We start from the raw sequence: 71448 nt of genomic DNA, 5'->3' as shown, positions 1-71448 counted from the left end.
TTGAGGATCAGCGGGGTGGAGATGTTGTTGCCTACCCTCACCACCTGGGGGCGGCCCGTCAGGAAGTCCAGTACCCAGTTGCACAGGGCGGGGTCGAGACCCAGGGTCTCGAGCTTGATGACGAGCTTGGAGGGTACTATGGTGTTAAATGCCGAGCTGTAGTCGATGAACAGCATTCTCACATAGGTATTCCTCTTGTCCAGATGGGTTAGGGCAGTGTGTAGTGTGGTTGAGATTGCATCGTCTGTGGACCTATTTGGGCGGTAAGCAAATTGGAGTGAGTCTAGGGTGTCAGGTAGGGTGGAGGTGATATGGTCCTTGACTAGTCTCTCAAAGCACTTCATGATGACGGAAGTGAGTGCTACGGGGCGGTAGTCGTTTAGCTCAGTTACCTTAGCTTTCTTGGGAACAGGAACAATGGTGGCCCTCTTGAAGCATGTGGGAACAGCAGACTGGTATAGGGATTGATTGAATATATCCGTAAACACACCAGCCAGCTGGTCTGCGCATGCTCTGAGGGCGCGGCTGGGGATGCCGTCTGGGCCTGCAGCCTTGCGAGGGTTAACACGTTTAAATGTTTTACTCACCTCGGCTGCAGTGAAGGAGAGTCCGCATGTTTTCGTTGCAGGCCGTGTCAGTGGCACTGTATTGTCCTCAAAGCGGGCAAAAAAGTTATTTAGTCTGCCTGGGAGCAAGACATCCTGGTCCGTGACTGGGCTGGTTTCCTTTTTGTAGTCCGTGATTGACTGTAGACCCTGCCACATACCTCTTGTGTCTGAGCCGTTGAATTGAGATTCTACTTTTTCTCTATACTGACGCTTAGCTTGTTTGATAGCCTTACGGAGGGAGTCTAAAGAAGGCCAGTTTTATTGCTTCTTTAATCAGAACAACAGTTTTCAGCTGTGCTAACATAATTGCAAAAGGGTTTTCTAATGATCAATTAGCCTTTTTAAAATGATAAACTTGTATTAGCTAACACAACATGCCATTGGAACACAGGAGTGATGGTTGCTGATAATGGACCTCTGTACGCCTATGTAGATATTCCACAAAAAATTATCCGTTTCCAGCTACAATAGTAATTTACAACATTAACATTGTCTACACTGTATTTCTGGTCAATTTGATGTTATTTTCATGGATAAAAAATGTGTTTTTCTTTCAAAAACAAGTAAATTCCTAAGTGACCCCAAACTTTGGAACGGTAGTGTGTACAGTACCTCCTTTAATCTTCCTTCCTTAGAACTGTCCTGTTTTTCTTCCTCATCCTGAAACTCCAAAACTCTTTCTGTGGAAGAGCAGCCTGCTCAAACAGAAAGCATTAGTCAGTGATGTGTCTAACCAAAGTGTATCTATTGGACTGTTAAATAATTCAAGATATTCATTTCTGGACACACACTTTTAGTTGATCCTTCTCTTCAAGTCCAGCCTTCACAAACAAAACATGCATGTGTGGAGTTTGCTCTGATACCAATCCTCTCTCACCATTTATTCACACACACACACACACACACACACACACACTTGCACATTGTATTTGTAGCATCTGTGCACAAGAAGCTTGTGAAGATTTTAATCACTCTGCCTTAAAATTGTTTAAATGATTTTGTAATGCATAATTTTCAGTTGTACTTGTTCTGGTGTACTCTGGATAGATTTAATTGGTTTTGGGGGAGATCTGAGAGCTTGTATTTTCATTCAGTGATACAGTAGTTACCACCGTAAGTGAAATTGCTGCAATGTTCATATGTCTTCCAACTGTTCAGTTGGCTTTAAATAGTTTGTATAGAATATGGTGCTCTAGTGTTTCTTATACCCTACACATACAGTACTTACTGTTTAGTATATATGAAGCACTAGACTACCATACTGTATGGCTTTGTTGTAACTGAGTACAGAAGGTGGTACATGATTACTGATTAGTCATTTTACGCTGTGAATTTGTACTTCACAATACCAATCTGTTTTCTATTGAATTAAATATTGCGTAGCAATCGAAGTCCAATATGTGTTTCATTATCTTTCTGGCACAAGTTGAAACGACACCCAATAACCCACCACCGTCAGCCTTCAATGGAATGGACTCTGTTTCTCTGTGTTATTTTCTTTGGAAGGAGAGTCCTCTTCAGCTGGAATGCAAATGGGCGTAGTAGTAAACTCAGCAAAAAAAGAAACGGCCCTTTTTCAGAACCCTGTCTTTCAGAGATAATTCGTAAAAATCTAAATAACTTCACAGATCTTCATTGTAAAGGGTTTAAACACTGTTTCCCATGCTTGTTCAATGAACCATTAACAATTAATGAACATGCACCTGTGGAACGGTCGTTAAGACAGCTTTCAGACGGTAGGCAATTAAGGTCACAGTTATGAAAACTTAGGACACTAAAGAGGCCTTCCTACTGACTCTGAAAAACAACAAAAGAAAGATGCCCAGAGTCCCTGCTCATCTGCGTGAACATGCCTTAGGCATGCTGCAAGGAGGCATGAGGACTGCAGATGTGACCAGGGCAATAAATTGCGATGTCTACTGTGAGACATTTAAGACAGCGCTACGGTGAGACAGGACAGACAGCTGATTGTCCTCACAGTGGCAGACCACGTGTAACAACACCTGTACAGGATCAGTACATCCAAACATCACACTTGCGGGACAGGTACAGGATGGCAACAGCAGCTCCCCGAGTTATACAAAGGAATGCACAATCACTCCATCAGTGCTCAGACTGTCCTCAATAGGCTGAGAGAGGCTGGACTGAGGGCTTGTAGGCCTGTTGTAAGGCAGGTCCTCACCAGACATCACCGGCAACAACATTGCATATGGGTTCAAACCCACCGTCGCTGGACCAGACAGGACTGGCAAAAAGTGCTCTTCACTGACGAATCGCAGTTTTGTCTCATCAGGGGTGATGGTTGGATTCACGTTTATCGTCGAAGGAATGAGCATAGCACTGAGGCCTGTACTCCTGAGCGGGATCGATTTGGAGGTGGAGGGTCCGTCATGGTCTGGGGCGGTGTGTCAGAGCATCATCGGACTGAGCTTGTGATCATTGCAGGCAATCTCAATGCTGTGTGTTACAGGGAAGACATCCTCATGTAGTACCCTTCCTGCAGGCTTATCCTGACATGACCCTCCAGCATGACAATGCCACCAGCCACACTGCTCGTTCTGTGAGTGATTTCCTGCAAGACAGGACTGTCAGTGTTCTGCCATGGCCAGCGAAGAGCTCGGATCTCAATCCCATTGAGCACGTCTGGGTCCTGTTGGATCGGAAGGTGAGGGCTCGGGCCATTCCCCCCAGAAATGTCCGGGAACTTGCAGGTGCCTTGAAGGAAGAGTGGGTAACACCTCACAGCAAGAACTGGCAAACCTGGTACTTAATGCAGCTGGTGGCCACACCAGATACTGACTGATACTTTTGATTTTTAACCACCCCCCCCCCCCCACCCCCTGTTCAGGGAGACATTATTCCATTTATGTTAGTCACATGTCTGTGGAACGTGTTCAGTTTATGTATCAGTTGTTGAATCTGGTTATGTTTGTTCAAATATTTACACATTTTAAGTTTGCTGAAAATAAACGCAATTGACAGTGGGAGGACATTTCTTTTTTTGCTGAATTTACTTCATAAACCATATATGTACAGTACCTCCTTTAATCTTCCTTCCTTAGAACTGTTCTGTTTTTCTTCCTCATCCTGAAACTCCAAAACTCTTTCTGTGGAAGAGCAGCCCGCTCAAACAGAAAGCATTAGTCAGTGATGTGTCTAACCAAAGTGTATCTATTGGGTGGTTGATTAATTACAGTAACTCCTTTCTGGCCACACACCTTTTGTTGATCCTTCTCTGGAAGTCTAGCCTTCGCAAACAAAACGTCACTGTCTATGTTTAGCTAGGTACCCCACCTTACTATTCTCGTAAAGCACTTCGTTGTTGTTATGGCTCTTCTGTTGCAATGGGTCATTACTCTGTCTCTGTTAGTGGGCTGTCTATAATCTCCTTGTCTTCAACATCCTGTAAAAAAAACAACATTTGACAGTGATTCCTCCTCTCTCTATGGTTATCTTTGTCATTCACCTGTGTTTGCTATGTCAATTCTGTCATATTTAATAGAATGATGGCAAGGTTGGATACTGAATGACCCCCCCCCCACCTCTCTATTTTGATACCTCTACCCCCCCCCACCTATATCAAGCCCCCTCACTGCCTCCCTATTTTGATACCTCTACCCTCCCCACCTAACTATATCAAGGCCCCTCACTGCCTCTCTATTTTGATACCTCTACCCCCCACCTACCTATATCAAGCCCCCTCACTGCCTCTCTATTTTGATACCTCTACCCCCCCACCTACCTATATCAAGCCCCCTCACTGCCTCTCTATTTTGATACCTCTACCCCCCACCTATATCAAGCCCCCTCACTGCCTCTCTATTTTGACACCTCTACCCCCCCCCCACCTACCTATATCAAGCCCCCTCACTGCCTCTCTATTTTGATACCTCTACCCCCCCCCCACCTATATCAAGCCCCCTCACTGCCTCTCTATTTTGATACCTCTACCCCCCCCACCTACCTATATCAAGCCCCCTCACTGCCTCTCTATTTTGATACCTCTACCCCCCCCCACCTACCTATATCAAGCCCCCTCACTGCCTCTCTATTTTGATACCTCTACCCCCCCACCTACCTATATCAAGCCCCCTCACTGCCTCTCTATTTTGATACCTCTACCCCCCACCTACCTATATCAAGCCCCCTCACTGCCTCTCTATTTTGATACCTCTACCCCCCACCTACCTATATCAAGCCCCCTCACTGCCTCTCTATTTTGATACCTCTACCCCCCACCTATATCAAGCCCCCTCACTGCCTCCCTATTTTGATACCTCTACCCTCCCCACCTACCTATATCAAGGCCCCTCACTGCCTCTCTATTTTGATACCTCTACCCCCCCCCCACATACCTATATCAAGTCCCCTCAATGCCTCCCTATTTTGATACCTCTACCCCTCCCCCCACCTATATCAAGCCCCCTCACTGCCTCCCTATTTTGATACCTCTACCCTCCCCACCTACCTATATCAAGGCCCCTCACTGCCTCTCTATTTTGATACCTCTACCCCCCACCTACCTATATCAAGCCCCCTCACTGCCTCTCTATTTTGATACCTCTACCCCCCCACCTATATCAAGTCCCCTCACTGCCTCTCTATTTTGATACCTCTACCCTCCCCACCTACCTATATCAAGCCCCCTCACTGCCTCTCTATTTTGATACCTCTACCCCCCCACCTACCTATATCAAGCCCCCTCACTGCCTCTCTATTTTGATACCTCTACCCCCCCACCTATATCAAGTCCCCTCACTGCCTCTCTATTTTGATACCTCTACCCCCCCCACCTACCTATATCAAGCATCCTCACTGCCTCTCTATTTTGATACCTCTACCCCTCCCCCCACCTACCTATATCAAGCCCCCTCACTGCCTCTCTATTTTGATACCTCTACCCCCCACCTATATCAAGCCACCTCACTGCCTCTCTATTTTGATACCTCTACCCCCCCCCCCACCTACCTATATCAAGCCCCCTCACTGCCTCTCTATTTTGATACCTCTACCCCCCACCTACCTATATCAAGTCCCCTCACTGCCTCTCTATTTTGATACCTCTACCCCCCACCTATATCAAGCCACCTCACTGCCTCTCTATTTTGATACCTCTACCCCCCACCTATATCAAGTCCCCTCACTGCCTCTCTATTTTGATACCTCTACCCCCCACCTATATCAAGCCCCCTCACTGCCTCTCTATTTTGATACCTCTACCCCCCACCTATATCAAGTCCCCTCACTGCCTCTCTATTTTGATACCTCTACCCCCCCACCTACCTATATCAAGCATCCTCACTGCCTCTCTATTTTGATACCTCTACCCCTCCCCCACCTACCTATATCAAGCCCCCTCACTGCCTCTCTATTTTGATACCTCTACCGCCCCCCACCTACCTATCTCAAGCCCCCTCACTGCCTCTCTATTTTGATACCTCTACCCCCCCACCTATATCAAGCCACCTCACTGCCTCTCTATTTTGATACCTCTACCCCCCCCCCACCTACCTATATCAAGCCCCCTCACTGCCTCTCTATTTTGATACCTCTACCCCCCCACCTACCTATATCAAGTCCCCTCACTGCCTCTCTATTTTGATACCTCTACCCCCCCACCTATATCAAGCCACCTCACTGCCTCTCTATTTTGATACCTCTACCCCCCCCACCTATATCAAGTCCCCTCACTGCCTCTCTATTTTGATACCTCTACCCCCCCCACCTATATCAAGTCCCCTCACTGCCTCTCTATTTTGATACCTCTACCCCCCACCTATATCAAGCCCCCTCACTGCCTCTCTATTTTGATACCTCTACCCCCCCACCTATATCAAGCCCCCTCACTGCCTCTCTATTTTGATACCTCTACCCCTCCCCCCACCTATATCAAGCCCCCTCACTGCCTCTCTATTTTGATACCTCTACCCCTCCCCCCACCTACCTATATCAAGCCCCCTCACTGCCTCTCTATTTTGATACCTCTACCCCTCCCCCCACCTACCTATATCAAGCCCCCTCACTGCCTCTCTATTTTGATACCTCTACCCCCCACCTATATCAAGTCCCCTCACTGCCTCTCTATTTTGATACCTCTACCCCCCACCTATATCAAGTCCCCTCACTGCCTCTCTATTTTGATACCTCTACCCCCCCACCTATATCAAGCCCCCTCACTGCCTCTCTATTTTGATACCTCTACCCCCCACCTATATCAAGTCCCCTCACTGCCTCTCTATTTTGATACCTCTACCCCTCCCCCCACCTATATCAAGCCCCCTCACTGCCTCTCTATTTTGATACCTCTACCCCCCCCCCCCCACCTATATCAAGCCCCCTCACTGCCTCTCTATTTTGATACCTCTACCCCCCCCCCCCACCTACCTATATCAAGCCCCCTCACTGCCTCTCTATTTTGATACCTCTACCCCTCCCCCCACCTACCTATATCAAGTCCCCTCACTGCCTCTCTATTTTGATACCTCTACCCCCCACCTATATCAAGTCCCCTCACTGCCTCTCTATTTTGATACCTCTACCCCCCCACCTACCTATATCACGTCCCCTCACTGCCTCTCTATTTTGATACCTATACCCCCCCCACCTATATCAAGCCCCCTCACTGCCTCTCTATTTTGATACCTCTACCCCCCACCTATATCAAGTCCCCTCACTGCCTCTCTATTTTGATACCTCTACCCCCCCACCTACCTATATCAAGGCCCCTCACTGCCTCTCTATTTTGATACCTCTACCCCCCCCCCACCTACCTATATCAAGCCCCCTCACTGCCTCTCTATTTTGATACCTCTACCCCCCACCTATATCAAGCCCCTCACTGCCTCCCTATTTTGATACCTCTACCCTCCCCACCTACCTATATCAAGGCCCCTCACTGCCTCTCTATTTTGATACCTCTACCCCCCCCCCCCACATACCTATATCAAGTCCCCTCACTGCCTCCCTATTTTGATACCTCTACCCCTCCCCCCACCTATATCAAGCCCCCTCACTGCCTCTCTATTTTGATACCTCTACCCCCCCCCCTATATCAAGCCCCCTCACTGCCTCCCTATTTTGATACCTCTACCCTCCCCACCTACCTATATCAAGGCCCCTCACTGCCTCTCTATTTTGATACCTCTACCCCCCCACCTACCTATATCAAGCCCCCTCACTGCCTCTCTATTTTGATACCTCTACCCCCCACCTATATCAAGCCCCCTCACTGCCTCCCTATTTTGATACCTCTACCCCCCCACCTATATCAAGTCCCCTCACTGCCTCTCTATTTTGATACCTCTACCCCCCCCCCCACCTACCTATATCAAGCCCCCTCACTGCCTCTCTATTTTGATACCTCTACCCCCCACCTATATCAAGTCCCCTCACTGCCTCTCTATTTTGATACCTCTACCCCCCACCTATATCAAGTCCCCTCACTGCCTCTCTATTTTGATACCTCTACCCCCCACCTATATCAAGTCCCCTCACTGCCTCTCTATTTTGATACCTCTACCCCCCCACCTATATCAAGCCCCCTCACTGCCTCTCTATTTTGATACCTCTACCCCTCCCCCCACCTACCTATATCAAGCCCCCTCACTGCCTCTCTATTTTGATACCTCTACCCCCCACCTATATCAAGTCCCCTCACTGCCTCTCTATTTTGATACCTCTACCCCTCCCCCACCTATATCAAGCCCCCTCACTGCCTCTCTATTTTGATACCTCTACCCCCCCCCCCCCCACCTACCTATATCAAGTCCCCTCACTGCCTCTCTATTTTGATACCTCTACCCCCCCCACCTACCTATATCAAGCCCCCTCACTGCCTCTCTATTTTGATACCTCTACCCCCCCCCCCACCTACCTATATCAAGCCCCCTCACTGCCTCTCTATTTTGATACAGCCCCCACCGTTATTGTTGTGTGTTACAAACAGCCCCCACCCTTATTGTTGTGTGTTACAAACAGCCCCCACCCTTATTGTTGTGTGTTACAAACAGCCCCACCCTTATTGTTGTGTGTTACAAACAGCCCCCACCCTTATTGTTGTGTGTTACAAACAGCCCCCACCCTTATTGTTGTGTGTTACAAACAGCCCCCACCCTTATTGTTGTGTGTTACAAACAGCCCCCACCCTTATTGTTGTGTGTTACAAACAGCCCCCACCCTTATTGTTGTGTGTTACAAACAGCCTTTCATGTGGGGAAGTAGAGCGTGTAGATCCAGTCCTGTTGATGTATTTATAGAACCCACGGTACAGTCCTGTGTGTTTCTCTATCAATGTCTGAACTTGTATCCCTTGTGGCAGAGAGGTGCTTTGATCCTGTTAAGACAGTCTGGGGAGGGAGACCCACAGTCCCAGTCCCTGTCTCCCTAAAACCTGTACTCTCAGCTGTGTGTTATTTAGGCCTTCCATCAGGTGTGTGGTCCAAAGGGCTCTTTTACAGCTTCTACCCCCAAGACATATGGTCACCCGGACTATTTATTTTAGCTTATTTTGTCAATATTTTCTTAACCAACAGTGCAGTTAAGAAAAATAAAGTTAAGGGCTTGTAAATAAGCATTTCACGGTAAGGTCTACACCTGTTGAATTCAGCGCATGTGACAAATAAAATTTGATTTCTGCGTGTGTGTGGCATCCACGTGTTTTATAGAGGTGAAACGGGTCAATTAACCTTTAACAATGAACCGCTCACTCACCTCTGTTAAAGCACTGATGCTCACGGGCCCATACACATACACACGTTACATACATAAACCCTGAGGATGTTCATCAGCGGAGGCTGCTGAGGGGAGGACGACTCATAATAATGGCCGGCATGGAATGGTATAAAACACAGGGGTTTCATGTGTTTGATACCATTCCATTTACTCCATGAACATCACAGTTCTCTGATTGGCAGATAAGGCCATACAGGCGTGAATAGCAAATAGAGCACAGATAGAGGCAGCATTACTGCAGACGCCCAACTCTCTTTACCTTTCATAGTATTCAGTTGGAATTAGTATTGTAATAATCTTGCCACACTTAGTTTTTGTGGTTTTCTGGGCAGATACCCGACTCCCACTGTTTTCTCTTCAGCGAGCTTTGCAATGAAAACAGGGATTTACTGTAAGTTAGTTGGTTTGATGGATGTCTTCTGTTCTGTGTATCACTCCCAACAACTACAGAGGCAACAGCTACTGAGAAAGGACTGATTGGATTGTGTGAGAATGATCAGGACTGAACAGGACTATGCTACTACTGTGATACAAACGTATCTGTGGTGTGCTGGCCGAACTTTGTTTTAAAGAGCCTGTTACACTGGAGTTGTGGGAAAGACTGCCGTGCAGTTGGTTTTAATGATCAGTGTTACATTGGAGTTGTGGGAAAGACTGCCGTGCAGTTGGTTTTAGTGATCAGTGTTACATTGGAGTTGTGGGAAAGACTGCCGTGCAGTTGGTTTTAATGATCAGTGTTACATTGGAGTTGTGGGAAAGACTGCCGTGCAGTTGGTTTTAATGATCAGTGTTACATTAGAGTTGTGGGAAAGACTGCCGTGCAGTTGGTTTTAATGATCAGTGTTACATTAGAGTTGTGGGAAAGACTGCCGTGCAGTTGGTTTTAATGATCAGTGTTACATTGGCGTTGTGGAAAAGACTGCCGTACAGTTGGTTTTAATGATCAGTGTTACATTGGAGTTGTGGGAAAGACTGCCGTGCAGTTGGTTTTAGTGATCAGTGTTACATTGGAGTTGTGGGAAAGACTGCCGTGCAGTTGGTTTTAATGATCAGTGTTACATTGGAGTTGTGGGAAAGACTGCCGTGCAGTTGGTTTTAGTGATCAGGGTTACATTGGAGTTGTGGGAAAGACTGCCGTGCGGTTGGTTTTAGTGATCAGTGTTACATTGGAGTTGTGGGAAAGACTGCCGTGCGGTTGGTTTTAGTGATCAGTGTTACATTGGAGTTGTGGGAAAGACTGCCGTGCGGTTGGTTTTAGTGATCAGTGTTACATTGGAGTTGTGGGAAAGACTGCCGTGCGGTTGGTTTTAGTGATCAGGGTTACATTGGAGTTGTGGGAAAGACTGCCGTGCGGTTGGTTTTAGTGATCAGGGTTACATTGGAGTTGTGGGAAAGACTGCCGTGCGGTTGGTTTTAGTGATCAGGGTTACATTGGAGTTGTGGGAAAGACTGATCAGTGTTAGCTAAATAGGGTCAGTATGGAGGGGTATTGTTTTCTTGTTTAATCATAGATAGCCTATCATCCCACGACACAACAACATATTGATTTGTAGGGTGGCAGATAACCTAGAGGTTAGAGCGTTGGGCCAGTAACCGAAAGGTTGTTGGCTAGAATACTCAAGCCGACAAGGTGAAACAGTTGCCAATGTGCCCTTGAGCAAGGCACTTAATCCTTATTTGCTCCAAGGGTGCTGTACTACTATGGCGGACCCTGTAAAACAACACATTTCACTGCACCTATCTGATGTATGTGGCAATAAAACATTTAAATAGTTATAATTACTTTGCTATTGAATATCCAGAGATAAGACAAGAACTCCCTGTATATCTGTACACAGTATTCCTCAAGGACAAGAATGAGCTACAATTACTATCTGTTATTGTGAGACGGCTCAAGGGCATTCTCTGTGTGAAGAATGTTTTTGTTGTTTTCTTGGATGTTCTACACCTTTTGTGTGACTGAATATCAAGCGTTATGAAAGGAAGTGTAGTTTTTGCATGTACCTGGGAATACATTTCCTTTTCCAAACTCTTTACCTTGAGCTACTACATCCCAGTTCTATCTGTGATACATTTTTATGTTTCCACACTTTTTCTGAAATAATAATTCATTATTAATTTATATGTTTTTGTTCTCTAGTATTTTGTACACTTTGCAATAGTGTTTCCATACCAGTAGTCTGTATGTACAGTACGCTATGTCCTGCCAGTGTTCCAGTTTTTCCTGATGGCAAACCAGTCAATATTGACAGTACAGTGGAACACTGGGCTGTCCCCACCTGTGGTTATGGAATGCAATGTTTCCCAAACAATATTTGTATAGAAATCATCCCCAGGGTGTGTTAGTGTTGTGTAAGTGGGCAATGTTGTGCCGTAACATTTTCTATAGGGGAGTGATATGTACAGTACCTGCTAGATCACTACAGATATTCACATTTCTATATTCTCATGTGACATAATGAAACTATTTCCACCACTACATTGGAATGGATTTTGAAAGATATAACCAGATAATCTGGGAGAAGTGTAAACTAGCTGTCATATGTGAGTGGTTAGGATCAGATAATGCTACTGTAGGTGTGAAAGAGAGGAGCAGAGGAGTGGATATCATCTGTTTCCTATCTCAGTCAACCCACTGTGTTCAGCACAGCATGTATTCTACCCTGCCAGAAGAAAGATTTGCCTATTCATCCTGTTATATTTCTCTGTCATGTCCCCCTATCTGGGGCCATAAACTTGCCCATCAATCCTACTGTTCTAGGTTAATTTGGGTTTGTCAATTATTGTTCTAAATTGACTGAAGTTTAACTGAGTTTCTCCCTGTTAAATGGCATGGATAGTGTGTTCTGCTAAATCATGTAATATGTATACCTGAGAGCAGCAGGTCTCCTGTTGGACTGAATGACAGTCTGGATGAGAGATCTCTGACTCAGTACTGTGTAGGACTACTGGGTAGGAACAGGGGGATGTATGGAGAACAGTGACTCAGGCTACCACTGAATATGTCACCTTGTCTCACTGTTAAAACTCCTGTTCATATCTGTGCTGCCTCGTCTCTGTGGTACTCACTCTGAGACCCTAGCTGTCTGGGTTTGTCCCCACTATGATCCCCTGGCTGTCTGGGTCTGTACTCACTCTGCGCACCCATTAATGACCATTGATAAATCTTGATCCAATTTGGGTTCTGTGTGCAGCCTGAGCTCTGGATCAGAACACTGAGACCTACATGCTACTGCTGCTGTGGATACACTGATGGAGCACTGTCTCTCTCTCGCTCTGTCTGTCTGTCTTTGTCTGGTTCAGTTTCCGTGTTTTTGTGGTTATGTGCCTTTGTCTGTGGAACAACTATATTTGTGTCCCTCAAACCTGAATGCAATACTTAACTGAAATAAAATCTTAATTGTCCTAACAATTTTCCTAATATGTGATCGGCATGGTATGAAATTGAGTTTTATTCTTTTGCTATCTGACAGGTATTTACCTGCGTAGTCCGCGCTCCTCTGACTTTTTCAGTTGTAGCGCGCAGCGCGGGGGCGTGAGCTGGCTACAGAGAAAGAAGAGGCAGCGAGACATCCCACTCCCTATTTTTTCTGTTTCATGGAAGTCAATGAACGAAGAAGAATACCAGACCCAGCTGCTTTCGTATTGGTGTCTATGAGAGAGCCACCCCCTTAAGTAGACAAACGGATCATGTTTTGTTCGATGGTTAACTATCTTTAGTTATCCAACATCTTTGCTGCCTGTGCACTGAGGTCACGCGCATACATTCCTGGGAGAGGGCGGGAGTGGAGGGAACTGCCTGATGAAACCTTATCGACTGGTAGTGAAGAGCAGCGTCGACTATTGTTAAAATAAACCGTGATCTTCCGTCTGCGAGGGCGAGAGTGAGACAAGAGGACGAAAAACCGTTTTCTCTGTTTGTTTAGAGAAAATAATACTATATAAGCAAAGTTGAACAACTCTTTCATATTTAAGCTATATAGTTATTTATCTATCTTATCTGTGTGAAGATGAACGGGGTAACGCGAAGTCTGTGTACATTTGAGGACCTCAGAGCTGATGAGAGAACAGCGGTAAGACAATAACTATTTAAGTGAACATGTTTTACTTTCCTTCTCACTGCGTTCCTAATGGCGAGACAGTCTGGCAGTCAGGCAGATCGAGGGGCGCCAATGACGTGTGTCAAGGGTTATGCTATCACTATGTGGCTGCTTTATTTCCCCCACTTTTTAAAATATATATTTTTTCATTTATTCATGCCAACCTGTTGGATATGCAAATATATTTTGCATTATAATCTGAGATCAATTACAATATTTAATTTAACCGATGGCACAATACCTTACTTTAGTGGTATCATTTTGTGTCCCAAAGTAAGAATAAACAAGAAGAGATGAATTAACTTCTGAGTATTGGTCTTAGATCCTCCTGACTGAAGTCTTATCAGGCTTACTGGCTTCCTCTGGTGTTAATGGGCTTTTTCTAGTAATTATAGTATTAACACACACACACACACACACACACACCATATTAGCCCAAATAACACCTGTGATCTGGCCAGAGGGACCAGACTGCTGTCACAAGTGAGCATCTTCATGTAGGGCTTACAGGCTAGTCTTCTGGCAGACACTACTATCTACACTACAGTAAGACAGCTTCCTCAGTGTCCTCTCTCTATGGGGTGGCAGGGTAGCCTAGTGTTTAGAGTGTTGGACTAGTAACCGGAAGGTTGCAAGTTCAAACCCCCGAGCTGACAAGGTACAAATCTGTTGTTCTGCCCCTAAACAGGCAGTTAACCCACTGTTCCTAGGCTGTCATTGAAAATAAGAATTTGTTCTTAACTGACTTGCCTAGTTAAATAAAGGTAAAATAAATGCCAGGGGTGTGTCGAACTCATTCTGTCCTAGGGGGCGCATTCAGTCTTCCTCCTTCTTCTGTGATTATTAGTGAGCTAATGTACCTACATTTTTTAGTAAATGTAGGTACATTATTTACTTTTAGTCATTTTTAAGTATATTGTGTTTGCGCCCCCCCCCCCCCAAATTAAAAAATATCTATATTGTCCTCAAACCAGAAGCGGGCAGGATTGGTCCCCATTGCGGACGGGATCCAGGCCATATGTTTGACACACCTGCTCTATGCCCGTGAGGCATTGTCATGTATCATAATTGTAGTGATTTAGGGTGGAACACATCTGTGAGGGGCATTGAACCAGTGATCCAGGGCAGGCTACATCCAGACGGAGAACCAGGCTTATACAATTTAGAGTTCCCTTATAAGGTCCTTTGAGCTCTGCTCCACCTAGATGTTTACATCACCAGTCATTATCCCTGGTATAGAAGCTCTTAATCTCCTGTCTGGCTGGAGAAGGTTAATCATTGACCCAGTTAGAACACAGACCATCATCAGAGACATTTGTCTATCTGGGTCCTGACCATTGGCCCACAACATGTCTCTTGCAGAGCCATACAACAGCTATCAGCACTAGCATGATGTTGGCCCTTAACTTTTCACCCCCTTTGCTCAAGGTTTGGACTTAAGTATGGTACACTGATCCTAGATATGTGCCTATAGCTAACCTCTACCAGGAGCAACAGCCTATCAGAATTTAAGAATTTAACTTACCTATCAGCATTGTATAGGGCTATAAAACTGGATTATAAGGTCAAGGTACACAGTCAAATGATGAAGCACACGGCTAGATACATAACCTATGCTTTGTTCGTGCTGGTCGGGTTAATCTTGTTTTATATTTGAACATAAACAACTAGGGGTGTGGGAACGATGCAGCTCTCAAATTAGAATCACCCCTTAATACAACGTTGTCCTTATCAGATACAATGGAACAACAAACATTCTACACCCATATTCTTATTGTATCTAATCTGACATGGTTATTAAGACCAGGGAGATACAGCAGCATGGAATAAATATAGGAGGAATATGGTTATTAAGACCAGGGAGATACAGCAACATGGATTAAATATAGGAGGAATATGGTTATTAAGACCAGGGAGATACAGCAACATGGAATAAATATAGGAGGAATATGGTTATTAAGACCATGGTGATACAGCAACATGGATTAAATATAGGAGGAATATGGTTATTAAGACCAGGGAGATACAGCAACATGGAATAAATATAGGAGGAATATGGTTATTAAGACCAGGGAGATACAGCAACATGGATTAAATATAGGAGGAATATGGTTATTAAGACCAGGGAGATACAGCAACATGGATTAAATATAGGGGGAATATGGTTATTAAGACCAGGGAGATACAGCAGCATGGATTAAATATAGGAGGAATATGGTTATTAAGACCAGGGAGATACAGCAGCATGGAATAAATATAGGAGGAATATGGTTATTAAGACCAGGGAGATACAGCAACATGGAATAAATATAGGAGGAATATGGTCATTAAGACCAGGGAGATACAGCAGCATGGAATAAATATAGGAGGAATATGGTTATTAAGACCAGGGAGATACAGCAACATGGAATAAATATAGGAGGATGTGCTTATTCTGTGCTATAGCCTTTTGAAAGACCTTTTAAAGTCCATTTAGGCTAAAAGTTATGAGAAGAGGAGGACTGCGAAATATAAGGAAAATAAATGTTCCCAAAGTTGCAACAGTGAAGGGTGTGTTTGTGTGTGTATGCAGGTATGTGTGCCCTCCAGCTGTAGTTGAACTATACCTGGATAGAAGGAACACTCTGTTTGTGTTAGAGTGAGTATTGATGTTACGCAGAACATTGACAGAACAGCCAGTACATTTTTCATGACTATCTATTAATTCCCACTCTCATTCATTCTTAAATATAACATCCATCCAGTCACCAGAGAGTTTTGATAAGTCTCTTATTTTCCGTCACTAGGCTTTTGTCAGCATTCCTACTTTTTAAATAATGCCTCATGATCCACCCTGATTCCTCATGTTTACTGAGCTCACCCACCCCTCCGCCATCCCTCCCCATTACCTCGCTATGGAGAATGTGACATCACTGTCTGGAACTGTGCAAGACATGACCTTCTGACTCATCTATGAGGAGGAACCAGAAACAGTCTTCCCACCACCAGGAACTAATAGAAGAAGCATAATTTCATACAATAAACAAGACAACCTCATTCCATTTCCACACTAGGAACCAGTAACTCACACTAAACAAGGCAACCTCATTCCATTTCCACACTAGGAACCAGTAACTCACACTAAACAAGACAACCCCATTCCATTTCCACACTAGGAACCAGTAACTCAGACACTAAACAAGACAACCCCATTCCATTTCCACACTAGGAACCAGCAACTCACACTAAACAAGACAACCTCTTTCCATTTCCACACACTAGGAACCAGTTACTCACACTAAACAAGACAACCCCATTCCATTTCCACACTAGGAACCAGTAACTCACACTAAACAAGACAACCCCATTCCATTTCCACACTAGGAACCAGTAACTCAGACACTAAACAAGACAACCCCATTCCATTTCCACACTAGGAACCAGCAACTCACACTAAACAAGACAACCTCTTTCCATTTCCACACACTAGGAACCAGTTACTCACACTAAACAAGACAACCCCATTCCATTTCCACACTAGGAACCAGTAACTCACACTAAACAAGACAACCCCATTCCATTTCCACACTAGGAACCAGTAACTCAGACACTAAACAAGACAACCCCATTCCATTTCCACACTAGGAACCAGTAACTCACACTAAACAAGACAACCTCATTCCATTTCCACACTAGGAACCAGTAACTCACACAAAACAAGACAACCTCATTCTATTTCCACACTAGGAACCAGTAACTCACACTAAACAAGACAACCCCATTCCATTTCCACACTAGGAACCAGTAACTCAGACACTAAACAAGACAACCCCATTCCATTTCCACACTAGGAACCAGTAACTCACACTAAACAAGACAACCCCATTCCATTTCCACACTAGGAACCAGTAACTCACACTAAACAAGACAACCCCATTCTATTTCCACACTAGGAACCAGTAACTCACACTAAACAAGACAACCCCATTCCATTTCCACACTAGGAACCAGTAACTCACACTAAACAAGACAACCCCATTCCATTTCCACACTAGGAACCAGTAACTCACACTAAACAAGACAACCCCATTCCATTTCCACACTAGGAACCAGTAACTCACACTAAACAAGACACCCCCATTCTATTTCCACACTAGGAACCAGTAACTCACACAAAACAAGACAACCTCATTCTATTTCCACACTAGGAACCAGTAACTCACACTAAACAAGACAACCCCATTCCATTTCCACACTAGGAACCAGTAACTCAGACACTAAACAAGACAACCCCATTCCATTTCCACACTAGGAACCAGTAACTCACACTAAACAAGACAACCCCATTCCATTTCCACACTAGGAACCAGTAACTCACACTAAACAAGACAACCCCATTCTATTTCCACACTAGGAACCAGTAACTCACACTAAACAAGACAACCCCATTCCATTTCCACACTAGGAACCAGTAACTCACACTAAACAAGACAACCCCATTCCATTTCCACACTAGGAACCAGTAACTCACACTAAACAAGACAACCCCATTCCATTTCCACACTAGGAACCAGTAACTCACACTAAACAAGACAACCCCATTCCATTTCCACACTATATGAACCAGTAACTCATGCAGGTTTTGTTGCTAAGTATGTATTTTGCTAGGGTCGAAAGTACTACTCCCTCAGTAAAGGTGAATAGGTACATGCAGAGAACTCATTCCACAGGAGACCATAACTCTGTCGTCATTTGTACAGATTTATCATCTAGTACCCCCAGAGGAAAGAACAGACATTGCTCATAACACTCTTTTTATCTACCCGTGTGCACATCTTATCTACCCGTGTGTAGGTCTAATTTACCCGTGTGTAGGTCTAATTTACACGTGTGCAGGTCTAATTTACCCGTGTGCAGGTCTAATTTACCCGTGTGCAGGTCTAATTTACCCGTGTGCAGGTCTAATTTACCCGTGTGCAGGTCTAATTTACCCGTGTGCAGGTCTAATTTACCCGTGTGCAGGTCTAATTTACCCGTGTGTAGGTCTAATTTACCCGTGTGCAGGTCTAATTTACCCGTGTGCAGGTCTAATTTACCCGTGTGTAGGTCTAATTTACCCGTGTGCAGGTCTAATTTACACGTGTGCAGGTCTAATTTACCCGTGTGCAGGTCTAATTTACCCGTGTGCAGGTCTAATTTACCCGTGTGCAGGTCTAATTTACCCGTGTGCAGGTCTAATTTACCCGTGTGCAGGTCTAATTTACCCGTGTGCAGGTCTTATTTACCCGTGTGCAGGTCTAATTTACCCGTGTGCAGGTCTAATTTACCCGTGTGCAGGTCTAATTTACCCGTGTGCAGGTCTTATTTACCCGTGTGCAGGTCTAATTTACCCGTGTGCAGGTCTAATTGGAACGTAGGTGCTAGATGATGTGGTACTGACTGGAACGTAGGTGCTGACTGGAACGTAGGTACTAGGTGATGTGGTACTGACTGGAACATAGGTACTAGGTGATGTGGTACTGACTGGAACGTAGGTGCTGACTGGAACGTAGGTACTAGGTGATGTGGTACTGACTGGAACATAGGTACTAGGTGATGTGGTACTGACTGGAACGTAGGTGCTGACTGGAACGTAGGTACTAGGTGATGTGGTACTGACTGGAACATAGGTGCTGACTGGAATGTAGGTGCTGGGTGATGTGGTACTGACTGGAACGTAGGTGCGAGGTGATGTGGTACTGACTGGAACGTAGGTGCTGACTGGAACGTAGGTACTAGGTGATGTGGTACTGACTGGAACATAGGTGCTGACTGGAATGTAGGTGCTGGGTGATGTGGTACTGACTGGAACGTAGGTGCGAGGTGATGTGGTACTGACTGGAACGTAGGTGCTAGGTGATGTGGTACTGACTGGAATGTAGATGCTAGGTGATGTGGTACTGACTGGAACGTAGATGCTAGGTGATGTGGTACCCACTGGAACGTAGATGTTAGGTAATATGGTACTGACTGGAACGTAGGTGCTGACTGGAACGTAGGTACTAGGTGATGTGGTACTGACGGAACCTAGGTGCTAGGTGATGTGGTACTGACTGGAACGTAGATGCTAGGTGATGTGGTACTGACTGGAACATAGATGCTAGGTGATGTGGTACCCACTGGAACGTAGATGCTAGGTGATGTGGTACTGACTGGAACATAGATGCTAGGTGATGTGGTACTGACTGGAACATAGGTGCTGACTGGAACGTAGGTGCTGGGTGATGTGGTACTGACTGGAACGTAGGTACTAGGTGATGTGGTACTGACTGGAACGTAGGTGCTAGGTGATGTGGTACTGACTGGAACATAGATGCTAGGTGATGTGGTACTGACTGGAACGTAGATGCTAGGTGATGTGGTACTGACTGGAACATAGATGCTAGGTGATGTGGTACTGACTGGAACGTAGGTGCTAGGTGATGTGGTGCTGACTGGAACGTAGATGCTAGGTGATGTGGTTCTGACTGGAACATAGATGCTAGGTGATGTGGTACTCACTGGAACGTAGATGTTTGGTGATGTGGTACTGACTGGAACATAGATGCTAGGTGATGTGGTACCCACTGGAACGTAGGTGCTAGGTGATGTGGTACTGACTGGAACGTAGGTGCTAGGTGATGTGGTACTGACTGGAACGTAGGTGCTAGGTGATGTGGTACTGACTGGAACGTAGGTGCTAGGTGATGTGGTACCCACTGAAACGTAGATGTTAGGTGATGTGGTACTGACTGGAACATAGATGCTAGGTGATGTGGTACCCACTGGAACGTAGGTGCTAGGTGATGTGGTACTGACTGGAACGTAGGTGCTAGGTGATGCGGTACTGACTGGAACGTAGATGCTAGGTGATGTGGTACCCACTGGAACGTAGATGTTAGGTGATGTGGTACTGACTGGAACATAGATGCTAGGTGATGTGGTACCCACTGGAACGTAGGTGCTAGGTGATGTGGTACTGACTGGAACGTAGGTGCTAGGTGATGTGGTACTGACTGGAACATAGATGCTAGGTGATGTGGTACCCACTGGAACGTAGGTGCTAGGTGATGTGGTACTGACTGGAACGTAGGTGATGTGGTGCTGACTGGAACGTAGATGTTAGGTGATGTGGTACTGACTGGAACATAGGTACATGTGGTACTGATACCTGCTCCACTACCTCTGTTTACAGCTGTCTTAGGTTCCGTTTGTGACAGAGGAGGGACAGTACTGAACGCTGAGCTCTGGGCGGTAGGCTGGGTCTCTGGGCGGTAGGCTGGGTCTCTGGGCGGTAGGCTGGGTCTCTGGGCGGTAGACTGGGTCTCTGAGCGGTAGGCTGGGTCTCTGGGGGGTAGACTGGGTCTCTGGGCGGTAGACTGGTTCTCTGAGCGGTAGGCTGGGTCTCTGAGCGGTAGACTGGGTCTCTGGGCGGTAGGCTGGGTCTCTGGGCGGTAGGCTGGGTCTCTGGGCAGTAGGCTGGGTCTCTGGGCAGTAGGCTGGGTCTCAAATCAAATCAAATTGTATTTGTCACATACACATGGTTAGCAGATGTTAATGCGAGTGTAGCGAAATGCTTGTGCTTCTAGTTCCGACAATGCAGTAATAACCAACGACTAATCTAGCTAACAATTCCAAAACTACTACCTTATACACACAAGTGTAAAGGGATAAAGAATATGTACATAAAGATATATGAATGAGTGATGGTACAGAGGGGCATAGGCAAGATGCAGTAGATGGTATCGAGTACAGTATATACATATGAGATGAGTATGTAAACAAAGTGGCATAGTTTAAAGTGGCTAGTGATACATGTATTACATAAAGATGCAGTAGATGATATAGAGTACAGTATATACGTATACATATGAGATAAATAATGTAGGGTATGTAAACATTATATTAAGTAGCATTGTTTAAAGTGGCTAGTGATATATTTTACATAATTTCCCATCAATTCCCATTATTAAAGTGGCTGGAGTTGAGTGTGTTGGCAGCAGCCACTCAATGTTAGTGGTGGCTGTTTAACAGTCTGATGGCCTTGAGATAGAAGCTGTTTTTCAGTCTCTCGGTCCCAGCTTTGATGCACCTATACTGACCTCGCCTTCTGGATGATAGCGGGGTGAACAGGCAGTGGCTCGGGTGGTTGTTGTCCTTGATGATCTTTATGGCCTTCCTGTAACATCGGGTGGTGTAGGTGTCCTGGAGGGCAGGTAGTTTGCCCCCGGTGATGCGTTGTGCAGACCTCACTACCCTCTGGAGAGCCTTACGGTTGTGGGCGGAGCAGTTGCCGTACCAGGCGGTGATACAGCCCGCCAGGATGCTCTCGATTGTGCATCTGTAAAAGTTTGTGAGTGAGTGCTTTTGGTGACAAGCCGAATTTCTTCAGCCTCCTGAGGTTGAAGAGGCGCAGCTGCGCCTTTTTCACGATGCTGTCTGTGTGGGTGGACCAATTCAGTTTGTCTGTGATGTGTACGCCGAGAAACTTAACTTACTAACCTCTCCACTACTGTTCCATCGATGTGGATAGGGGGTGTTCCCTCTGCTGTTTCCTGAAGTCCACAATCATCTCCTTAGTTTTGTTGACGTTGAGTGTGAGGTTATTTTCCTGACACCACACTCCGAGGGCCCTCACCTCCTCCCTGTAGGCCGTCTCGTCGTTGTTGGTCATCATGCCTACCACTGTTGTGTCGTCCGCAAACTTGATGATTGAGTTGGAGGCGTGCATGGCCACGCAGTCGTGGGTGAACAGGGAGTACAGGAGAGGGCTCAGAACGCACCCTTGTGGGGCCCCAGTGTTGAGGATCAGCGGGGTGGAGATGTTGTTACCTACCCTCACCACCTGGGGGCGGCCCGTCAGGAAGTCCAGTACCCAGTTGCACAGGGCAGGGTCAAGACCCAGGGTCTCGAGCTTGATGACGAGCTTGGAGGGTACTATGGTGTTAATGCTGGGCTGTAGTCGATGAACAGCATTCTCACATAGGTATTCCTCTTGTCCGGATGGGTTAGGGCAGTGTGCAGTGTGGTTGAGATTGCGTCGTCTGTGGACCTATTTGGGCGGTAAGCAAATTGGAGTGAGTCTAGGGTGTCAGATAGGGTGGAGGTGATATGGTCCTTGACTAGTCTCTCAAAGCACTTCATGATGACGGAAGTGAGTGCTACGGGGTGGTAGTCGTTTAGCTCAGTTACCTTAGCTTTCTTGGGAACAGGGAGGTAGACTGGGTCTCTGGGCGGTAGACTGGGTCTCTGGGCGGTAGGCTGGGTCTCTGGGCGGTAGATTGGGTCTCTGGGCGGTAGGCTGGGTCTCTGGGCGGTAGGCTGGGTCTCTGGGCGGTAGGCTGGGTCTCTGGGCGGTAGGCTGGGTCTCTGGGCGGTAGGCTGGGTCTCTGGGCGGTAGATTGGGTCTCTGGGAAGTAGACTGGGTCTCTGGACGGTAGGCTGGGTCTCTGGGCGGTAGGCTGGGTCTCTGGGCGGTAGGCTGGGTCTCTGGGCGGTAGGCTGGGTCTCTGGGCGGTAGATTGGGTCTCTGGGCGGTAGGCTGGGTCTCTGGGCGGTAGGCTGGGTCTCTGGGCGGTAGGCTGGGTCTCTGGGCGGTAGATTGGGTCTGTGTTGCCGTAGGCTGTTTTCACTGTGAATGGCTGCCATTACCCGATCCTGATTGTTTGTGATAGTGTAGTAGGTCAAGGTGTGTCTGTCTGGTGGTGGATTAGGTGAACCTTTGTCTTCTCTATTTTATTTTATTTATTTCACCTTTATTTAACCAGGTAGGCTAGTTGAGAACAAGTTCTCATTTACAACTGCGACCTGGCCAAGATAAAGTAAAGCAGTGTGACACAAACAACAACACAGAGTTACACATGGAATAAACAAACATACAGTCAATAACACAATAGAGAAAAAAAGTCTATATACAGTGTATGCAAATGAGGTAAGATAAGGGAGATAAGGCAATAAATAGGCCGTAGTGGTGAAGTAATTACAATTTAGCAATTAAACACTGGAGTGATAGATGTGCAGAAGATGAATGTGCAAGTACAGATACTGGGGTGCAAAGGAGCAAAACAATAAATAACAATATGGGGATGAGGTAGTTGGATGGGCTATTTACAGATGGGCTATGTACAGGTGCAGTGATCTGTGAGCTGCTCTGACAGCTGGTGCTTAAAGTTAGTTAGAGAGATATGGGTCTCCAGCTTCAGTGATTTTTGCAATTCTTTCCAGTCATTGGCAGCAGAGAACTGGAAGGAAAGGCAGCCAAAGGGGGAATTAGCTTTGGGGATGACCAGTGAAATATACCTTCTGGAGCGTGTGCTACAGGCGGGTGCTGCTATGGTGACCAGTGAGCTGAGATAAGGTGGGGCTTTACCTAGCAAAGACTTATATATGACCTGGAGCCAGTGGGTTTGGCGATGATGGTTTCTATATGAGAGGCCAGGGGACCTGTCTCTAGGGACACATTACTGTTCATCTAACAGAACATTATCTCTCTCTTTTTATTTCTCTCTACTTTTTCTCTCTCTCCCTGTCTCTCTTTCTGTCTCTCTCTCAATTCAATTTCAATCTTGCTCTCGCTCTCTTTCTCTCTCAATTCAATTTCAATCTCTACTCTCTATCTCGCTGTCTCGCTGCTGGTCTTTGTCTCCCTCATCATTTTTTCTGTCTTTCTTTATATTGTATTTAGGTCCACCCTCTCCCTTTTTGACACTATCTTCCCTCTTCCCACTCCCTTGTACTCTCCTCCCCTGCTCCCGCTCTCCATCCCCTCCACCCCCTCTCCTTTTCCTGCATGTGTATTTGTTGAGTGTGTGTCCTGTCCTAACAGGTAATCAGTGGTACCCGTGTCTGTCTGTCATACACCACTTCTCTCTAACACAATCATCATCGTTACGCAACACACATACCTGTTATTACCTCATTTCTACTGAGACACACGGGCCTGGTAGGTAGTGTGTACTGTATGTGCCAGATATGCCTGCTGGCGCTGCCCATGGCTACCTCACTGACTGAAAGAAGCACTACGACATGCCATTTGGTTAAGGGTTGAATTATTTTATGTAAGTATACTGAAAACCACCTACCCATTCTTAACACATACTTCCTGAGTAATTACCAGGTGAATGCTACTTGTAGTGAAATGAAGTGCTACTTATATCTGTCCGGAGGAGTTTTTGGCCAAAGTGTCATTAAGTCATTGTGATGGCTGTCAGTGTGAGTCAGTAGTGAGGAATGAGACATTTAGTGGGTGGTTTCTGGGTAATGGTTTTAAAATGGGCGCTGATGAAAGGAGGCTTTGTGATGCACTACTCTGGTGCGTCAACACAAAGCTGGCAGTGTAGAGAGCTACAGAGAACGTCAACATACCTCACATACTGTAACTCTCCTAACTGGCCTGACTGGATGGGTCAAAACAACACAGTCAAAATTCAACGGAACAGTAGCGAACCACACAGTGTGTTTCCATGGGTTCAAACACTTTACAACTCCACAGTATTTGCTGTGTCTGTCTTGTCTCAGAGTTAACTTGAGTTTAGACTTCAGGACACAGAAATGTACACAGAGGAGAGTAAAGAGAACATGATGTGTTGTTGGTTTCCAGGTAGTCTGGTTTATCATCTCTATAACCCTGCTCCTTCAGTCTCATGCAGACACACAACCACACACACATCCCTCTCAGCTGGTAATATGGGGGTTCCCTGTCCAGCGAGACACACAACCAGACACACACACACAACCCTCTCAGCTGGTAATATGGGGGTTCCCTGTCCAGCGAGACACACTACCAGACCTCACTGCCCTCATAGTGACGTGTGTGTGTGTGTGTGTGTGTGTGTGTGTGTGTGTGTGTGTGTGTGTGTGTGTGTGTGTGTGTGTGTATTTTCACCCTGACCCACCCGCCCACTCTTCCTGAGTTGCATTGTTTTGGAGCCAGATTTAGTTTATAGTTACTGGGCGACTTGGTTACCATGGAAATGTTCCATCCCACTTCAGTACAGTTTTTCTGCCCACTGTCTCCCAGAATTCTAATGGAGATTCCTATTGGTGCTGGCATCGATCTCTAGTTCTGGGTTTTCCAAGATGGAACGGCATTCAAGTGGAACATTCTGTCTCTGAGCAACTTTATGCTTCTGTTCTCTCTCTTTCTTTCTCTCTCTCTCTAACCACTGGCTCCCTACACACTAGTTGACTGGGTACTGGCCTCCAGTCAGTCTCTCTCTCCCTCCCACCTTCCCTCTTCCTCTCTGCCCTACACAGTATTACTCAGTTTCTCCTCCCTCTTTTTCCCCTCCTCCAATTCCAGTAGTTCCCTCCTCCCCCCCATCCCTCTCTCTCTCCATCCCATAACGGGCTCTTTGTAACTGCTTCTCATTTCGTCTTTTCTTCGTCTCGTTCGTCAGGATGGGTGCAGGAGACTGAGGCTGACTCTCCACCAGCAGAACCAGGTCGGGAGGATCACAGAACAACCCAGGAGCAAGGTAAGAACCTAGAACTATGAACTAGAACCCTAACCTCTAAACCAGACCTAGACCCTCAACACACACCTAGAATTCTGTCTGCATTAGCCGACTCCTACAATTACAACAGAGGGGACAGGAAGGAAGTCATGGAACTGTCCCTGGATGGATGGAATTGTATCCCTATGTGTAATATGTGGATAAAAGTCCATGGCAGAACAGAATTCTGAACCTTCACTGTTACTGTAAATGAATATACATACATAGTGTTAAGCCCTTCTGAACTGGCTGAGGGTTTTAGTGTGTTTTAGTGGACCAGGGGATGGCTGGGGTCACTGTCCCTAACATACTTTGATAGTGTGTTGAATCAGAAAAGAGTAGCACACACACAGGGTGCTAGTTCACAAACAGGTCATAAAATGTCATGGCTGCCATCCGGTTTCCATCAGAGTCTTATGCAACTGTTCTTAAGACCGCAGTGTTGGAGAGGAGAGACAGACCACTGCCAAGCTTACTAAACTTATACAGTGTATCTCTCTTGCTTTCTCTTGTGCTTTCTATTTCTCCCTCGCACTCTCTAACCTTTCTTTCTTTTCTTTTCTTTCTTTCTTTCTTCGACCAGTCCCACAGAAGTTTAGAGTTTATGGAATGGTGGTGATCACCATAGCAATCAGGGCTAAATGTAACGTCTACTGATTATGGGAGCTTTATACACACACACAGGAACACTGTTGACACATACACACACAAACACAGGAATCCTGTATACACAGATAAATAGTTTCCAGAGTTTGTTCTTGAAGCGGTGGACCTAAATGACAGATGTGTGTTATAATGCTGTATACATTCTACAACTCCCCTTCTGTTTTAGAGGACCACCATTAGTTTCTAACCTGTTACATCTTCTGACGGTCAGTTTGTGTCAGACATTCTCAGTGCTATTCTGAGTATCATACCTACTACTGTATATGGGACTGAATGGAACATCTTGATGTCATATCCTGTTGGTCCGTCACTGAGTGTTCTTCCTAATCTAGTGTTGCAGCACGTAACTCCTCTCACACATTCATGTCACCACACTCAGAATCACTTCATGTTCACACATGCTGGAGGCTTGGAAATATTTTCACACTATTCCAAGTATCATAAACTCCCCTCCCTCCCTGATTTTTTAGCCAATCGGACGAGCGTTTGCTCTGGTGCAGCCAACCAGTGATAGGCCTGCTCTGAAGCCTGAACCAATCAAACCCTCTGAGGAGAAGACTGAAAAGGTTGAGGTCATCAAGGTGGGTGGGGCTTAATGTTTGAGGGTGTGTGTGTTACCAGGGTGTGTAATGTGTAATGTGTGTGTAATATGTCTGTGTTCCATGTGTTGCAGGTGTATCTGGAGGATCGTAGACAGGAGCAGCAGAGACACCAGCAGAGCCTCAAGATGTTGTCAGATGAAGTCTCCCAGATACAGGAGGTAAGACACATTCTCTCTCTCTCACTTTCTCTCTCTGTGTGTGAATCTGTCAGTAACACGTGTGTGTGTGTGTGTGTGTGTGTGTGTGTGTGTGTGTGTGTGTGTGTGTGTGTGTGTGTGTGTGTGTGTGTGTGTGTGTGTGTGTGTGTGTGTGTGTGTGTGTGTGTGTGTGTGTGTGTGTGTGTGTGTGTGTTGCTCAGGTGAGATATTGTCTGAAGACCCTGAGGGAACAGATGGCAACCAAGAACAAAGGACAACACAAGGTATGTGCACACATTTATAATGTTTACGTGAACACGTGTTGTTATGGAACACATTTATAATGTTTATGTGAACACGTGTTGTTTTATAACAAATTTATAATGTTTATGTGAACACGTGTTGTTATGGAACACATTTATAATGTTTATGTGAACACGTGTTGTTATGGAACACATTTATAATGTTTATGTGAACACGTGTTGTTATGGAACACATTTATAATGTTTATGTGAACACGTGTTGTTATGGAACACATTTATAATGTTTATGTGAACACGTGTTGTTATGGAACACATTTATAATGTTTATGTGAACACGTGTTGTTATGGAACACATTTATAATGTTTATGTGAACACGTGTTGTTATGGAACACATTTATAATGTTTATGTGAACACGTGTTGTTATGGAACCAGTTGTTTAGTGTCATCATTCATTTTGATACCTACTGATGACATATGCAATATGTCCTGTGTGTGTCACTGCTACCTAAATGTGTATCTCATCTCGTTCTCTCCATCCCTCACTATTCCCTCTCTTTCTTCATCCTTCTCCCCCCTTAGTTTCTTGCTAGTGGCTACAGAGTCAGCACTCTCTCCAATCAGAACATCTCTTCTTCCTCAAAGGGAGGAGCTAAAGATGATGGGCAGGTGAGGGGCTTTCCACATGCCCTATACGGACAGGTTCATGTGGGGTGTGTGTGTGAGCTTAAATGTGTGTGAGAGCTTATGTGTGCGTCTAACACCTACATATCAAGTCTTAGACTGACCCAGTTCCGGGATCATTGGCATGGTTCACTGTGTGTGTGTGTGTGGGTCCATTTTAGTATGAGTGTATTCACAAATACGGCGAGGGGGAGGGAGAGAAGAAGAAAGAGAGGTGAGGGAGAGGAACACCCCCCAGGAGAGAGATCTGGAAGGCCTGGTACAGTCCGTCCCTCCTCTCCTCCTGTGTTGTTGAGTGTGTTTGTGTTCTTCTCCCTCCATTGTTCTACATTCCCCAGATGACTGCCTGTTTAATAGCTTTGGTTTAGTCTCGAGGCCAAACAGGTAATGGGCGTTCCCAAGGCTATTCATGTCAGGATTCAGGAGCCTTTTCAGAAGAGTGAATAGGGCTGACTTTAACAGTTTGTGTGTGTGCAGCGTGTGAATGACGCATGAGTAGCAGTTGGCGTTACAGAAATATGAGTGGAAAACTTTCTCCTTTGTTTGGCTTCCATCAGAATCTCTCCCTTTGTAACCACTGCTTTGCCACACAGACACATACAGTCACACCTCACTCTTTCTCACTCTCTCCCTCCCCTGTCATTGAAATGTAAAAATAGATTGTTCTGTAATTATTTGCATATTAGCATTTTGCGTTTCCTCTCTCACTCGCTCTCGCTCTTTCGCTCTCTCTCTCTCTATTGTTATTAATCTGATTCACCTGTGTAAACAAAGGGCCGAGCCGCTCCCACTACAGTAAAATCAACACTGAGAAACCAATACAATACAAATCAGTACTACACTATACAATAGAGTACTATATAATACAGTACTACACAATACTGTACTAAAGTGATAATCCCAGAGTAGACTGTGTTTGGAGGATATATTGGCAGGGTGTTGTTAGGCCCGAGACGAACACTATACAATACACTAGTGTACAATGCTTTACAATACAGTAGTACACAACAGTATACAACACAGTACTTCCCTGAACCGGGGGAGTCAGGAGTTTACAGTGCTTTGATCAGGCAGGTGGCTGAATGAGTTTATGAACAGGATATTAGTGGATTCTTGGAGCTTCACTCAAATCTATGGAAACAAACTGTTTATAGGTTTACTCCCAGTTGAACAGTTCCTTTATTCCCTCTTTCTTTCTCTCTGTCTTCAGGGAGGGGAGGATGAGGTGGAGAGGGACAAGATGAGGGAGGTCAGTAAGCGTCTGTATGCTCAGCTACAGGAGGCCGAGAAGAAACACCAGGAGGAGAGAGAGAGACTGCAGGTAAAACGGACGGACGGACGTGTTGTAAATCATGATACTATGTCCATGAAACTAAACTCTCTGTCCTTTTCCTGTGCAGACTGAGGGTGTGGATCTGCGCCAGCGTCTGGGGGAGCAGGAGGAGAAGCTGAAGGGGGTGGAGGAGAGTAGTGAGAGGAAGGACCAGAGGATTGAGGAGCTCCAGAGGCTGCTGGGAGGCATGGCGCAGGAGAGCCAAGCCCTACGAGACACGCTGAGGAACAGAGAGGAGGAACTCAGAGAATTACGCAAGATCAGAGAGGAGGGCAGGAACGAGGAGCAGAGGTGAGGAGGACAATAAACAGAACACACACACACACACACACTGCCCTGTTGGAGCTAGAAACACAAGCATTTCACTGCACCTGCGATAACATCTGCAAATCTGTGTAAGTGATTTGAGTTGACACAGAGCACACACACAGATCACACAGATCACACACAAACACCAAGACACACAGACACAGACACACACACATACATATAGACGAGGAGTGTTCTCAGCCACTCACGCTGTGTGTTCTTCTCAGGTCAGAGCAGTTGGAGAAGGAGCTGGCCATCCTGAAGGAGAAGATCCATCATCTAGATGACATGCTGAAGAGCCAGCAGAGGAAAGTCAGACACATGATCGAACAGGTGAGACGCACACACACACACACACACACACACACAACTATAACATGTTATAACTAGCTATAACAGAACTTTAACATGCTTTAACAGGACTATAACAGGACTATAACAGGACTATAACATGCTATAACAGAACTATAACATGCTATAACAGAACTTTAACATGCTATAACAGGACTATACCATGCTTTAACAGGACTGTTATGGCTGCTGCGAATTTTCGAAACTTTTTGTTAAAAATCGCGCAACATTTCAACATCCTGCTACTCATGCCAGGAATATAGTATATGCATATGATTAGTATGTGTGCATAGAAAACACTATGAAGTTTCTAGAACTGGTTGAATGGTGTCTGTGACTATAACAGAACGAGTTCCGTGGTCAAAATTGCAAGAAAACCTGATCACAAAATCGACAAAGAAAAAATCCATCCGCCAGTCTCGGTATTGTCTGTGGCTTCCCATAATTGATGGGACTGGGCTTGCAGTTCCTACAGCTTCCACACGATGTCGCCAGTGTTGTGATTTCCAGTGGACTTTATCCTTGGTCAGATTAGTGAATGGCACATCCTGTCTTCGGGTCCGCAGCTGGAAACAATGGAGGTGACAAAATGGACTTCATTTTCCAAACTTGTAGCTATTGAATACAGATCGCTCCGTGATCAATTTGATCGTTTATTAACGTTTACTAATACCTAAAGTTGGATTACAGAAGTAGGTTGAAGTGTTTTGTCAAAGTTTATAGGCAACTTTATGAATTTTAAAAAATGACGTCGCGTTGGGAAACGTGACTTTTTTACAGGATTTCACGGTGTTCATAAATGGACATTTTGGGTATATGTGGACCGATTTAATCGGAAAAAAGACCCAATTGTGATGTTTATGGGACATATAGGAGTGCCAACAAAGAAACTCGTCAAAGGTAATGAATGTTTTATATTTTATTTCTGCGTTTTGGGTAGCGCCGGCTACGCTAATTTCTTTGTTTACGTCCCCTTCGTGTGTTTCTGGGGGCTGCATGCTATCAGATAATAGCTTCTCATGCTTTCGCCGAAAAGCATTTTACAAATCTGTCATGTTGGCTAGATTCACAACGAGCGTGGCTTTAATTGAGTACCTTGCATGTGAGTTTTAATGAAAGTTTGAGTTGTATCGAGTACAATTAGTTGGCGCTCTGGAATTTTCGCTGATTTGGTTCCTGTACAGGAACAGCAGCCGTAAAAGGATAACATGCTTTAACAGGACTATAACGGAACTATAACATACTATAACAGGACTATAACATGCTTTAACAGGGCTATAACATGCTTTAACAGGACTATAACATGCTTTAACAGGACAGTAACAGGACTATAGCATGCTTTAACAGGACAGTAACAGGACTATAGCATGCTTTAACAGGACTATAGCATGCTATAACAGGACTATAACATGCTATAACAGGACTATAACATGCTTTAACAGGACTATAAATGCCTTAACAGGACTATAACATGCTTTAACAGGACTATAACATGCTTTCAACTCTAGCGTCGAGCAATCCCGAATCCGGGAGCGTAATCATAGCCTCAAGCTCATTAGCATAACGCAACGTTAGCTATTTTTGTAAATTGCAAATGAAATGAAATAAATATATTGGCTCACATGCTTAGCCTTTTGTTAACAACACTGTCATCTCAGATTTTCAAAATATGCTTTTCAACCATAGCTACACAAGCATTTGTGTAAGAGTATTGATAGCTAGCATAGCATTAAGCCTAGCATTAATCAGGCAACATTTTCACAAAAACAAGAAAAGCATTCAAATAAAATAATTTACCTTTGAAGAACTTCGGATGTTTTCAATGAGGAGACACTCAGTTAGATAGCAAATGTTCAGTTTTTCCAAAAAGATTATTTGTGTAGGAGAAATTGCTCCGTTTTGTTCATCACGTTTGGCTAAGAAAAACCCCCGAAAATTCAGTCATTACAACGCCAAACTTTTTTCCAAATTAACTCCATAATATCGACAGAAACATGGCAAACGTTGTTTAGAATCAATCCTCAAGGTATTTTTCACATATCTTTTCGATGATAAATCATTCGTGGCAGTTGCCTTTCTCTTCTGAACCAAATGGAAACGTGCATGCAGCTGGAGATTACGCAATAATTTTGACGGAGGACACCAGGCGGACACCTGGTAAATGCAGTCTCTTATGGTCAATCTTCCAATGATATGCCTACAAATCCGTCACAATGCTGCAGACACCTTGGGGAAACGACTGAAAGTGTAGGCTCATTCCTTGCGCATTCACAGCCATATAAGGAGACATTGGAACACAGCGCATTCAAAATCTGGGGGATTTCCTGTATGAAATTTAATCTTGGTTTCGCCTGTAGCATTAGTTCTGGGGCACTCACAGACAATATCTTTGCAGTTTTGGAAACGTCAGAGTGTTTTCTTTCCAAAGCAGTCAATTATATACATAGTCGAGCATCTTTTCCTGACAAAATATCTTGTTTAAAATGGGAACGTTTTTTTAACAACACTGTCATCTCAGATTTTCAAAATATGCTTTTGAACCATAGCAAATCAAGCATTTGTGTAAGAGTATTGCAAGCTAGCTTAGCATTTTGCGTAGCATTTAGCATGCAACATTTTCACAAAAACCAGAAATCATTTACCTTTGAAGAGCTTCGGATGTTTTCGGATGAGGAGACTCAGTTACATAGCAAATGTTCAGTTTTTCCTGAAAGAATCTTTGTGTAGGAGAAATCGCTCCGTTTTGTACATCACATTTGGCTACCGAAACGAACCGAAAATTCAGTCACCAAAACGTCAAACTTTTTCCAAATTAACTCCATAATATCGACCGAAACATGGCAAACGTTGTTTAGAATCAATCCTCAAGGTGTTTTTTCACATATCTCTTCATTGATATGCCGTTCGTGGAAGCCTGCTTTCGTCTCAGAATCCCATGGAAAAATACCAGCAGCTGAAAATGACGCACCAATTTCGACACCGGAGGACACCGGGCGGACACCTGGAAAATGTAGTCTCTTATGGTCAATCTTCCAATGATATGCCTACAAATACGTCACAATGCTGCAGACACCTTGGGGAAACGATAGATAGGGCAGGCTCATTCCTGTCGCATTCACAGCCATATAAGGAGACAATGGAAAACAGAGCCTCAAAAATCCTGCTGATTTCCTGGTTGCAGTTTCATCTTGGTTTTGCCTGTAGCTCCTGTTCTGGGGCACTCACAGTCAATATCTTTGCAGTTCTGGAAACTTCAGAGTGTTTTCTTTCCAAAGCTATCAATTATATGCATAGTCGAGCATTTTTTGTGACAAAATATCTTGTTTAAAACGGGAACGTTTTTCATCCAAAAATGAAATAGCGCCCCCAGAGTTTCAAGAGGATAACAGGACTATAACAGGACTATAACAGGACTATAACAGGACTATAACAGGACTATAACAGGACTATAACATGCTTTAACAGGACTGTTACATGCTTTAACAGGACTATTACATGCTTTAACAGGACTATAACATGCTATAACAGGACTATAACATGCTTTAACAGGACTGTTACATGCTTTAACAGGACTATTACATGCTTTAACAGGACTATAACATGCTATAACAGGACTATAACATGCTGTGACAGGACTATAACATGCTATGACAGGACTATAACATGCTATGACAGGACTATAACATGCTATAACAGGACTATAACATGCTATAACAGGACTATAACAGGACTATAACAGGACTATAACATGCTATGACAGGACTATAACAGGACTATAACATGCTTTAACAGGACTATAACATGCTATAACAGGACTATAACAGGACTATAACATGCTATGACAGGACTATGACATGCTTTAACAGGACTATAACATGCTATAACAGGACTATAACATGCTATGACAGGACTATAACATGCTATGACAGGACTATAACATGCTATGACAGGACTATAACATGCTTTGACAGGACTATAACATGCTATGACAGGACTATAACATGCTATAACAGGACTATAACATGGATGTGTGTGTGTTTACAGCTGCAGAACTCTCGTATGGTGATCCAGGAGAGGGACCGTGTCATCAGAGATCTGGAGGAGAAGGTGGCTTTCCTGGAGGCAGAGGTCAGTACCAACTAACCATGCCTGGGATTTGTAGTCTTTTGTTCACCATCTACTGTTGCTCCAAACTGTAGTCTTTTATGCCTGCAACACAGAGTAGGGTTTGACTTCGTCTGACCCTACAGTTGAAGTTGGAAGTTTTTCACAATTCCTGACTTTTAATCCTAGTAAATATTCCCTGTCTTAGGTCAGTTAGGATCACCAGTTTATTTTCAGAATGTGAAATGTCAGAACAATAGTAGAGAGAATGATTTATTTCAGATTTTATTTCTTTCATCACATTCCCAGTGGGTCAGAAGTTTACATAACCTCAATTAGTATTTGCTAGCATTGCCTTTAAATTGTTCAACTTGGGTCAAACGTTTCGGGTAGCCTTCTACATGCTTCCCAAAATAAGTTGGGTGAATTTTGGCCCATTCCTCCTGACAGAGCTGGTGTAACTTAGTCAGGTTTGTTGGCCTCCTTGCTCACACATGCTTTTTCAGTTCTGTCCACAAATGTTCTAGGTCAGGGCTTTGTGATGGCCTCTCCAATACCTTGACTTTGTTGTCCTTAAGCCATTTTGCCACAACTTTGGAAGTATGCTTGGGGTCATTGTCCATTTGGAAGACACAATTGCAACCAAGCTTTAACTTCCTGACTGATGTCTTGAGATGTTGCTTCAATACATCCACATACTTTTCCTGCCTCATGATGCCATTTATCTTGTGAAGTGCACCAGTCCCTCCTGCAGAAAAGCACCCCCACAACATGATGCTGCCACCCCCGTGCTACACGGTTGGGATGGTGTTCTTCGGCTTGCAAGCGTCCCCCTTTTTCCTCCAAACATAACGATGGTCATTATGACCAAACAGTTCTATTTTTGTTTCATCAGAGCAGAGGACATTTCACCAAAAAGTATGATCTTTGTTCCCATGTGCAGTTGCAAACAGTAGTCTGGCTTTTTTATGGTGGCTTTGGAGCAGTGGCTTCTTCCTTGCTGAGCGGCCTATCAGGTTATGTCGATTTAGGACTCGTTTTACTGTGGCTATAGATACTTTTGTACCTGTTTCCTCCAGCATCTTCACAAGGTCCTTTGCTGTTGTTCTGGGATTGATTTTCACTTTTCGCACCAAAGTACGTTCATCTCTAGGAGACAGAACGCGTCTCCTTCCTGAGCGGTATGACGGCTGCGTGGTCCCATGGTGTTTATACTTGCATACTATTGTTTGTACAGATGAACGTGGTACCTTCAGGTGTTTGGAAATTGCTCCCAAGGATGAACCAGACTTGTGGAGGTCTACAATTTTTTTTATGAGGTCTTGGCTGATTTCTTTTGATTTTCCCATGATGTCAAGCAAAGATGCACTGAGTTTGACGGTAGGCCTTGAAATACATCCACAGGTACACCTCCAATTGACTCAAATTATGTCAATTAGCCTATTAGAAGCTTCTAAAGCCATGACATAATTTTCTGGAATTTTCCAAGCTGTTTAAAGGCACAGTCAACTTAGTGTATGTAAACTTCTGACCCACTGGAATTGTGATACAGTGAATTATAAGTTAAATAATCTGTCTGTAAACAATTGCTGGAAAAATTACTTGTGTCATGCACAAAGTAGATGTCCTAACCGACTTGCCAAACCTATAGTTTGTTAACAATACATTTGTGGAGTGGTTGAAAAATGAGTTTTAATAACTTCCGACTTCAACTGTATGTATGTGTGTGTTTAGAATCGGGAGATGCATGATCAGATGGACTACTTCCTGGGAGGTGAAAGGTCAAACTCGCACCTCTCATCAGACCGCCACGCCCAGATTGTCTATAGGTAATTTACATCCAGTAACTCAGGCAGACACACACCCATCATAGACCTGTCATCAACTCACCACACGCCGGACCTGTCATCAACTCACCACACGCCTGACCTGTCATCAATGATGACACATGCCTGACCTGTCATCAATGATGACACACGCCTGACCTGTCATCAATTCACCACACGCCTGACCTGTCATCAACTCACCACACGCCGGACCTGTCATCAACTCACCACACGCCTGACCTGTCATCAACTCACCACACGCCTGACCTGTCATCAACTCACCACACGCCTGACCTGTCATCAATGATGACACACGCCTGACCTGTCATCAATGATGACACACGCCTGACCTGTCATCAATTCACCACACGCCTGACCTGTCATCAACTCACCACACGCCTGACCTGTCATCAACTCACCACACGCCGGACCTGTCATCAACTCACCACACGCCTGACCTGTCATCAACTCACCACACGCCTGACCTGTCATCAACTCACCACACGCCTGACCTGTCATCAATGATGACACACGCCTGACCTGTCATCAATGATGACACACGCCTGACCTGTCATCAATTCACCACACGCCTGACCTGTCATCAACTCGCCACACGCCTGACCTGTCATCAACTCGCCACACGCCTGACCTGTCATCAACTCGCCACACGCCTGACCTGTCATCAACTCGCCACACGCCTGACCTGTCATCAACTCGCCACACGCCTGACCTGTCATCAACTCGCCACACGCCTGGCCTGTCATCAACTCGCCACACGCCTGACCTGTCATCAACTCGCCACACGCCTGACCTGTCATCAACTCACCACACACCTGACCTTTCACCAACTCACCACACACCTGCCCCCTCATTCCCCTGACTGACCAGAAACATCACCTGACCTCACACAGCCCTCCACACACACCTGATCTGTCACCAACTCACCACACACCTGACCTTTCACCAACTCACCACACACCTGCCCCCTCATTCCCCTGACTGACCAGAAACATCACCTGACCTCACACAGCCCTCCACACACACTTCTAACCCCTGCACATCCCCATAGTGTCCCTCAGCTGTTCACTAGTAATGTGTTCCCCAGAGTAAAACCTTGGCATCAATCTCATTTCTCTCTCTCTTTCTCCTTCTCTCCTCCACAGTAAGCCTTTGAAGCCCAGCAACTCGTCCAACAAGCCTCTTCCCTTCATCAAAATCATTGAGACCAAGTCCTGAACTGGGAAAGCGAGGGAGAAGGGCTGACCTAACGACACCAAACCTGCTAAGCTAAACAACAACGGACTGAAATAGACCACCACCACATTACTACCACACCAACATCACAGTGCATGTATGAAGTTTAAACTGAGGTGACCACATCAACTACCCAATATGCAATGTGTGTGTGTCAGAGGAGGCTGGTGGGAGAAACTATAGAAGGAGGGGCTCATTGTTTTTTTTAACCTTTTATTTAACTAGGCAAGTCAATTAAGAACAAATTCTTATTTTCAATGATGGCCTAGGAACAGTGGGTTAACTGCCTGTTCAGGGGCAGAATGTCAGATTTGTACCTTGTCAGCTCGGGGTTTGAACTTGCAACCTTCCGGTTACTAGTCCAACGCTCTAAACACTAGGCTACCGTTCCGCCCCATTGTAATGTCATGGAACAGTCAACTGTTCCCATATGTTTGCTGTGTTTCATACCGTTACATGTATTCCTCCTATAGCTCCTTCCACCAGCCTCCTCGTGTGTGTGTGTGTGTGTGTGTGTGTGTGTGTGTGTGTGTGTGTGTGTGTGTGTGTGTGTGTGTGTGTGTGTGTGTGTGTGTGGTTTTGGATTGTGTATGGACGTTGATGTAGATATACTTATAGAGTTGATTCTCAATAGAAGTCTATTTATTCATAGCAGACAGATTATTCTTTCTAGCCCAGTGTCATAATCTATTGTCATCTGTTGAAGTCCGTCTGAAGGACTTTACTACTGACAGAGAGGACCAGAGACGGTGTGATAGCAGTGCCCTGTGGTTAGTAAGGGTCTGATAACAGACCGAGTCTTTGGCCTCAGAGAGGAGGCAACCATGCCAGGCTGGGCCATAACAGAGAAATAAAATGGCCGATGAGTGAGAGGGGGATCGAAGAGAGAGATGGGAGGTAAGAAATCTGTGTTAAACTAATCAGAACACAACCAGTTTGTCTTTTTTTTTACCATGGCACCAAGGCAGGATAGAGTGAGTGTTGCTACACTATATAGGTATTGGAGAAGCAGAAAGACATTAAGGATAGAGGATATAGTTTTCAATCAAACTCTTCTGTAAACCATTAACCTACTTCCTGTGTCTGTGGCCTAGAGTCCACTGTTAGAATCCTCTTTATTTGACACCTGAAAGGGAGGAAGACAATCTTTGACTTTTTGTAAATATACTTATGGTCACGTAACGGCCACAGTGATGTGTCATGGTTTATACAAAGTTATGAAGGCCATGTTTGTTATTTTGTTCGTTGAGAAAGTGGGTCTAGTATGTGTGGATTAGAAGTCCCCTCACCAATACTGATGTCACTTTAAAGTCTAAAGGAAATGAAGATGATTCATTCTGACAAGTACTTACTAACCTTGCTAGAAGTTGACATTATCCACATTTCTGCATGATTTCAGTTACCTGACGTTTCATCCACCATCACCAGCTTTGTACATAACTATATTTATTTGTTTATGTGGTGTTCTTTGATGTCCCTGTAGTCTCACTCTGGGATTTGTTTGTTAGTTTTATCCTTCAGACATGAATGTTTGGCCTGACACTTAGTGTGTGACAATCATCTTTATGTATTTATGTGAAAATACAACTTTCATTTTAGGGAAAACATTTTCAGTAGACATTTTAGTGTGTTAACAACATATATAGTTTGTGTTTTAGTTATTTTAATAAATATATGAAAATACTTGGGTTTTTTTCATGTTTTTTGAGGGGGTACTAGTGAGTCAAATATTGTCATTCACATTTCTATAACCTACACCACTAGAATTGAGTTGTATCTCAAATGTCCATGAAAACAATAAGACATCACCATCAGTCAATAATCTCTCTGGTCCAGTGGTACCACTAATGGAATGGCAGCTGCAGTATGTATTACAATGCACAGAGGATAGATCAGGGGAGTCCATTAAAACATAAAGCAGCCTGTTCAGCACTATTATCAGGCCATAGTAATGGCTGGGATGGAATGGTATTAAACAAATCAAACACCTGATTTTTCGTGTTAGTTACCGTTCAGTTCTATCCATTATTGAGGCGTCCTCTCCTCACCAGCCTCCTCTGGTCCCAATCATACACACAACACACAACTCATTAGATTCAAACACACTTCTGAAGCTGTTCACATTTGATTGGAGGAACATTGCTACAATCATCCATCCATTTCTAGCCTGGTCCCACATCTGTAGGTGCTTTAGATAACTCCACTGACGATTCATATGAGCCTGGGTACCATACCAGTCTGTTTCTGCTGTAAGAGAGAGTGGGGATTGGTTAAAGCAGAAACTGACTGGAACCCAGGCTTTATAGCCAACTCACACCTCATTATGAATATATCAGACTGGAACCCAGGCTACATAGCCAACTCACACCTCATTATGAATAGATCAAACTTGAACCCAAGCCAACTCACACCTCATTATGAATAGATCAGACTGGAACACAGGCTATATAGCCAACTCACACCTCATTAAGAATATATTACGGTTTTAGTATTCAACCATGTATACATACTAATGTAATAATTGAATTGTATTAAAATCATCCATTCAAGAAAAAGGGCACATAACATGAATGCTTTATTCTAAATAATTATCTTCAAAAATGGAATACAAAAAAATATTTCAGCAACAAGAAAACATTGTAGACTCTAAAAAGTATAATAATTTTTATGCAGCAAATAGACAACCGTCAGACTGTGTAACATGTTCATTTCCTTGTAACAATAGCCCTAAACCAGAGCAATATACAGTGCCTTGCGAAAGTATTCGGCCCCCTTGAACTTTGCGACCTTTTGCCACATTTCAGGCTTCAAACAAAGATATAAAACTGTATTTTTTTGTGAAGAATCAACAACAAGTGGGACACAATCATGAAGTGGAGCGACATTTATTGGATATTTCAAACATTTTTAACAAATCAAAAACTGAAAAATTGGGCGTGCAAAATTATTCAGCCCCCTTAAGTTAATACTTTGTAGCGCCACCCTTTGCTGCGATTACAGCTGTAAGTCGCTTGGGGTATGTCTCTACCAGTTTTGCACATCGAGAGACTGAAATTTTTTCCCATTCCTCCTTGCAAAACAGCTCGAGCTCAGTGAGGTTGGATGGAGAGCATTTGTGAACAGCAGTTTTCAGTTCTTTCCACAGATTCTCGATTGGATTCAGGTCTGGACTTTGACTTGGGCCTTTCTAACACCTGGATATGTTTATTTTTGAACCATTCCATTGTAGATTTTGCTTTATGTTTTGGATCATTGTCTTGTTGGAAGACAAATCTCCGTCCCAGTCTCAGGTCTTTTGCAGACTCCATCAGGTTTTCTTCCAGAATGGTCCTGTATTTGGCTCCATCCATCTTCCCATCAATTTTAACCATCTTCCCTATCCCTGCTGAAGAAAAGCAGGCCCAAACCATGATGCTGCCACCACCATGTTTGACAGTGGGGATGATGTGCTGTGTTGCTTTTACGCCAAACATAACGTTTTGCATTGTTGCCAAAAAGTTCACTTTTGGTTTCATCTGACCAGAGCACCTTCTTCCACATGTTTGGTGTGTCTCCCAGGTGGCTTGTGGCAAACTTTAAACAACACTTTTTATGGATATCTTTAAGAAATGGCTTTCTTCTTGCCACTCTTCTATAAAGGCCAACTGATTGTTGTCCTATGGACAAAGTCTCCCACCTCAGCTGTAGATCTCTGCAGTTCATCCAGTTCATCCAGAGTGATCATGGGCCTCTTGGCTGCATCTCTGATCCTTGTATGAGCTGAAAGTTTAGAGGGACGGCCAGGTCTTGGTAGATTTGCAGTGGTCTGATACTCCTTCCATTTCAATATTATCGCTTGCACAGTGCTCCTTGGGATGTTTAAAGCTTGGGAAATCTTTTTGTATCCGGCTTTAAACTTCTTCACAACAGTATCTCGGACCTGCCTGGTGTGTTCCTTGTTCTTCATGATGCTCTCTGCGCTTTTAACGGACCTCTGAGACTATCACAGTGCAGGTGCATTGATACGGAGACTTGATTACACACAGGTGGATTGTATTTATCATCATTAGTCATTTAGGTCAACATTGGATCATTCAGAGATCCTCACTGAACTTCTGGAGAGAGTTTGCTGCACTGAAAGTAAAGGGGCTGAATAATTTTGCATGCCCAATTTTTCAGTTTTTGATTTGTTAAAAAAGTTTGAAATATCCAATAAATGTCATTCCACTTCATGATTGTGTCCCACTTGTTGTTGATTCTTCACAAAAAAATACAGTTTTATATCTTTATGTTTGAAGCCTGAAATGTGGCAAAAGGTCGCAAAGTTCAAGGGGGCCGAATACTTTCGCAAGGCACTGTATATGTAAATACATGGCTCTGCCCTAAACAAGTGCTGGCAACAGGACAATAATACTGGAAAAGCAGTAATACTGGAATAATCCATAGTTCTTATGTACTAGTCCTGCAGAGTTACAGGCTGTACTGTTCCAGCTCAACAGTGACAAACCGGATTCTACTAATCAGCTTGATTGGTGTGTTAGTGCTAGGCGGGAACAAAAGCCTGCACAGCCTGTACTGTAGCTCTCCAGGGCCATTGTGAGGAACGCTGGTCTGCTATAACGTTAGTCCATCAATAGCTTAGTTAGCACTGAACACATTATAAACAAGTCTTACTCTGACACTGTGCATTAATGCATCGTTTCCCAAACTCAGTCCTGGGGACCCCAAGAGATGTACGTTTCAGGTCTTGCTCTAGGACGACACAGCTCATTCAAATAATCAAAGCTTGATGATTAGTTGATTATTTGAGTAAGTTGTGTAGTGCTAAGGCAAAACCCCAAACGTGCACCACTTCGGGTCCCCAGGACCAAGTTTGGGAAACACTGCATTAATGCATTCTGCATGTAGCTTGTCTGGTCTCTTTTGTATAGCCCTACATGATGATCTACCTGCAAAGTCTGTGCAAAAGTTCACAACAATGTTTAAGGTCAAATAAGCTTAAATCTAGTGCACCATTTATTATGTGAGATGCATGATAGATAGTAGGCAGTGTTTTTCCTCAGGACTAGTAAGGCAGCGTAATGTTACTGTCTTTCCTATACTGCTGTGCTCCAGTCTTCCCAACTGTACCAAGTACCAACCCTACCAAGTCTCTTCTCTCTCTGCTGGCACTAACAAGTCTCTCACTAAACTAACTCACCAACCTCTTCTTTCACCACAAACCCCAGTATCTGTCACCTCCAGGAGCTCTACTTATCACTACCTTCATTTCTTTTTATTGAACCTTTATTTAACTAGGCAAGTCAGTTAAGAACAAATTCTTATTTACAATGACGGCCTAGGAACAGTGGGTTAACTGCCTGTTCAGGGGCAGAATGACAGATTTGTTTCTTTTCACTAGGCGATCTACTTTGAAAATAGAGAAGGGAAGTGAGTCCAGTACTCGCAACAAAACAGATTTAAAGTAGTAGCAGAGAAGTTGTTGTAGTTTTCAGGTTGTTTTCTAGGGAGTTGTAAGTTCTCAGGGTTGTAGGGAGTTGCAGTTGTCAGAGGCAGCAAGTTGTCGGGAATTGTAGTGTCTTGTGTTATGCCATAGGAGATTGTAGTTCTCAGAATGTGCTTTCCAAGGTGTTGTACTTGTCTTTAAAGTTCTTGAGTTCCAGGAAGTGTTTTGGTCGTTTGGTGCGTTGCCCAGCTGACGGCAGGTATGTGACCTGGGAGGGGGGAGAGGGGAGGGTGGGCTCTGGGGTACTGGTCAGGTCTTTAGCTGCTAACTGGTGATGCTGGTCCAGACTGGTGGAACTGGAGTGGCTCTTCACACTGGGGAGAGAAGAAGAACTACTGGAGTCAAACTTGAAAAACTTTCATTAAAACACATGAGTAGTGCTTAGATAAATGGCAGTGTGTCTATACTCACACAGAGGCCAGTTCGTTCAGGGCTTCCTTGTATTTGACAAACTCTGCTTCTCCAAACACCTTCAGACACAGAGAGACAGACAGGAGTCACGCACTATAGGCTAGAGGTCGACCGATTAATCGGAATGGGCGATTAATTAGGGCCGATTTCAAATTTTCATAACAATCGGTAACAAATCGGTAATCATGGCCGATTACATTGCCCTCCACAAGGAGACTGGGTGGCAGGCTGACTACCTGTTATGCGAGTGCAGCAAGGAGCCATAGTAAGGTGCTAGCTAGTAAGGTGCGAGCTAGCATTAAACCTATCTTAACATAATCACTAGTTAACTACACATGGTTGATGATATTACTAGTTTATCTAGCTTGTCCTGCGTTGCATATAATCGATGCGGTGCCTGTTAATTTATCATTGAGTCACAGCCTACTTCGCCAAACGGGTGATTTAACAAGCGCATTCGAGAAAAAAGCATCGGCGCTGCCCCAATGTGTACCTAACCATAAACATCGACGCTTTTCTTAAAATCAATACACAAGTATATATTTTTAAACCTCCTGCATATTAAGTTAATATTGCCTGCGAACATGAATTTCTTTTAAAAGGGAAAATGTGTCACTTCTCTTGCGTTCTGTGCAACAGAGTCAGGGTATATGCAGCAGTTTGGGCCACCTGGCTCGTTGAGAACTAATTTGCCAGAATTTTACGTAATTATGACATAACATTGAAAGTTGTGCAATGTAACAGGAATATTTAGACTTATGGATGCCACCCGTTAGATAAAATACGGAACGCTTCTGCAAGGGCCGCGGCTTTTGTGGAGCGATGGGTAATGATGCTTGAGGGTGGCTGTTGTCGATGTGTTCCTGGTTTGAGCCCAGGTAGGGGCAAGGAGAGGGACGGAAGCTATACTGTTACAGTGGCAATACAAAGTGCCTATGAGAACATCCAATAGTCAAAGGTATATGAAACACAAATGGTATAGAGAGAAATAGTTCTATAATAACTACAACCTAAAACTTTTTACCTGGGAATGTTGAAGACTCATGTTAAAAGGAACCACCAGCTTTCATATGCTCTCATGTTCTGAGCAAGGAACTTAAACGGTAGCTTTTTTACATGGCACATATTGCACTTTTACTTTCTTCTCCAACAGTTTGTTTTTGCATTATTTAAACCAAATTGAACATAGTAAATTGATTTTATTGATGTATTATATTAAGTTAAAATAAAAGTGTTGTTTTTGTTCATTCAGTAGTGTTGTAATTGTCATTATTACAAACACTTATATATATATATATAAATATCTGCCGATTAATCGGTATCGGCTTTTCTTTAGTCCTCCAATAATAAGTATCGGCGTTGAAAAATCATAATCGGTCGACCTCTACTATAGACCACTCAGTACTGAGTGGCAGACACAATGTCATGTGGAGACACAGGCATGTTTCTCTCCCCCAGATAAAATAGTGACACACTGACCCCGGTGCCGTGGCGAGCGTTGTGGTAGCCCTCCAGCAGTGTGTCTATGAGGGAACTACGGCTGCTGCAGAACAGGGAATGGGAAGTCCTCAGATCTAGAAGCCAGGCGCGGAATCTCCTCCCTGTCACAGCTGTGGGAGTCCCTCCCAACTCACTGAACGGAATATCTGACAGGAGATGAGAAGATGTTTTATGATCAAATTGGAGTTATGGATCTATAGGTCAAAGGACACTGATTTATAAGGTAGTACAGTAGGTGAAGAGGATGTGCAGCATTATAAAGTTGGTGGTTCGAGCCCTGCATGCTGATTGGCTGAAAGCCGTGGTATACCACAGGTATGACACAACATGTATTTTTACTGTTCTAATTACATTGGTAACCAGTTTATAATAGCAATAGGGCACCTCGGGGGTTTGTGGTATATGGCCAACATACCACAGCTAAGGGTTGTATCCATGCACTCCGCGTTGCGTCGTGCAGAAGAACAGCACTGAGTATACCATAGTTACTACATAATGCCCCAGCAGGGGGTGCTGTTGGACTGGGATGATGACAGTGAGATGTACAGGCCAGGGTGAAACAGCAGGAGAAGACTTACCAGAGTCTCTTATGGCATCTAGTGCCCTCATTCTGTATAGGTAGTCATAGCAACCTGCAAAACACATACATAGATCATATTTTTTTAGTTCACAGAGGGCTACTGAAGCTGTAGAATTGGTAGAAAAGATATCTACATGATGTATGTGTTCTCTCACCTCCACTCTGTAGTCTGTCGTCCTGTTCAGACAGCAGGCGTGGCTCAAATCGGATCTCCTGAACCTTGGACAGACCAGAGTCTATCTCCTGTCTCAGCTCCTAAAGGACATAGGAAGTAGAGAAAATGAACACCTGTATAGAAAAATCATGTTAAAAATAAGTCAGACTGAGTGTGTGTGTGTCTTACCTTTGGAGCGTTGTGGCCCAAGGGTACATGTGGTCCTCTACGAGACTTCATGGCGAAGCGCATGATCTGCCTCTTCACAAAGATGAACAGCAGCACAAACACCTGGAGACACAGACCTCTGTACATTAGATACATCAACCTATCCAGGGGAGTATGTCCTAGAAGAGACATCAACCTATCCAGAGGAGTATGTCCTAGAAGAGACATCAACCTATCCAGAGGAGTATGTCCTAGAAGAGACATCAACCTATCCAGAGGAGTATGTCCTAGAAGAGACATCAACCTATCCAGAGGAGTATGTCCTAGAAGAGACATCAACCTATCCAGAGGAGTATGACCTAGAAGAGACATCAACCTATCCAGGGGAGTATGCCCTAGAAGAGACATCAACCTATCCAGGGGAGTATGCCCTAGAAGAGACATCAACCTATCCAGAGGAGTATGTCCTAGAAGAGACATCAACCTATCCAGAGGAGTATGTTCTAGAAGGGGGTGACACAATATAGAATTTGACAAGGCAAGATATACACTGAACAAAAATAAATGCAACATGTAAAATGTTGGTCCCATGTTTCATGAGCTGAAATAAAATACCACAGAAACGTTCCATAAGCACAAAAATAATTGTTTCAAATTTGTTTACAACCCTGTTAGTGAGCATTTTCTCCTTTGTCAATATCCATCCACCTGACAGGTGTGGCATATCAAGAAGCTGATTAAACAGCATGATCATTACAGTTTCACCTTGTGCTGGGGACAATAAAAGGCCACTCCAAAATGTGCCATTTTGTCACATAACACAATGCCACAGGTGTCAAGTTGAGGGAGCGTGAAATTGGCATGCTGACTGCAGGATTGTCCACCAGAGCTGTTGCCAGATAATGTAATGTTAATTTCTCTACCATGAGCCACTTCCAACGTCTTTTTGACAGTAACTTCCACTTCCAATTTGGCAGTAAGTCCAACCGGCCTCACAACCGCAGACCACCTGGAAGGCGTTGTGTGGGCCAGCGGTTTGCTGATCGTTGTGAATAGACTGCCCCATGGTGCCAGTCTGGTTATGGTATGAGCAGGCATCCTTTTTTATTTAATTAAACCTTTATTTAACTAGGCAAGTCAGTTAAGAACAAATTCTTATTTACAATGACAGCCTAGGATCAGTGGGTTAACTGCCTTGTTCAGGTGCAGAACGACAGATTTTTACCTTGTCAGCTCGGGGATTAGATCTAACAACCTTTCGGTTACTGGCCCAACGTTCTAACAACGGACAATGAACACAATCGCATTATATTGAATGCACAGCGATACCGTGACAAGATCCTGAGGCCCATTGTTGTGTCATTCATCCACCACCATCACCTCATGTTTTGGCATGATAATGCACAGCACCATGTCGCAAGGATCTGTACACAAATCCTGGAAGCTAAGCATGTCCCAGTTCTTCCATGGCCTGCATACTCACCAGACATGTCACCATGCTTGGATGCTCTGGATCGATGTGTACGATAACGTGTTTCAGTTGCCGCCAATATCCTGCAACTTCGTTCAGCCATTGAAGTGAAGTGGGACAACATTCCAAATGCCAAAATCAACAGTGTCGCTCTGCATGAGGCAAATGGTGGTCACATCAGATACTGACTGGTTTTCTGATCCACGCCCCTACATTTTTTAAAGGTATTTGTGACCAACAGATGTATATCTGTATTCCCAGTCATGTGAAATCCATAGATTAGGGCCTATTAAATCTATTTAAATTGACCGATTTCCAAATATGAACTGTAACTCAGTCAAATCTTTGAAATTGTTGCGTTTATATTTTTGTTCAGCATACACTGACACAGCTTGCATGTACTGTAACAGGGTGGAGGGGCCTCCATAAAGTCAATTACAATAATCATATGATTTGTAACTGTCATCTTATTGGTCCCTTTGAATTATTGGTTGTTATGATTATTTGCATGTATCACTCTGGAGAATGCACTTCCACTTGGGGGTATTCATTAGTCGGATTCCGTTGCAAAACGTTTTGAACCTAAAATCTCACGTAAACCCTGTCCACAATAGATACATTCTTAGTTCACCCAAATTACAAAATGACATTTTGGTGTCAATACCCTGTAAGCAACTTATGGTATGACCGCAATCAATGCTTTAGTTAAGTTTCCCTGGCACTGTTTCCAAATGGATTTGTGACATATAGATCATTTGAACATGTTCAAATGATCTATAAGTGACTTTGATGAGCTTCAGAATCAATTTGAGATAGTTTCGGATGATGCGCAAAAAAATGCTAACATCGGTCCCATGACTTGAATGGGGTTTGTGCCACAAATACTAAAAGGTTAGCATTTGGAAACAAAACCAAAGCAAGGGAAATAAAACCAAGGCGTGGATTGCTGTCATACCTTACAGGGTAAGGAAACCAATGTGTAATTTTGTAATTTGGGTGAATCATCCCTTTAATAAAAGCTAGCTATATTTTATGTGTGCTTTCAGTACAAGTGCCCAGTTCGTCTTCATTGCCTGTCATATAACCTGTTTTTTTGTTACACCTTGATTGACACTTCTGCTGTGTTGCCTGTCTCTATACTGTAGCTAGCAAGCTAATTCCATTACACAAGAGTCCTGAGAAACGCAACAGCTAGCTAGTTGTCAAGCAATCTTTATATTAAGGAAAAACACGAGAATACATTCATTTAAGACTTACCAGACTTCCGTAGGCCATAACAAGCACTACGTTGACGCTGGAGAGAGGAGAATCGGACCTCATGTTGAAAGTCTTCGTCAAAAGCTAAACTAGCGTAGAATCAACAGAACTCACTCATAGTTCCTTTCAGAATGTACACGAGTGACTGTAACATTAATTATCAAATCTCGGTTAATCCATTGGAAAATCTGTAACAACGAAGCGTTGACACTTCCCTGTTGTTGATATCGTTTGTTGACATCCGGGATTGTCACGTGATCTATTCCCTGCCTTCTGGTTTCGATGACGTAGCCGTAGCCTACAAAGGTCCTTCACCGCCACCTGCTGTTCGACAACCCACGAAACACAGGCGCTCCTCTCCAATGAGTGAGTAGCTACCTCTATAGTGGTCTCCATTCTCTACGCACCAGTTAGTCGGTGAGAAACAAGAACAGTATTACAATCTTCTCATGTGCCATGAACTGTTTAATGTCATTTGCAACTGCTACTTTGATAGGCCTGTAGTAAGCCTAATATTGCCTTTGTAAAGGGGTTATGGTTATCTTATCCTCTGAAGCCTACGGGAAATACTAGGAATCTGTCAGTTCTCTATGAAGGCAATGGGAGTTGGTTGATGATTTACGATCCTATTTGTCCCAATAAACAGAGAAGCCATTCTTCTGGAGGAGACTGCGGTGGGAGGCTGAAAATATGTCTGGAGTTGCAGATGTGAACATTGGGATCTTTCCCTCACATAGCCAGTCCAGCGCTACTCTGTTCAGCAAAGATCTTCATTTACATTTTATATAGCACTATTAAAGCTGGACATGGGTGGAAACAGAAACTCTCCTTGTCCATTAACAATGTCTAGTACCCATCTTATTTCTCTGACTGCAGTGTTTCCCCTATTGATTATTGCTTGGCTGGATGGAAAATCCCTCAAAGCAAAACCCAGAGCCTCTGACACCAAAACATTCCATTTACAGCTAATGCTTTTGGGTAGTGGTCAACAGAGATGGTGTCTAGCCTAAACAATGGCCTATACAAACATTGAACTGTCAAGCAAGCAAACCATTTATCTGAATTGGCATCTCCTGAAACTGAACTGTTTCTGCGTAAACATTATTTTTTTCTCTTTTTTGTTTTTCTGTGATATATAGGTGACAAGTAAGTTTGCCTATGTGTTGTCATTGCATGGACTTTGGTCATTCATGATATAGATATAGGCTAATGTCACCATTCCATAGTCCATGATATCTTGGGGAGACTTTGAGATTGGCTCATTTGGCTGATACAGTATCTGCACACAGCCACGAGCCATCTGTCTGTACACTGTGACAGTCTAGTCATCTATAACCCAAACCACTACCCTGCTTCTGTTATGCTACTGGCTGACTGCTACTGGCTGACTGCCACTGGCTGACTGCCCCTGGCTGACTGCTCCTGGCTGACTGCCACTGGCTGACTGCCCCTGGCTGACTGCCCCTGGCTGACTGCTCCTGGCTGACTGCCCCTGGCTGACTGCCCCTGGCTGACTGCTCCTGGCTGACTGCCCCTGGCTGACTGCTCCTGGCTGACTGCCCCTGGCTGACTGCCCCTGGCTGACTGCTCCTGGCTGACTGCTCCTGGCTGACTGCCCCTGGCTGACTGCCCCTGGCTGACTGCTCCTGGCTGACTGCCACTGGCTGACTGCCACTGGCTGACTGCCCCTGGCTGACTGCTCCTGGCTGACTGCCCCTGGCTGACTGCTCCTGGCTGACTGCCCCTGGCTGACTGCCCCTGGCTGACTGCTCCTGGCTGACTGCCCCTGGCTGACTGCCCCTGGCTGACTGCCCCTGGCTGACTGCCCCTGGCTGACTACTCCTGGCTGACTGCCCCTGGCTGACTGCTCCTGGCTGACTGCCCCTGGCTGACTGTTACTGGTTACTGGTGGATTTAAGAGGTGATGGCTGTAACTTGTTGCTTCATTGTACAAACACATGTAAGTACTGTACCTTTCTTATTACAGATTATACATAAATGTTACATTGTTATGTCACATGATCCGAATACAACAGGTACCGTGAAATACAACACCTTACCGTGAAATGCTTACCTTCAAGCCCTTAACCAACAATTCAGATTTTTAAATATATATATATATATATATATATATATATATATAATCTCATTTAAAAAAAGTAGCACAATAAAATAACAACAACGAGGCTATATACAGGGGGTGCCAGTACCGAGTCAATGTGCGAGTGTACAGGTTAGTTGAGGTAACATGTACATGTAGGTAGGAGTAAAGTGACTATGCATAGATACTAACAGCAAGCAGCAGCAGCCTAAAAAAGGGGGTCAATGAAAATAGTCTGGGTAGCCATTTGATTTACTGTTCAGCAGTCTCATGGCTTGGGGGTAGAAGCTGTTATTAAGGAGACTTTTGGACTGTGACGCTCCAGTACCACTTGCCGTGCGGTAGCAGAGAGAACAGTCTATGACTTCGGTGGTTAGAGTCTTTGACAATTTTTAGGGCCTTCCTCCTACACTGCCTGGTATATTTTTTTATTTAACTAGGCAAGTCAGTTAAGAACAAATTCTTATTTTACAATGATGGTCTACCCCGCCAATCCCTCCCCTAACCTAATAGTGCACCCTATGGGACTCCCGATCACAGCCGGTTGTGATACAGCCCGGGATTGAACCAGGGTCTGTAGTGACGCCTCTAACACTGAGATGCAGTGCCTTAGACTGCTGGATGGCAGAAAGATTAGCCACAGTGATGTACTGGGCCGTAAGCACTACCCTCTGTAGAGCTTTGCGGTTGGATGCCAAGCAGTTGCCATACCAAGCGATGATGCAACTAGTCAGGATGCTCTCGATGGTGCAGCTGTTGAACTTTTTGAGGATCTGAGGACTCATGCCAAATCTTATGTCTCCTGAATATATGAGTGAGTTAGTGAGCGAGCCGGTGACTGAGTAAGACAATGACTGAGTGAGTGAATGACTGAGTGAGACAGTGACTGAGTGAGACAGTGACTGAGTGAGACAGTGACTGATTTGAGTGAATGTCTGCTCGCCCGCCTGCTTCTGTTTGTGTCTGTTTATATTCCCATGCAGTATAAACCAGTGTGGTTGTTTAGCTGCCCTCTCAGACCACATTCTGCTACTGAGAATAAACCATGCTGCCTTCACAGCCTTGGCAGTCTGAAACATCTAGAGGAAACAGAGGAATACTGCTAACGAGACAGTGTTCATGAAGGAGGAATACTGCTAACGAGACAGTGTTCATGAAGGAGGAATACTGCTAACGAGACAGTGGTCATGAAGGAGGAATACTGCTAACGAGACAGTGGTCATGAAGGAGGAATACTGCTAACAAGACAGTGTTCATGAAGGAGGAATACTGCTAACGAGACAGTGTTCATGAAGGAGGAATACTGCTAACGAGACAGTGGTCATGAAGGAGGAATACTGCTAACGAGACAGTGGTCATGAAGGAGGAATACTGCTAACGAGACAGTGTTCATGAAGGAGGAATACTGCTAACGAGACAGTGGTCATGAAGGAGGAATACTGCTAACGAGACAGTGTTCATGAAGGAGGAATACTGCTAACGAGACAGTGTTCATGAAGGAGGAATATTGCTGAGGAGACAGTGGTCATGAAGGAAAGGAGACAAGGAAAGGATGCTGTCAGGGACACAGCACACTGTATATGTAAATGAAGGTGTGATACTGATGTCTCCACCGGTGGTGTGATGCTGCTTTGTTCCCTCAGGAAGGAAGTCTCTCAGCTCACACTGCAGACGACAGAGCGGAACTGCTACAAGTCTGAGGTAAATGTTTTTTAACCCTAATTTTAAAGTCATTTTCAACCTTTTCATATATTTCTTATAGTGCAGATATTGTCCTGTCTAGATCTGCCCTGTTTGAGGGCATCAACATGACACTGAACACACTGACAGACATATAATCAATATGTGGGACTACCTTTAGACCTATTGACCTGTGCTATTGATAAGTTGATGTTATTTATCTCAGTCAGAGCCCTGAACTGGCCAACCCTCACATTGCCCCAGACTCTCTCCGTCTTACCTATCTTTTCGACATCTCCAAAAAGTAACTCCCCTGGGGAAAAGCAGTGTTGAAAGTATAGGCTCATATGAGCTGTGTGGAGGTCTCCAAATGCAAGCCTTTGTTGATTCCCCATTACACAGGTAACCTGACTCAGCTTGGTCTCCGCTCATGTAATCTAACATTCTCACTCTGTACAGTTAGAGTTATACATCCCAATGTTGCTTCACCAGGAAAGGTTACCGAGGGTGGGTTGAGAAGGATAATAAGGCTCTCTCTTGCTCTCCCTTTCCCTCTTTCTCTCTTTTCTTCTCAGTTTCACATCATTATCAGAACCCTGTCCCTTCTTCCTCTGGCTGTGGTGATGTCACAGCAGGAGACAGAGAGATTGATTTTGATATGGCTGTTTGGTGTGTGTGTGTGGGGGGGGGGGGGGTGTGTTGTACAGCGTCACATCTCATGTAGTGTAGTTGTAAATCTACTGACTGACTTCAGGGTCAACTGATCAATACAAAATGGCAGCATGTGTTTGTACTGTATGTGTGTGTGGAAGGGGATGATGCATATGCATGTGTACATACAGTATAAGTGTGTGTGTGTGGTCAGAAGGTGACACACTGAGCGAGTCTGGAATGCCGTCCTGTGAGCAAGAAGGAAGGAGGGAGTAACAATGGAAGGGGGAGGAGAGAGAGAGGGGGGGGTAAACCAGTGGGGTAGGTTTGTGTTACTGTATAGATACATAATGCAAAGATGACAGAGAACACACAGAGAGAGGGAGCTGGGAGAGGGAGCTGGGAGGAGGATGAGGATGATGGTAACAGTACTCTCTCCCACTACTACCCCAAAACACAGCTTCTGATTGGATCAGCTTGGACTCCTAAGTTTCTCTGAGGGTAAGGTGTGTTTCTGTGTCTTTGTTTAATTTGCCTTTAGAGTGAATGGGGCCATGTTGTTACCAACGGATAGGCAGGTGGGAGGCTTTGTGAGCTGGGAGAACAGGTGTTTCTGTAAACTGACACGGGGACTTACCTGAGTCAAAAAAAGAACTGGTACACACATAGAAAAACACACATTACCATCCTAATGTAATTAATACACTCTCATGGATTTAGTCTTCTTGTTGATAGGTGTTATTTATTCATTTTTGGGACCTTCAAACTTACTGATATTATGATGTAGCTTAGTTCTACTGTGATGTTTTCAGCTGTTTGCTTTTGGTTAGGATGGTGACAGTTATTCTGTTCACTGATATGACAGCAGTCTGCACCCATTAGACAGTTAGCTTTGCATAACACCCCAGAGATTAAATATTTGACAGTGGGAGGTTATATGTCAATCTGTAGGTGAATGACTGGATAACAAGTCAAGAACCCATAACTCTTGTACTGAGTAGGGTATCTTGTACTGAGTAGGGTATCTTGTACTGAGTAGGGTATCTTGTACTGAGTAGGGTATCTTGTACTGAGTAGAGTATCTTGTACTGAGTAGAGTATCTTGTACTGAGTAGAGTATCTTGTACTGGGTAGAGTATCTTGTACTGGGTAGAGTATCTTGTACTGGGTAGAGTATCTTGCACTGGGTAGAGTATCTTGTACTGGGTAGAGTATCTTGTACTGGGTAGGGTATCTTGTACTGAGTAGGGTATCTTGTACTGAGTAGAGTATCTTGTACTGAGTAGAGTATCTTGTACTGAGTAGAGTATCTTGTACTGAGTAGAGTATCTTGTACTGAGTAGAGTATCTTGTACTGGGTAGAGTATCTTGTACTGGGTAGAGTATCTTGCACTGAGTAGAGTATCTTGCACTTAGTAGAGTATCGTGCACTGAGTAGAGTATCTTGCACTGAGTAGAGTATCTTGTAGAAAAAAAGGTGCTATCTAGAACCAAAAAGGGTTGTCCACATAGGAAAACCTTAGGATAACCTTTTTTGGTTCCAGGTAGAACCCTTTTGGTTCCAGTGAGAAGCCTTTTGGTTCCAGGTAGAACACTTTTGGGTTCCATGTAGAACCTTATGTAACCCTTTCTACAGAGGGTTCTACATGGAACCCAAAAGGTCCAAAAACCAAAAACGGTCTACCTGGAACAAAAAAGTGTTATCCTATGGGGACAGCTGAAGAACCCTTTTGGAAACTTTTCTGAGAGTGTACTGAGTATAGTATCTTTTACTGACAGTAGAGTAACTTGTACTGACAGAGTAACTTGTACTGACAGTAGAGTAACTTGTACTGACAGTAGAGTAACTTGTACTGACAGTAGAGTAACTTGTACTGACTGTAGAGTAACTTGTATTGACTGTAGGGTATCTTGTTCTAGTGTAACGGATGTGAAATGGCTAGCTAGTTAGCGGTGGTGCGCACTAATAGCGTTTCAATCGGTGACGTCACTCGCTTTGAGACCTTGAAGTAGTGGTTCCCCTTGCTCTACAAGGGCTGTGGCTTTTGTGGCGCGATGGGTAACGATGCTTCGTGGGTGTCAGTTGTTGATGTATGCAGAGGGTCCCTGGTTCGAGCCCAGGTTGGGGCGAGGAGAGGGATGGAAGCTATACTGTTACACTGAGAGTAATGTATCTTGTGCTGAGAGTAGGGTATCTTGTACTGAGACCTACTCTCAGAAAAAACCTCTAGACCACCTTTACTCCACAAACAGAGATGTATACAAAGCTCTCCCTCACCCTCCATTTGGCAAATATGTCCATAATTCTATCCTCCTGATTCCTGCTTACAAGCAAAAACTAAAGCAGGAAGTACCAGTGACTCACTCAATACGGAAGTGGTCAAATGAAGCGGATGCTACACTACAGGACTATTATGCTAGCATATACTGTGTTCTGAGATTCATCCAATGACATTGAGGAGTATACCACCTCAGTCATCGGCTTCATCAATAAGTGCATCGACGACGTTACTCCCACATTTACCATACGTACATATCCATCCATGGATTACAGGCAACATCCGCATTGAGCTAAAGGTTAGAGATGCCGCTTTCAAGGAGCGGGACACTAATCTGGATGCCTATAAGAAATCCGGCTATGCCCTCAAACGAACCATCAAACAAGCAAAGCGTCAATACAGAATTTAGATTGAGTCCTACTACATCGGCTATGATGCTCGTCAGATGTGGCAGGGCTTGAAAACTATTACGGACTACAAAGGGAAACCCAGACGCGAGCTACCCAGTGACACAAGCCTACCAGATGAGCTAAATCCCTTTTATGCTCGCTTCGAGGCAAGCAACACTGAAGCATGTACGAGAGCACCAGCTGTTCTAGATGACTGTGTGATAACGCTCTTGGTAGCCGATGTGAGCAGGACCTTAAACAGGTCAACATTCACAAAGCCGCAGAGCCAGATGGATTACCCGGACGTGTACTCAAAGCATGCTGGACCAACTGACAAGTGTCTTCACTGACATTTTCAACCTCTCCCTGACTGAGTCTGAAATACCTACATGTTTCAAGCAGAACACCATAGTCCCTGTGCCCAAGGAAGTGAAGGTAACCTGACTACCGCCCCGTAGCACTCACGTCAGTAACCATGAAGTGTTTTGAAAGGCTGATCTTGACTCACGTCAACAGCATCCTCCCGGAAACCCTAGACTCACTCCAATTTGCATACCACCCCAACAGATCCACAGATGACGCAATCTCAATCACACTCCACACTGCCCTTTCCCACCTGGACCAAATTAACACCTACATGAGAATGCTATTTATTGACTACAGCTCAGTATTCAACACCATAGTGCCTACGAAGCTCATCAATAAGCTAAGGACCCTGGGACTAAACACCTCCCTCTGCAACTGGATCCTGGACTTCCTGACGGGCCGCCTCCAGGTGGTAAGGGTAGGCATCAACATGTCTGTCACTCTGATTCTCAACACTGGGGTCCCTCAGGGGTGTGTACTTAGTCCCCTCCTGTACTCCCTGTTCACCCATGACTGCGTGGCCAAACACGACTCCAACACCATCATTAAGTTTGCAGTGGTAGGTCTGATCACCGACAATGATGAGACAGCCTATAGGGAGGGATCAGAGAACTGTCAGTGTGGTGCCAGGACAACAACCTCTTCCTCAGTGTGAGCAAGACTAAGGAGCTGATCGTTGACTACAGGAAATAGGCCCCCATTAACATCAATGGGGCTGTAGTGGAGCGGGTCGAGAGTTTCTTGGTGTCCACATCACCAACGATCTTTCATGTCAAAACACACCAAGCCAGTTGTGAAGAGGGCACGACAAAACCTTTTCCCCCTCACAAGACTGAAAATATTTGTCATGGGTCCCCAGGTCCTCAAAAAGTTCTACAGCTGCACCATCGACAGCATTCTGACCGGTTGCATCACTGCTTAGTATGGCAACTGCTCGGCATCTGCCCGTAAGACGCTACAGAGGTTAATGCGTACGGCCCAGTACATAACAGGACCTATATAATAGGCGGTGTCAGAGGAAAGCCCATAAAATTGTCAGAGACTCCAGTCACCCAAGTCATAGACTGTTTTCTCTACTATCGCACGGCAAGTGGTACCGGAGCGCCAAGTCTAGGACCAAAAGGCTCCTTAACAGCTTCTACCCCCAAGCCATAATACTGCTGAACAATTAATCAAATGGCCTCCGATCTATTGCATTGACCCCCCCTCCATTTGTTCTGTACACTGCTGATACTCGCTGTTTATTATCTATGCATAGTCACTTCACCCCTATCTACATGTACAAATGACCTCTAACCTGTACCCCCGCACACTGACACGGTACCGGTACCCCCTGTATATAGCCTCGTTATTTTTTTTATTTTTTTACTTTCGTTTATTTGGTAAATATTTTCTTAACTCTTCTTGAACTGCACTGTTGGTTAAGTGCTTGTAAGTAAACATTTCACGGTAAAGTCTACACTTGTTGTATTTGGCACATGTGACAAATAAAGTATGATTTGATACCCATCTTGTTCTGACGGTAAATAGATTAGATAAACTGGTGGTTCAGTAGGTTGGAACATGCTGATTGCAACACCAGAGTTGAGGGTCTAATTCCCACACGGGCCCCCATATACTGAGTGGCTTTGTATAGAAGTCCATCACCATGCTATTGTTCTAACAGCAGGTCAACAGTACCCTGCGGTGGTGACAGTGTAGATATCAGTAGCTCCATCAGAAAGCAGTGCCCATACAAACTGCATGGAAAGCAGTTTCACTCAGTTCCGCTTCTGTTACAATCTTATCTGATCACATTCAACTCTGATTGACTGAGCCCTTTGTGGAGCACTTTGGATCTCTGTCTGTGTTTTGATTGTTTTATTTGACAAGAGAGTGCATGTATATGCGTGTGTATGTGCGAGAGAGAACGAGAGAGAGAAGGAAAGAGAGAGATTCGGCTGTATCTGTGTAATACATTGTTTCCTAGTGTCAGAGTGGATTGTTGTCTGATTTGTTTTTCCAGTTTGATTTTAGGTTGTCACCAGTCCAGTCGACCCAGGACATGTTTCTAGTGTAAACAGCTGTTAGGACATACCCATTCAATTGACGTGTTTAGGTGGTGAGTGTGTGTGTGAAGAGGGAGACCTCTATGTGAATGGACTCATTGAGTCAGTATGAGGGGAATGTATGGAAGGCAGCAGAGTTTCACTGATGAGGTAAACTCACTTCACTGAGATGGTAGTTGGATGGAGACTTACTATAGAGTTTGGAATGTCCTGTTTTTCAACTTAATTGTTTTTTTCATTCGTTTTTTTTTTACACTTTCGTTTCTTTATATATCTCTCTTTTTCTGTATTTTTTCTTCTTTCTATCGCTCTCTCTTTCTGTCATCTCCATTCCTCTCTCTCTCTCCTACTCTCTCTCTCTCTCTCCTTCTCTCTCTCTCTCTCTCTCTCTATCTCTCTCCTTCTCTCTCTCTCTCTCTCTCTCTATCTCTCTCCTTCTCTCTCTCTCTCTCCTTCTCTCTCTCTCTCTCTCTCTCTCTCTCTCTCTCTCCTTCTCTCTCTCTCTCCTACTCTCTCTCTCTCTCTCCTACTCTCTCTCTCTCTCTCCTACTCTCTCTCTCTCTCTCTCTCTCTCACACTCCTACTCTCTCTCTCTCTCCTACTCTCTCTCTCTCTCTCTCTGATGACTGTAATCTGGCTACTGTGTGCTACTAACTGTACTGTATCATTACATTTGTCCAGAATACCGTTACCTCAGCATTCCTAACCATTTCATTTCAAAGATGGAATTTTCTCAGCAAAAATATGCAATGTTTTTCATATGTAAATATAACAAAACATAACATTTGACATATGATATATTTCTTTATGTTTATAGTGTTCTGAGGCTTGTGTGTGACCTCTCACCCAGGAAAAGTTCACTGCTGAGGACCTCTGTTTGACTACTGGAGCCGACACCACAGAGAGGAATGGACAGAGAGGGAGGGAAGTAGAACTAACAATCATCTCTGAGTGTGTGGGAGACAGAAATGTAGAGAATCTTCATGGATGGAATCTCAGACCTGTGGATATACAAGTGAGTGTCTGTTGATATCTGGAGCCCCAAACATGAGAAGATTGCAGTTCAACCATTCTGACGTTTCTGTTGGGGCAGACAAACACCTTTCCTACCAGGCCTGTGCTGCTACCAGGCCTGTGCTGCTACCATGCCTGTTCTGCTGTCGAAGACTTCTGTGATGATTTTGACCAGTGGTTAAACTCTGCAAAAAGGATTACTGGGATTCTTAAACTGTCACCTTTTACTACATACTACGTTTGGAATAATTCAACTCGCACTGGACCCATTCCCCAGTGAGGGGAAATACACAACAGGCTCCACAATGGCCACCGGACAGTTGAGACAGAATGGTGGTGTGAGGGACGTGATCCCAGAGGATGGCAGTGACAGGGGAGGAAACTGTGGCATTGCAGGGAAGTTGGCTGGAGACCGGGGCAGGACAGAGTGGAGAAGGCTAAACCTGCCCAAAAGGAGTAAGAGTTTAGACTGGAGTGGAAGGGGGGCTAGCCCTGGCGAGGGGCCCAGAACTGGGCTGCTGAGGTTTTCTGGGAACCTAGGGGGGTCCACACTTAAACGAGCAGAGAGTTTGGAGAGTAGGAGGGCAGGAGAGAGCAATGTGTTGTCCAGGGTGAAGGCCTTTAACTCAGTTGGACCAGGGGAAGTGATGAGCCCCGTTGGGGGGTCAGGGCGTTCTCTTGGTGAAGGGGTGTCCCCTGTGGGTCTAGCGTATGTGGCTATATCTCTGGAGAGGGCCAGTGGGGGCCAGTCCCTCCCCACCAGGCTGAGTTCTAGTCCTGGTCCTGGGTCTGGAACCAGAAAACTAGACGGTGGATCTCTTGGATCCTCCAGGGGTCAGAGTATCTGGGACCGGATACAGAAGCTCTATGGGACTACTGGAACTGATAAAGCTACTAACAGAGATGAGGATGTGAAGGACTCAACCAGAACCAAGCGTCTCTCAGCACCGGTAGGAGACTGGTCTCTATTGGAGAGGGATGGGGGGGATACAGCAGCCAATCGCAGGAAGTCCACCACAGACTCTGTCTTTGTCTCCCCCCTCTCCTCCCCCTTTTCCTCCCCCCTCAGTGGATTATCCAGGGGGGAGAGGAACGGCCTGCTCTCACACACACCCCTAGTAGAACAGAACACCACACACACACCCCTGGTAGAACAGAACACCACACACACTACACACACACCACAGAGACATCAGAATAGTGCAGTCAAGGTGTCTGGTTTGAGCCCCCCACTGTCTCCAGTGTCAGGGTGTACCACACCCACACTCTCATACAAACCCTCACACACACCCTTAGTGGAGGGGTCATTAGTGTGCATTAGGGACCCCTCACTATCCCCTGCATTAGGAGACAAACAGGAGAGAGGGAAAAAGGAGGTGACAAACACTGTGGGCAAAAAGAGTGGAAGTAGTGAAGACAGCGAAAAGGAGAGAGTAAGGGTGGGGAGCATGGCTCAGGAAAAGGAGAAAGTAAGAGTGGGGAGCATAGCTCAGGAAAAGGAGAGAGTAAGAGTGGGGAGCATGGCTCAGGAAAAGGAGAGAGTAAGGGTGGGGAGCATAGCTCAGGAAAAGGAGAAAGTAAGGGTGGGGAGCATGGCTCAGGAAAAGGAGAGAGTAAGAGTGGGGAGCATAGCTCAGGAAAAGGAGAGAGTAAGAGTGGGGAGCATGGCTCAGGAAAAGGAGAGAGTAAGGGTGGGGAGCATGGCTCAGGAAAAGGAGAGAGTAAGGGTGGGGAGCATGGCTCAGGAAAAGGAGAAAGTAAGAGTGGGGAGCATAGCTCAGGAAAAGGAGAAATGGACTGATGTCGAAGGAAAAGGACACAAGAAAAAGGAGGTTGAGAAGCGAGGGAGAGACAACTCTGAAGTCTTTCTCCCCCAGCACAGACTATCAGTGACACCCACCAGGGACTCTCAGCCTATCACAATGTCCGGAGTAGGGGTCACCACAGGGTCAAACCCCCTCCTGACCAATCAGCTTAATGGGAAAACTGACACCTATGACAGGAGCAAGACCCCTGGTAGAGGCGTGGCCAGGGAACAGAGCCTGTCAGAAGATGTGTTTGAAGCCAACACCCCACAGAGGATAACATTACAGAACACAGAAAATACCAAGTTACCTGGGAAACTGGTAGTGCCCTCTGCAGCCAGTGTGAGGAACAAGATCCACCAGTTTGAAGCTCTGACACAGACATCTCAGGTCCCAGTGCCCAGACGGACTTTCTCTGTCCCAGAGCAGCTCAGCGAGTCTGGAGAGGGGGTCAGGAATAGTGGGTTGGATAGACAGGTACGCGGGGTGGGGGGAGTATGGGAGAGAGGGAGAGGAGGAAGAGAGGGAGGAATTGTAATTATGGATGGGAGGAGAGAACGAGGAGAAGGGGTAAGGAAGAGTGTGCCAGATAAAGCACTTGGTGGAGGGAGAGGAGGTGAGGTAGTGAGAGAAGAGAGGAAGGCTGATAGAGGGTGGGCGCTGAGGTCTATGTCAGTGGATGAGGTGAGGCTGGGGAGCAGGGAGAGAGGGGGAGTAGGGGAGAGAGGGAGAGTAGGGGAGAGCGGGGGAGTGGGGGAGAGCGGGGGAGTGGGGGAGATAGGCAGAGTAGGTTATAGAGGTTTAGTACGGGGAGTGGGGGAGAATGCTGTTGGCTCTGGTACGTTTTCCAACCTCAAGGGTAAACTAGACATCCCTCTGAATGGCAAAACCACCAGAGACACTCTGAGAGACTTTTCCATTGATGAGCCAGACCTCCCCAATCACACAGTCACACCCCAGGACTGGAGTAGGAGAGGCACCAACACAAAGACTACTACAGTCACTGCCAAGGATACTTCATCCTCCCAGATGTCTAACTCTGTGAACAACTCCAATGACGTTCTAGGCGGCCCTGACCAGTCTAGGAGGCCTCACAGTAGAGACTCACCTAACCTGCCATCTCCAGTGAGCGATGACGACAAGACACCCACCAACACCCCCCAGAACTCCCCCTTCCACCCCCAGAACACATCTCCCACCTCCCCACACCTCCCCACTACTTCCCTGCAGCCTAAACACCAACAGGGTGTAGATTCAGGCCTGGCTGACCTAAAGAACCCTCCAGTCTCCACACACACAGCCCAGGGTAGGGTCACTACTGACCCTGCTATCCCAGTCTCACACTCTGGCCTGGGGAGGGATTCCCTGTCCCTCCCCAGCAGCCTACCCCTCCTCCCCACTCTGGCTCGATGGAACTCAGAGGAGGGGGGATGGAGTGATGAGGATACTGATGATGAAGGTACAGAGAAGGACGAGGACTCCACCTACGACTCAGACTCTGCTGAATCCTCGGTGACCGTCACCAGCGCCATGAGCCAATCACATCGCAGGAGCTTCTCTCTCAGGTGGGTCACTTCTGTTTTCAACTGATGATGAAAATACTACGCTAACACAACAAGCACCATGTTTAAAAGTTAATTAACAGCTAGAAAGGTGGGATTATTGTCAGGCTACCTGTTACTTGTTTTTATCTAATCATTCAACTTTATCTTTGAGTTTATTCCCTCACTATGTCTCTCTCTCAGTCTGGCAGAGCTGTGTAACTTCGGAGAGGTGGACTATGATCCCCAGTCTTCCTCTGACAGTGAGGAGTGGCCGTCCAGCCGGTCAGCCAGCCGGTCAGCCAGCCTGTCGTCTGACGTGTCGGCATTGTCCTGTGTGTCTGTCCTGGGCAGTGATGAGCTGAACCGCCTGCTGGACGACGTAAAGGGCCTGGGGGACACAACGCTGCAGGTACCACAACTATCTTCACTATACCAGACTAAACAACCAGCGAAAACGTTACATTAGTGTTATTCCATTTGAATTAGCATTAATAATAGCATTAGTATTTGTCAATGCTCAACTGCCATCTTGTGCTGTTGCTGTTCTATCACCTCACTCTCTCCCCGCTCTATAGAACTATGAGGATGTCCAGGTGGTGGTTCTCCATAAGGATGTTGGTGTGGGACTGGGCTTCACCATGGCAGGAGGAGTGGACCAGAACAAACCTGTCATTGTGAGTACTACTCAACTAGTACCAATGCTTCCATGTTTCTGTGTCCGACTCAGGTCGCCCACACAATTCAAGACCACATTAGCCCACTGATCTAAAGCCTAGGCATCATGTTCTTTCACTTCCTGGTCTACTCTGACCTCTGGTGTTTGTCTTCCAGGTCCATAAGGTGTTCCCGGCAGGGGTGGCTGCTAAGGAGGGATCCATCCAGGAGGGAGACAAGGTCCTGTCAATCAACGGCACAGCGCTGTGTGGCTCCTCCCACTGGGAGGTGCTGAGGACACTAAGGAGGGCACGGACTCAGGGCATGGGCGTGGTTGTCTTGAGGAGAGGGGGGGTAACAGACCCCTGTAAGGGAAGAACAGTGACTGACAGTCGAGGAGGGACAGAGACAGAGCCTGCTAACACTGGTGAGATGGATCAGCTGGTTGGAGCATTGCAGTAGCACTTTTTACAACTGTGGTAAAAGTTATCTAAAGCAGAACAACATTGATCAATGTTCCAAAGTCATTTCACAGCTTCTCTCTTCTCACCCTGAACCTGTTGTTTTTCCACAGCTTCTCTCTTATCACCCTAAACCTGTTGTTTTGACAGAGAACGTAGGCAAATGTGTGTGTGGGAGTCATTTTGACCGTGTGTGTGTGTGTCCTGTGTGTCAGGTCAGAGGGTGTGTGTGAGGCTGGAGAAGCGCAGCAGAGACCTGGGCTTCAGTCTGGAGGGAGGAGTGGGTTCCAGCCTGGGAGACAAACCCCTCACCGTACAGAAACTCTTCCTGGGTGAGAGGTCAACCTACCTACAAAATATAATAGTATTAATGAACGTTACTTGATCATCTTTTTAGTGAATTACTATTGCTGTTTCCTCCCTATTGAAAAAAATGGTGTATTCTGTTTTCATGTTATCATCTTGTGTATATATTCTGTTTTCATGTATTTTCAAGAGGACTATAATGGAAATAAGTTTAACGTTTTTTGTCATCCTCAATGATTTAAAAACTGCAATAATGCATTGTGTCCACACATATTGTGTTTTTAAATGGCCAAATAAATCAAATACACTTACTGTATATCACCACATGGTAGAGGAGCTGACCTTTCTATTGAGGTCATTCAAATGAATGTCTCTTTAGTCAGCAGAAACACGTGTCAAACTCCAAGCTCAGACCCTTGGTTATGAGGTGTCTGATTAAAGATATCAAGGTCAACATCTACTAACAATAAGCCCCTCTTCTCTTTCAGGTGGTCCAGTGAACCAGGTGTCTCCAGGGGACGAGGTGATGGAGATCGAGGGTGTGAGCTTGGTGGGCCTGAGGAGGCTGGAGGCCTGGACCTTGATCAGAACACTGCCCCCTGGGCCTGTGGATGTGGTACTACACCGTCCTGACAAACCACAGTGACAGGAAGGAACATTGATATGCACCTTCGATATGCTTATAACAAGGCACTGAAGCATTGTACTCCTATGAGGTTGAAGTGAGGGTTGCCAATCTGATTTTGGATATGTGGTTCGGGTCAACTTCTACCTCAAGTGAGAGGGATGATATGTATTGCAGCAGTCATACGATGACAAAGCACTGAAGAGACCAGTAAACACTGAGGAGAGGGCCTGTCTGTGTATAGGGTCAACCCAGGGTATGAAGAGGGAGACAGAGATCAATACAGGTCATTTATTTAATGTTGTAGACATATGCTGTATGTTTCTTTAATACCTAGTCGGCCCATTGTTTTATATGTTGAAATGTAAGGAGTTTGTATATGGCTGTTGTAATATATATTGTGACTAGAAAGTTAATAACCGTCCTCTGTCTACTTGCTGTTAATAAATCCTACAATAACCCCATGGTTGAAAGCGGTCCCTGTTTAAACACAGTACATGGCGGCAGGTAGCCAAACGGTTAAGCGCATTAGGCCAGTAATCGACGAGGTGTAAAATATGTTGATGTGCCCTTGAGCAAGGCACTTAACCCAAATTACTCCTGTAACTCACTCTGGATAAGAGCGTCTGCTAAATTACTCAAATGTAAATGTACATTGTTTTACTTACAGGGGGCGCTAGAGGATCACATTATCTGGCCACCTATGCTGCCCACAAATATACTCTGTTCTCAGGCATAGGTGTGTGTGTGTGTGTGTGTGTGTGTGTGTGTGTGTGCATGTGTGCACATGCAATGAGGCTCTTAGGTGTAGTTTATAGGCCTATATGTGTTTATACAATGTCTCATGTCTCAGTGACACATCCCGTTCGAATTACACTGATTAATGTCACTGATTAACGTCACTCATTAATTAGCGACAGGTCAGGTCAGAAGGACGCAACTTGTCAGAAGACACTGCTCTTGGTGGGATGGGTTCTCATTGGATGGGTCTCGCTCCCTGACACCTGACCATGTGATAAGATGGCATTAGGCTATAGCCGATGTAGATTTTTCTGCCCCTAACAAGAGAATAATGCCAAGTCATTGTTTTCTGCTCCCCAGTGTGACCTTTAGTGAGCTAGTGATACTTCATAACATTTCAACCAAGCTGCGTTTCATTAGTATCTGTCTTCCCTGAGTCATTATCTCCTCATTATCGGTACTGTCTTTTTATTATCCTGAGGGTTTTCATCAGGGCCTGTTCAGGAGATGTGACTTTTCATAACGTTCAGATAGAAATGTCTTTTCTAGAGCAGACACATGGGTCTGTCATGTAGAATACAGAGGTGTACCAGCTCTAAGCACATTTTTTCTTCTTTAATTTACCTGAAATTGAAGGGCAGTTCACTGCCTTCCTCAGTTGTGTTTGTACGCTCTTTCATTTTTCTCTGTGGTTTATTAATTACAGTAGAATACTCAACACTGTTAAAAGAGTGGTCAATGTGGTTATATTGACCGATCTTATCACTCTGGTGGAGTTGTCAACACAGGCTTAATTAATGATTAGTTGCCTAGTTGGCACAGGCCTACATTAGGTTTGCCAAAAGAACCAAAGGGCAGTGTTGTATGATTGTGAAGTTCTTTTGAATGTACTAATACTGAAGAATCAGAATACACAAATGGGCATGCACGCACACGGACACATACACACACATGCATACACACACACACACGGCACCTTAGGAGATCATGTTGTTAAAGATGCTAACCCCCCCGGAAGGTCACATAGTCCTTATCTAATTCCCTGTGGTATCTTTAGGGTCAGGTGGGGCTGTAAACACAACATACAGATATTATACACCACTCTTACACAACGCTCACTCAATATTGAACTGCATTATACTCAATACAAAGAAGATTAGAGAAACAAGGGAAGAGAGTCAGAGATGTGTTGCAATACTTCATTTTAAGCCCAAGTAGATCTCGGTTAAAACTATGATGATGTTCTAATTATTTTTATATCGGACAAAACAGCTAAAAGGATATGCCTAGCTAGTTACCTTGGTAGCTAGGTAGCTAGTTACCTTGGTAGCTAGGTAGCTAGTTAGCTTGGTAGCTAGGTAGCTTGGTAGCTTTCAAGATAGCAATATCAATCTGGGATTCAACTTTTTTCTCAAATGACTTAGCTGGCTAATTGACTTCCTCAAGCATGGAAAGACAAAGGAGCTCAAATGTTTAATCACACCAAAAGCACAGCAGATACTCTTTGTTTAAAAGAAGGATGACATTTAACTAGGATTTAAAACAAGGTTTTGTGCAGTTTAGAGTTCATGGTTATGGAGGCCAAAGTCTGATTGATGATCAGATCCGATACTTTAGTTAATGGACAGCCGTGTGTGTGTGTGTGTGTGTGTGTGTGTGTGTGTGTGTGTGTGTGTGTGTGTGTGTGTGTGTGTGTGTGTGTGTGTGTGTGTGGTTGACGTGGATTTGATGAGGGGACAGGTCGGACACTGATAAAGACGGTAACTAGCTAGTAAAGGAGTGCACGGGGAAAGATGATGACGGACATTGGGCCACAGACAGGTGAAGATGACAGCTGTTATTGACTGAATGACACTTTTTATTTTTGCCTTTGACAGTGTGTGTATACCACTTTGACTACAAGATTCTGCAGAAACCAGTAGATCTGCACAGAGCAACATACACATAATCTGTAGGCTGGCCAGGTGTAAGCTACAGGTTTAGGCACAGATGCATATAGATGGGACAGAGGGACAGGTCCAGGCTAACAAACAGGTTTTGGGGATGAAGGAGAGAGGGCAGGTACCAGACAAAGATCCCTGGCCAGTGGCACCAGAGGTCAGAAAGATGGGGGTTAAGGGACCCAGCTTTAAGCCCCAAATGGAGGGGGTGAAGCGGACTCTGAGGGTGACGAACCCCTTGGCTCGGGAGTGTTTGGGAGAGCTGATGGGAACATTTGTTCTGCTGGTGAGTAGCCTAGCTTCTAAAGCCTTACTGTTCAAAATGGAAAGCATAAAGCACACTATTTTTATAGACAGAAGAAAAAAAATCAAAATATAATATATATATATATATATATATATATATATATGTGTGTGTATATGTATGTGTATATATATGTGTGTGTGTCATATGCACAGTCCAATAAAGTGCTAACTTGCAGGTTTTCCTCTCGACATTGCAACCACAAATAAGAATTGAGATAACCTGAGTAAATAGTCAGTAGACAAATGACCACCAGTCAACACCACTTATTGCAACCAGGTTCATACATGCAGTGGTGTAAAGTACTGAAGTAAAAATACTTTAAAGTGCTTAAGTTGTTTTGAGGTGTATATGTATTTTACCATTTTTTTTAACCACTTTTACTTTGACTCCACTATATTCCTGAAGAAAATAATGTACTTTTTACTCCATTCATTTTCCTTGACACCCAAAAGTGCTCATTAAATTTTGCGTTCTTAGCAGGACAGGAAAATGGTCAAATGTATGCACGTATCAAAAGAACATCTCTGGTCATCCCTACATCCCTTCTGCCTCTGATCTGGTGGACTCACTTTTACTCAAGCAGTATTTTACTGGGTGACTTTCACTTTTACTTGACTTCTATTAAGGTATCTTCACTTTTAAGTATGAAAATATGGTACTTTTTCCACCACTGCCTACGTCGAAATGTGAACATATTTTTATCAGTGTCCTATTAGAGTAGCTAATGAAAAAGTAATTTGGTACATTATGACTTGATAAGAAGTTGATAGCTTGAAGCTATAACCAGAGAGGTTTTCGCTGTATGGCATCTTTGTTCAACTCTGAGCGGTTGTTTTGGGCCAGGCAAGTTAACCCCCCTCCCATTTTGGCACCGTGACTCTCTACCCAAACCAGATGTGACTGGTTTCAAGTGGCCAAGAGACATCATGTCATATCCTACTGCTATCTAGTGGATGGAATGGGAATCAGACAGGGAATATAGAAATATACAAAACATTAAGAACACCTTAGAGGTTGCTGGATCAAAACCCCGATCTGACAAAGTAAAAATCTGTCGATCCTTCCCTGAATAAGGCAGTTAACCATCTGTTTCCGGTAGGCCGCCATTGTAAATAACAATTTGTTCTTATTAACTAGGCTACCTGCTGCCCCGTAATTATGAAAAAAACTATTAACATTCCACCCATGAGGCCAAAGAGCCAAATTTTGGTCATTGACTGCAGGAAAGGGCTACCCTCTAAAGATGGGGAAATGTGTTTTTTCATCCAGTTAATTTGTTTTTACCAAGTTACACTTCTCAAAAGACATTGAATTGGTGGAATGACCCAGATAGCGAGAGGAAGTAGGTGTATGTGTGCTTCAACTGATTCTAGTTGATGTGTGACTGTCAGTCATTAATATGGGCAATATTGTTACAGTTTATAGTGTATGTTTGTCCATGACCGTTAGGTCTATTCCAGCTTGTCCATGTGTCTGTGTGCAGGCTGGGACCTTGCTCCATCATACAGCTGAGGAATGGAAAGTGCTAGAACTGGATGTCCTTCTAGCCATGGCTGCAGTTCATGTTCCCTCTCTTTCTTTTACAGTATCTCCCTTGAGCTCCTCTCTTTCCCCTCTCTATCACATCCCCTCACACCCCCTTTACCTCTACTCGTGCTTTGCTTCTCTAATTCTTTCTTTCTCCCTCTTTCTCCCCTCCACACTCTCATCTCCTCCCTCACAGTATTCTTCAACCTGGAGTCAGGTAGACGTAACATAGAAAACTTAAGTGATGTGAATAAATGATGGTTAATAAGTGATTAGCAGTAATGGACAGAGTCACTACCATCATGGGACTTTTACTCATTGTTTTATTCTGTGTTGTTGCAGCTTTCATCCTACATAATGCATAGTGCATTTAATGTAAAAAAATAAATAAATGTTACCCGAAAATGAACCGACCTCAAAAAGCACTAATCGCTCAGCACTAAACTTTGAATATCATACTAATTTGAGTATCCCGGATTTATATTTACTATGTTACGTCTAGTCTATGAGACCAGACTGCCTCTTTAATCTAACTTGACTTCATCTCTGCCTCCCTTCTCTCCCCCTCTGTCTTCCTCTAGATGTTTGGCTGTAGTGCATCAGCCCAGGTGAAGACCAGTAGAGAGACTAAGGGACAGTACCTCTCAGCCAACATGGCCTTCTCTGTAGGGGTCATGTCTGCCATGTACCTCTGCAAGGGGGTCTCAGGTAAACCCTACTACACCTTTCATCCCAAACCAACACCCATCCCAATCCTTGGACTAGAATAAATAGTGTCATTTTCTCCACTCTAAACAACAACTCATACAGTATACAGTATGTACAGTACAGAGGGGGCTGGTGGAGGAGCTATAGGAGCACGGGCTCATTGTAATGGCTGGAATGGAATTAATGGAACGAAGTCAAGCGTGGTGTCCATATATTTTCTGTGTTTGATACCATTCCAATAATTCCATTCCAGCCATTACAATGAGCCCATCCTCCTATAGCTGATCCCACCAGCCTCCACTGGTAGAGTACATTGCTGTTTCAATGACAAACTGACAACCCTAATCCTAAAATGAAAACTCACAGCAAATTCTCCAGTGTTTAATCAACACTGACAGCCAAATATGTTATCATGAAAATGTTATTATTCAACACAATACAAGTATTTAATATGGACTTATTTTGAGGGCCTAGTTTTACCCTGACACAGTAGCCTGCAAAGCATGCTCTTCAGGCCTGCAAGTCACATTATGAAGGCTTGCAAAGTGATGTAATTCATATTGGAATACAGATTGGGGGTATCCAACATTTTGGCTAAACCATCTAAACTGGAACAACCATTTCAATAACGGGCACAATAAATCCAAGTTGGATTCGTTTAGATAAATGTATGTTATTTATATTTAAGTAGTATAAGATTAATGAATCAACAGTACATAGATATTGAAATAAACAATTCCAAAAATCCACCTGCAATAGAGCATGCTGGGAAATATGATAATGATGGGTGTGGTTTTGGTTTAACACTGGTTATTAACACCAACGCTTGGGTATTTTTACAGCAATGAGTGTTAATGTAACACTTACAGAGTTAATTGAACACCTGAATCAACACTTGGAATGTTAATGAAAAATCAACACTAGGTAACACTGGACAGTTTGCCGTGGACCATGACTAAGCCTGATTTCCTTAGCGTTTCTTATATGTCTGTACTCCTCCATTCTACGTATTTAGACCATACTGGCCATGTCAGTCTGGCAACAGTAATAGACATAGGGCCAGACTTCCCCATGACTGTAACATTACTGTGGTCACACAGTGCTAGCTGTCTGTAATGTCCTGGTGATTCATTCTGCATCAGGCTGTCACTGTAGTGGCCACAACTCTCCAAGGTCTCACTCCCACACACACACTCTCAGTCTTTTAGTGTGTGTGTGTGTGTGTGTGTGTGTGTGTGTGCGTGTGTGCCTGTATGTGTGTGTACGTGCGTGTGATGTTCACAGATTTAGTGGGTGAGATCATAAACAGGAGGTTGACTGAGTCTCTCTTCTCCTCCCCCCTCCGTCTCTCTCCTCTCTCTCTCTCCTGTAGGAGCCCATCTGAACCCAGCGGTCACTCTGAGTTTCTGTTCGTTGGGCAGGGTTCCCTGGGTGAAGCTGCTCCCATACTCTCTGTGTCAGGTGCTGGGAGCTTACCTGGCCTCTGGTCTGGTCTTCCTGGTCTACTATGGTCAGTCAGACACACTCGCACACCAGTCCCACCAATCACTGGTGTCATGTCACCTTGTTACATGCATATTCAGTAGCATAGAGTAGTAAGACATTATGGTATAGTGTACCATGATGACTGAAAAACCATCTCCCTCTCTCTGTCAGATGCTATCATGGACTTCAGTGGAGGGAATTTGACAGTGTATGGGGCTAATGAGACCGCGTCCATCTTTGCCACCTATCCCTCCGACCACCTATCTCTCAGTAGCAGCATCCTAGACCAGGTCAGACCAATATGATACAGTATGAAGCAGGAACGGATGATGGT

At 44.7% G+C, this 71448-nt stretch overlaps 4 protein-coding genes across 13 annotated transcripts in view; 3 read left to right on the top strand and 1 right to left on the bottom strand.

The window, feature by feature from the left end:
* The first annotated feature begins 13124 nt into the window (after positions 1 to 13124).
* Positions 13125 to 39140, top strand: LOC135521765 (tuftelin-like). The gene is made up of 12 exons (XM_064947480.1): positions 13125 to 13411; positions 25834 to 25911; positions 27066 to 27176; positions 27269 to 27355; positions 27556 to 27618; positions 28179 to 28265; positions 29491 to 29601; positions 29681 to 29904; positions 30150 to 30255; positions 34318 to 34401; positions 36112 to 36206; positions 37367 to 39140. Exons 1-12 carry the CDS (start codon positions 13349 to 13351, stop codon positions 37437 to 37439), a joined length of 1182 nt encoding a protein of 393 aa, XP_064803552.1. The 5' UTR covers positions 13125 to 13348; the 3' UTR covers positions 37440 to 39140.
* An 875-nt stretch (positions 39141 to 40015) lies between these two features.
* On the bottom strand, positions 40016 to 48731 carry LOC135521766 (protein C1orf43 homolog). 3 transcript variants are annotated; one of them, XM_064947481.1, is made up of 7 exons: positions 48484 to 48731; positions 45777 to 45878; positions 45589 to 45688; positions 45432 to 45485; positions 44833 to 44999; positions 43354 to 43412; positions 40016 to 43277 (listed from the first exon to the last, which is right to left on the bottom strand). In XM_064947481.1, exons 1-7 carry the CDS (start codon positions 48544 to 48546, stop codon positions 43046 to 43048), a joined length of 777 nt encoding a protein of 258 aa, XP_064803553.1. In that variant the 5' UTR covers positions 48547 to 48731; the 3' UTR covers positions 40016 to 43045. The 3 variants fall into 3 exon arrangements, with proteins under 3 accessions (XP_064803553.1, XP_064803554.1, XP_064803555.1); XM_064947482.1 differs by having other exon boundaries at positions 40016 to 43274; XM_064947483.1 differs by having other exon boundaries at positions 40016 to 43256.
* Positions 48732 to 51618: 2887 nt separating this feature from the next.
* On the top strand, positions 51619 to 64864 carry LOC135521764 (uncharacterized). 7 transcript variants are annotated; one of them, XM_064947473.1, is made up of 7 exons: positions 51619 to 52285; positions 58815 to 62381; positions 62562 to 62769; positions 62936 to 63034; positions 63192 to 63441; positions 63691 to 63807; positions 64270 to 64864. In XM_064947473.1, exons 2-7 carry the CDS (start codon positions 59317 to 59319, stop codon positions 64425 to 64427), a joined length of 3897 nt encoding a protein of 1298 aa, XP_064803545.1. In that variant the 5' UTR covers positions 51619 to 52285; positions 58815 to 59316; the 3' UTR covers positions 64428 to 64864. The 7 variants fall into 7 exon arrangements, with proteins under 7 accessions (XP_064803545.1, XP_064803549.1, XP_064803544.1 ...); XM_064947477.1 differs by lacking the exon at positions 51619 to 52285 and adding an exon at positions 53274 to 53416 and having other exon boundaries at positions 58848 to 62381; XM_064947472.1 differs by lacking the exon at positions 51619 to 52285 and adding an exon at positions 53274 to 53416.
* A 2027-nt stretch (positions 64865 to 66891) lies between these two features.
* LOC135521763 (aquaporin-10-like) overlaps positions 66892 to 71448 on the top strand; it is a 7316-nt gene continuing 2759 nt past the window's right edge. For both annotated transcript variants that reach the window (XR_010452604.1, XM_064947471.1), the window contains exons 1-4: positions 66892 to 67373; positions 69503 to 69629; positions 71002 to 71139; positions 71286 to 71404. Coding sequence is in view for 1 of the 2 variants with exons in the window: in XM_064947471.1 (XP_064803543.1) it covers positions 67137 to 67373; positions 69503 to 69629; positions 71002 to 71139; positions 71286 to 71404 (621 nt within the window). In the remaining variant the exon portion in view is untranslated. The remainder of the gene's footprint in view (positions 67374 to 69502; positions 69630 to 71001; positions 71140 to 71285; positions 71405 to 71448) is intronic.

The sequence above is a fragment of the Oncorhynchus masou genome, chromosome 30 (genome assembly GCF_036934945.1).
Source record: "Oncorhynchus masou masou isolate Uvic2021 chromosome 30, UVic_Omas_1.1, whole genome shotgun sequence".
Lineage (NCBI taxonomy): Eukaryota > Metazoa > Chordata > Actinopteri > Salmoniformes > Salmonidae > Oncorhynchus > Oncorhynchus masou.
Note: the sequence above shows the minus strand (reverse complement) of the source record. Positions and strands in the feature narration are given on the sequence as shown.

What these genes read in the sequence shown, in the direction of transcription:
- LOC135521765 (XM_064947480.1), top strand. Translation starts at nt 13,349, where the DNA reads ATGAACGGGGTAACGCGAAGTCTGTGTACATTTGAGGACCTCAGAGCT. An exon ending in CAGAACAACCCAGGAGCAAG is followed by an intron (nt 25,912 to 27,065) that starts GTAAGAACCTAG and finishes CTGATTTTTTAG; the next exon opens with CCAATCGGACGAGCGTTTGC. An exon ending in GAGCTAAAGATGATGGGCAG is followed by an intron (nt 28,266 to 29,490) that starts GTGAGGGGCTTT and finishes CTCTGTCTTCAG; the next exon opens with GGAGGGGAGGATGAGGTGGA.
- LOC135521766 (XM_064947481.1), bottom strand. Translation starts at nt 48,546, where the DNA reads ATGAGGTCCGATTCTCCTCTCTCCAGCGTCAACGTAGTGCTTGTTATG. An exon ending in CGACAGACTACAGAGTGGAG is followed by an intron (nt 45,486 to 45,588) that starts GTGAGAGAACAC and finishes TGTGTTTTGCAG; the next exon opens with GTTGCTATGACTACCTATAC. An exon ending in AGATGCCATAAGAGACTCTG is followed by an intron (nt 45,000 to 45,431) that starts GTAAGTCTTCTC and finishes ATCTCCTGTCAG; the next exon opens with ATATTCCGTTCAGTGAGTTG.
- LOC135521764 (XM_064947473.1), top strand. Translation starts at nt 59,317, where the DNA reads ATGGCCACCGGACAGTTGAGACAGAATGGTGGTGTGAGGGACGTGATC. An exon ending in ACCAGAACAAACCTGTCATT is followed by an intron (nt 63,035 to 63,191) that starts GTGAGTACTACT and finishes TTTGTCTTCCAG; the next exon opens with GTCCATAAGGTGTTCCCGGC. An exon ending in CGTACAGAAACTCTTCCTGG is followed by an intron (nt 63,808 to 64,269) that starts GTGAGAGGTCAA and finishes CTTCTCTTTCAG; the next exon opens with GTGGTCCAGTGAACCAGGTG.